Below are 72,089 nucleotides of genomic sequence, written 5' to 3'. Positions count from 1 at the left end.
GGCCAATTCAACTTGCATAGGTTTCCCTGATTTCTGTTCTAAGACTAGCTTACGCAAGCATCTAGTGGAAATGAATGAATGAGAACTACCTGAATCAATCAAAAGCTTAAAAGGCTTACCCTGATATTCTGCTAGAGTATGGATGACGAAGAACTGACGGTTAGGTCCTTGGTTTTCAATTGCAGCAAAGATCTGCCCTCTTTCCTCTTCTACTACATCTGAAATTGTGACTGCTTTGGCTGCTACAGTCTGAGGCGGAACTCTTTCTCTTTGGTTGCCCCAGTTCTGGGAAGGAGTTCTGAGGTTACTCTGGACAGAGGCAGATGGCTGAGCTGGAGTTCTTCTGGGGTTAGCCTGGCTTGGACAAGACGGACCTTGATTAGATTGGAGTTCTTCTAGGGTTAGCCTGGCTTGGACGAGACGGACCTTGATTAGACTGGTATGAAGGGGTTGGTCTCTGAATTCGGGATCCTTGACTTCCCTATCCCCTTGACATGGCAAGAGTCGGGCAGTCTTTCAGTTGGTGACCAAAACCTTGGCATCCAAAACATCACTTTTCACTTCTGAGCTCATCCTTCTGATTTCTAGAAAGAGGTGGGGCTCCTGAGAAAGTATTCTAGGGGAAGGGTCTTCCTTCACTTCGGAATCTTCCTGCATCCTGATTCTAATTCGGGCCTTGCTGCCTCGTCGGGGGTGGAAAGTTTGAAGTACTTCCCTGGGCTTGGAATCTTTTAAAGTTAGAGGGTGCAAGCTTTGGCGGGACCTTTACTACAAAGGCTTTGGCAAAATCCTTTGCCATTCTTATTGCTTCAACCATAGACATTGGCTTGGCATTTTTAACCAATGTGTCCAAGGGTTCGTTCATTCCCCGAATGAACTTGGCCATGAGTTGTTCTTCATCTAGAGATGGTGAATATTGAGTAGAAGAGCAAAGGCCAAGTGATATTCCTCGATGGTTTTGCTCTCCTGCTTTAGCTCTAAGAATTCGTTCATTTTGATTTCCAAAAATCCAGGGGGACAAAATCTCTTTCTTAGATAGGTTTTTAGGTCGTTCGAGGACTGAGTATTTTTGTCCAGACGGTTGGTGTCATAATGGTTCCTCCATGCTACCCTGGCTGTTTCCACTATTTTCAACCGGGCAAGAGCCATTTTGCTCCGCTCATTGTAGCCTGTGACATCAAAATATTCTTCCATGGCTTCCACCCATTTCTCCACAGCTTCGCCCAGGTTCTCCCCTTCTCCCTTGAAGGGTCCTGGCTGAGTCCTATGAAGAGCCTTGCGAACATCAGGGTCAAGCTCGTCATCTTCAGAGAGAGGGTCTGGCTGACGGCCACGGTTTCCTCGTCTCATGATTCTGTCCAAAATTTATCTATTATTAAATTTTTATTTTGATATCATCCACGAGATCCTAAGACTTAAGAGGTTTGGAAAACAATTTCTTAAACAAGACAATGATCTTATTGGAGATCTATGACATATGTCCGATAACAGATTTTTCTTTACCAGATCGTCCGTAAACAATCACTTATACAACAGGGAATTTTTTTCTCCAGAAAACATTTCTATATTTATATAAAAGTTGCAATATGTACATAGAGCAGCTCGGCTCCAGAATTCAAAATCTCCTCGGGAGTCGCATAAGACGACGACGGTACTGGGTCCTAGCCATGCCTTGATACAAGCGTTCACTTACTGACAAGGGAGCTATTATTTTCTCCTTAGGAATAAAGCAACTAAGGAGTCTGTAGACTTGGCATGAAAGTCTGAAATTCCGAGGTGTCGAATGATATAGAATGATACCACGCACCATTTTCAGCTTTAACAGAATCATAGCCAATGAGAGGTTCTGCCACAATATTGCATGGTGGTCGCAAGAGGCGTGGACATATTGCCCTGCAAACCACTTATGCTGCTGTAGTCTCTCCACTGGGTTAGGAAAATATAAATCCTCGAAATGGCATGCGAGTCTTGCTCAGCTTGTTTGAGTTGAAGTGGAAGAAATGAGATGCTCGAAGGCAAACGCAGTCATATCTTGAGACTGGGTGAGGTGATAAATAGGGAACTTCCATCTATAAAAATAATTTCTTTGATTAAAAATTCTTCATTAAAGAAGCTTACGGAATGAAAATACATTATGAAAATTCTTTTTCTGAGTTTTTATTATCAATTTCTGATAAGAATTTATTTATCTTTATTAGGTTTCAGCAAAGCTCTGATACCAACTGTGAGATCCCTCCGTCCCCTCCGCGCACCGGACTCCCGGTAGCTGACACGGAAGCAGTTCCCTCATGCGTGGGGCAGGGTTTCTCACTCGAGGCCTCGCCCACAAATGTTTGGACACGAGACTAGGCTGGTGGTCACTCCGAAAACCAAAAGCGGAAAAATTTCCCATGCTCGAAAAGCAGGGACGATTCCACCTTTTAAAATTTTCTTAACGAACTTTTCTAGCGAGATCAATTCTAAACTATCCTTCACCTGAATAAACTAGATAGAAGGAAACTATCACTGATCAGGCACAGCCGCCGTTGATCCACTCAATTGAGAAATTTATCAGGAACTTAACTAGCTACTCGAATCCTAGTGTAATCCTAAGATTTTTCAATTTGATTATTAAAATTCCATTGATTCAAGCCTAACCCCATCCGGCCCATGGGTTAGCCACCACCCTACCACTGGAATCGGTAGAACCAATCAAGTACTCACCCACCCATAATTAAAATGCCTTTCTTAACTTTAGCTTTAAAAAACAGATACACACACACTCCTCTTTAAAACTTCCAGCCTAACCCAATCCGGCCCATGGGTTAGCCACCACCCTACCACTGGAATCGGTAGAACCAATCAAGTACTCACCCACCCATAATTGAAATGCCTTTCTTAACTTTAGCTTTAGAAAATAGATACACACACACTCCTCTTTAAAACTTTAATATAAAAATAATCCATTGACAAAACAGATATGATCACAGATTTCATAACTCAAATTTTTCATTCAATCCCTTGTTGACGCATTATGCGATATGTAAAGACCACTGCACATTATGGTCTTCTTTATGAGAATGGTAAAGGCTTGGATATACATGGCTACACAGATGCTGATTGGGCACGTAGCTCATATGACATGAGGTCTACTAGTAGTTATGCCTTTATACTTGGAAGTGCCGTGGTGAGTTGGAGTAGCAAGAAGCAACCTACTATTGTTTTATCTAGTACAGAGGCTGAATACAGGGGTGCAGCCATTGCTTAACAAGTGAAAAACATTTCTTTCCCAGATTTCTATTAAAAATTTAAGCAATTTTTGCTCTGATACCAACTGTGAGATCCCTCTGTCCCCTCCGCGCACCGGACTCCCGATAGCTGACAGTGGAAGCAGCCCCCTCATGCGCGGGGCAGGGTTTCTCACTTGGGGCCTCGCTCATGAATGTTCGGGTACGAGACTAGGTTGGTGATCACTCCGAGAACCGAAACCGGGAAAATTTCCCATGCCCGAAAAGCGGGGACGATTCCACCTTTTTGAATTTTTCTTAACGAGTTTTCTAACGAGATCAAAATCTAAACTATCCTTCACCTAAATAAACCAGATAGAAGGAAACTATCACTGATATAATTTGATCATCTGAGTAATTTCAACGCTTTTTTCCTAATCAAGATCAGGCACAGCCGTTGATCCACTCAATTGATCCACTCAATTGAGAAATTTATCAGGGACTTAACTAGCTACTCGAATCCTAGCGTAATCCTAAGATTTTTCAGTTTGATTATTAAAACTCCACTGATTCCAGCCTAACCCCATCCGGCCCATGGGTTAGCCACCACCGTGCCACTGGAATCGTAGATCCAAACAAGTACTCACCCACCCATAATTGAAATGCCTTTCTTAACTTTAGCTTTAGAAAACAGATACGCACACACTCCTCTTTAAAACTTTAATATAAAAATAATCCATTGACAAAACAGATATGATCACAGATTTCATAATTCAAAATTTCCATTCAATCCCTTGTTTCATAAAAACAGTACCAATCTGGACTCTCCGTTGGGACCAGCTGGTCAGCAGCAACAACGAGATCCAGTAACAGATTACAATAATCATTTCGTCAACATACATATATATATATCTTCCTCAACATACGAATGGGTGTCCTAAGCACCGTGAGCCCGTGCATCGCCTGGTCAGAACCCTCCAGGATCCTCCTTAGGTGTCCTGGTACTTCACTCAGGGACCGCTTTGTCGGCCCTCACCCATCGTACCGAAAGCACACCATTTTTCACCATACCCAGGCTGGTCAAGACCTGGGCAGGTTTTTGCTGCGTGAGCTATCCCTCGAACACTCCCCGCCAGCTGTTGCAACCGAACTTCCCTTACATAAACATATATGCCAAATGCTCCCTCCAGCATTCTGGCGTAAGACAGTCCTTTAAGAAAACAGGGTTTCTATGCAAGTATTCTGTTTTGATTTTGTTTGAAAACCATGAATAATCTTGAATCCGTATCTCAATACTTCTAGATCCAGGTCTGAATTCCAAACAGAATTCCTCGAATTCTGTTAACTTGATCCTCATATCAAAATCAAGTCTTAACTTAGTTTCAAATTCGGTGGGGGATTTTGAGTACATTTTTCCTGAACTGGGCACATCGTCATTGATTGAAATTGATGAAGGAATTAGGTCTTGGTCAATAGTCTGAATCAGAGTTTGGGTCTGGAAAGGTTCTTCCTAAACTATCTTTCTCGAAAGGTACTATTTCAATTTCTCTTTTTCTAAATTTCGTTCGACGAATATTTTCTTACAGATTTCTAAAACATGAATTTCTTATGAGGAATAAAATAATCATTTATCTCGATCCCCGACTTCGATAGTTTAATTGAATTTTTTCATTATCATCTTAGTGAATATGAAACGGTAGCATTTCTTCTCACAGATTATCTACTTATTTATTTTTCCAATTTTTGTGGAAATTAAACAGAGGATTATGAGAACCCTTATTTAAATATAATCATTCTATATGCATCTATTTATGCATAAAAATCATTTATGATGAAAATCACACTTTTAATATAAAAAAATATCTTTTATGCATATGTTTATGCATAAAAATCATTTATGATGAAAATCACACTTTTAATATAAAAAAGTATCTTTTATGCATATGTTTATGCATAAAAATCATTTATGATGAAAATTGCACTTTTAATATAAAAAATATATCTTTTATACATATGTTTATGCATAAAAATCATTTATGATGAAAATCACACTTTTAATATTAAAAAATATCTTTTATGCATATGTTTATGCATAAAATTCATTTATGATGAAAATCACACTTTTAATATAAAAAATATCTTTTATGCATATGTTTATGCATAAAAATCATTTATGATGAAAATCACACTTTTAATATAAAAAATATCTTTTATGCATATGTTTATGCATAAAAATCATTTATGATGAAAATCACACTTTTAATATTAAAAAAAAACTTTTATTTATATGTTTATGCATAAAAATCATTTATGATAAAAATTACACTTTTAATATAAAAAATATCTTTTATGCATATGTTCATACATAAAAATTATTTATGATGAAAATCACACTTTTAATATTAAAAAATATATATCTTTTATGCATATGTTTATGCATAGAATTCAATAATGATAAAAGTAACACTTTTATAATAATAAAAATATTCTTTTATGCATACTTTTATGCATAGAATCAATAATGATAAAAGTAACACTTTTATAATAAAAAAATATTCTTTTATAACAGGAGAGAAAGAGAGGAGAGATAAAAATATCTCATTATTTGGGAGTTTAAAACTCTCCCACACATGTGAGATAGGTGCCTCCTTCATGAGGGGAATTCCCCCATACTTAGGTGTCAAAAATGCATCATTTCATCTAAATATCTCTCTTTTTTCACTATTAACCTTGTCCTTAGTCAACTCTTCATCTTATGTGAGTATTTACTCATTTTTGAGGGATTTTCTTTTTATTCTTCTATTTATCTCCTCCCTACATTTGGATGAATCTTATTGGTCCATAAGAACCTTAATTTAAAAAATTTCAAAAATCTTGACCCCAGGATAATGCCTCTTGAACAGATTATACTTAATTTCTAATGCACCTTTTGAAAATCTTTTTGAACTTCTGTTTGAGGGGAACTTATTTTAATAAGATGAGGTATTTTTCTATCCAAAAATATTCAAAAACTGAATATTCTCTCTCTAGAACATTTTCTCTCTCTAGGCCAAAATTGGTAGAAACAAGATCTTTTATATTTCTAAAGAGGGATTTGATTACAGAGGAAGATGCTGGACATCTTGAGAGGCTGGGGAGGAATCTTACAAACCCGCACCTACCGAACATGCACAACCACCCCGAGGTCCCAGGTCCACACAGGAAGAGATTACTGCTTCTGGTGGCGGCGGCGGCGGCTGCTGCTGCAGAAGCCGCCAAGAAGGATGCAGAAGTGGAAGAAGATCTCCAGAGGCATAAATTCTTAAACAGAAGTCTTTATGAGACCCCACTCCCTGGTTCACCGAAATGTCGGGCCCTCTTTCCCTAGTGACACCCTCCAAAACATCGTCAACACTCTCCGTTGGGCCCGTGCTGGTAGTTTTAGCTCTAGCCAGAATTACATAAAAAGCATCCATGCGACCCAGGGGGAGAAGTGTCCAATTTTGCCCAGGGCTTTACTAACATGGCTCGAGAGCTCATCCAATAAATGACCGACTGCATCTCCTGGTAATAAGAAGTGGCCTGAATTTCATAGAGGGATTAACCAAAGCCCAGGAGCGCATAGCATCTGAGGAGTTATACCAAACAAATGTGTAGTGTATGGAGCTCAAAACAAAGTTTGATCAAAAAATAGAATAGCTAGGCACGGCCATTTCCAGAATTACTGAGCTTCAGCAACCCAAGCCCATGCAGTGGCCACAACAGCCCACCAAGAGCTGACCGTCTTAGAAGGACTGCATCAAGGGGCAATGAGCCGAGCCCAAACTGAAGAGCAAGCACTCGCCTGCACAACCGAGGATTTTGTGAGGCACCGTAACTTGATAGAGGCCACCCTCCATCACCTATGCGAAGAATAGCTCGGAGAGGCAGAGGCCCAGGCTGCCTAGCTACCAACCACCCCATTAGCCCCTTCATCTAGCTCAATTGACCATAAGGTGAACGCCCTTATGGAGACTGCAACCGAGCTCCTAATTTGGCATTCCCCCCTCAAACCCTTGGTCAACTCCTTGACTTGCAGTATCGAGCCATCCACCTCAACCTCCTCCAGCACGATATTTATATTGAGGAGTCCCTCTCTTGCCAACAATTCACTTATGCTCTCTCCAAAATCCCCCTTTCCTCGATACCGTAAGCCTCATTAACCATTTTTTCTTCCAAGGGCTGATCACTTTTCAACACCCTCATGACTTCTTTGAACTCCCCTTCCACCGCCTGCAAGCCACACTAACCGCGCCTAGAGCCTATTACTGCACTATGGTTTCCCTACCTCAGCCCCATCTAACCTCATCGAGTTATCCTTACCAGATGGTGTTTGCCCCTACCCTTATCTCCCCCTCCTCTCAAGCTAGGCGTTGTTGTACCTCCGCACCGCTGGTTGGCACCTCATACATGACTCCTACCTCTCCCTCCTCAATGATCCTCTATCTCCCTACTCTGCACCCGGCCTCCTCATTCTCTACCACCATTGCTTCACCCAAATTAAGGTCATGGAGGCCACTGGAATATGCTAGTTTGATGACACGCACATCGCCTTTCCATGGGATTTCAGCAAAGCCAAGAGACTGCCCTTGTAGTTACCTTCTTTTGCACCCACGGTCCTCAGCATGCTGCTGTAGTTGGCCTTGCCCCCGATGACAATGATGATGGCACAGATGGGCAGGGCAGCTTGCCACCTCCAAACCCACAAGGCTTTTCACCACCACCCCCTCCTCCACCATCAAGACCCTCATTGACATCTCCTCACACACAAACCCCCACCCCCACCACCCCCCTTGAGCACCTTCACACTTCCACTTTTTGGTGCCTCAACTTCTTCTCCCCCCCTTCATTTTCCCACTCCACCCCCATCACCCACACCCCCCTTGCCACCTTCACTATACCTGCACTTAGGGCTACACTCAGCATTCAAGTATATTCCCTCCACCTCTGCTAGACCCCCATTGTTCCTCAACACAAGCCTCACCACCCAACCTCTATCATCAACACCCCCTCCACCACTCAAAGAAGGGTAGATCCCGCCACCGCCAACATCTAAGCGTGAGGAAGTCGACTCTCTGCCAAACCCCTTGAATTGGCACAATCCTCTGGTACCGCATGGAGTTCGAGCAAGCAATCACCATCCTACTCGATTAACAACTCCATGATCATCCCATCACCAACCGCCTACCAAACCCCTTGAATTGGCACAATCCTCTGGTACCGCATGGAGTTCGAGCAAGCAATCACCATCCTGCTCGATCAATAGCTCCATGATTACCCCATCATCGACCGCCTTGATCTCCATGTCCTCCGCCCATACTTGGATGCCAAGCACACAACATGTGGCGTGAGCACCCACCCCAAACCCACAGTGGCTACCACCGGCCCCTCTCGCTCCTCGTCCCATCACCTTTGATCTCATGGGCAAGCAGCCAGCCTGGCGAGATGACCCTTCCTCAGTAGGCCCTTTATTTGGGAGGTTTATTGCAATGTGTCCCACGCATTGAGGATCAGCCCAAATTATCTCCCCATCCACAGACAGTGGGCCCAGAAAACCTTCCATGCCAAATAGCAAAAGAACCCGAAGTTGCAATTCAACTTCCCTTGGTTCGCGCCCCCGTCACCACAGACCCAATGTATAAAAGACACCATGTTCAGGCGCTTCCACGATTTCATCTGCCTTTATGACCAGGTCCTGGAACCAGTAGTGATTGTTGCAACCATCCGCTTCTTCAAACTTATCATCACTTTGCTGGAGACCTCCTCCCAACAAGGGACCACTACTTCGAGGGAGCCCAGGGCCTTGCACTCAACATCAACAAAGGGCCCACACTCAAGTAGCTATTCAGCTACTATGAACGTATCATGTGGATGCCTGCTTGGCGGCTCCAAACTTTCAAAGACATGATGGAGACAACGTTCTGGATGAGCTATCGCATCTTCCATCGAGCCCCTCCCGCCCCTACTTCAAGATGGGACTTCGTCTACACATACTCTATCTACTACAGATAGCTTTTTTTTAACTAGTTTAGAGGATAAACCTGTATCGAGAGGGGGGTATGTTAACCACTCTGGTTAACATGACCTTTCATATGGCGACTACCACATTACTCTTGTAATCCATCTTTTTTGTAACTACGCTAAGCACCAATTATAAATGAGACAAGGGATGACCGAGCTTACGACTTATGTAATGCCGGTCATAAAAGGAATTGATGTACATAGAGCTAGTTAAACTAGGAAGACTAGTTTTGGGCCCCCATTTATAATTGGGCAGGCGGCCATTGTAAAAAGTGAGCTCATGTATATAAGACATTTTATGGAATATGAAAAGGGAAAATCCCATTTGTCTCAATTGAGTTTTGCTTTCTCTCTCTCACTCTCTCTTGAGCTTATGGTAGTTTGCTTGCTTGTGATTGTTGGTGTATATGAATAGGAATGGTGTTGCTCTCCCTTCTCTCCTTCACTCCCTTCTCATTTCTCTCCACTTGTCTTGTTTTAATATGATTGGCATGAGGGGTAGAGGTTGAGCTCTCCATAGCTCCTACCTAGCTTGCTTGGATCTCTCTTTGGGTGACACAAAGAGGCTGTAGAATGAGCCCCTAGCGGCCTCTCATTCGGGGAGTTAATAACCCTAATAGGGTTGGCTAAGTGCAAATCACCAGATTCGACCCTTGCATGTAATCTCTTCTTCTTCTTCCTTGTGCTTTGTGAGGTAGCATGTTAAACCATTAGTAGTTGTGCATTCAGATGTATGGGGTCCTTCAAAAACTACATCCATGGGTGGCTATACCTATTATGTAACATTCATTTGATGACCACACAAGGAAAGTGTGGGTGTATTTCATGAAGGAGAAGAGTGAAGTTTTCACTCATTTTCAAAATTTTAGAGTGAGGCTAAAAGCAGACAAAGAAGCATGTGAAGTGGCTAAGGTCAAATGGAGGGGGAGAGTACTTCTCCAATGAGTTCTTCGATTTCTTGCAAAAGAATGGTGTTTAGGCCCTCTCTCCTCTAGGTCTAGGGTTAGGGTCCCTCGTCCACTATTGGGGAGGTCCTCACTCTCGCTGGTACTGTCAAAGACAAGCATCGTTTGACTCCACGCGGTATTTACTAATGGGTCAAATCCGATTTGTGAAGGGGCATCTAAAGAGCTTACTTCGTTGAAGAGAGGGTTATCTCTTACCAACCTACCGAAGCATAGGTGCATGGGAATATAGATTCACTACTCTGATCCCCCAAAGAAAAGATTTTTTTTTTAAATGAAGGAACAGCCGTACACTTGTGAACGAGCGTACGCTCCTCAATGAGAGAAGGAACGGACATTCACGTGTGAGCGAACGAGCGTACGCTCCTCAATGAGAGAAGGAACGGACGTTTGCTTCTCTACTAGCAAGCTGGTGCCACAGGAGTTCCCTTCAAGGTCAGCACAGGCGTTCCCTTCAAGGTCGGCATGGACGTTCTCTTCTGGTGAGAGAAGGAACGGCGTGCAAGAGTTGGAACTATCATTCACTTGTGGGCAAAAAGTTGGGTACTCCCTAATTTTACAAAATTTGGTCTATGTTACACTTAGGAACATGGGGAAAAGGAAATACATTCATAGGATGGAGTATATGTATTCCTAGGATGGAATACATGTGTTTAGAAATGAAGTTATGTACATTGGTGGTCTCGCTAGTGAGTACTTGCATTGGCAGAAACTCTTTTGCTAGAGTTCATGGGTGTAGTTATTTATGGTGCATGGTTTTTGTAAATTTTTTTAATTAAATTATAAATAACTTTAAAACTCAAAAAAATATAACAATGTAATTTTTTTTAAAAAGCTTGAATCAAAGGGAAGAAGTTGGAACACCCACTTTCATCCTTGAGTCCTAATCTTGAGGGAATTCTCCAAGGTCTTCCATTTTTTTTAAAGCTTGAATCAAAGGGAAGAAGTTGGAACACCCACTTTCATCCTTGAGTCCTAATCTTGAGGGAATTCTTCAAGGTCTTCCATGCTCCATATCTCCATCAAAATAATAAAAGTAAACAAGTTTAGATTCTTTGCATTTTCACTATGGATGGAGCACCCTTCCGCACAGTTACTTGGGCTACTCAAGTCGAGGCTGCCATGGCCTATAGAGGAGGAGGGTGGGGGACTTGTTGTACATATCTCTCATCTTTGTATTTCTTGAATGCCTGTTCCAACTCCATCCATTGATCATTGGACTTCCGATTCCAACTAGAGATGGGAGATTTACATCAGTATTATTGCATGGCACATTTGGAGAGCTTATTATAGCAAGGCCATCGAGGGCACCCTCACCCCACCGATAGAGTCCATCTGGAGCATATGGATTCATAAAATCCATACCCTTTGTAAATATTTAGGGAAGCTTTAGGGTGGCTCTGATCATATGCAAAAGTACTATGAGGCCTTTCTGAGGATTCGGCATCACGATCTCTTTCTCATTGACAATGTTGGTGAGAGCCCTTGGCACTATAGACCACCTATTATGTGGTTGTTCCAACCTATTATATGAGATAGCCTTCTCGTCCATAAATGACTCTTAAAATCAAATCACAAAAAGAGTGATTGACCTTAACTTGGGCAACCTCTATTCTTGATTCCTAGAAACAATGCTTTTTTTCCCATCTACGCGAGGCATAGCCGGCATAGCCGCTAGTCTAATCCTCTAGAGTAGGGTTGCCCAGGGACCTACTTACCTATATGGCTAAAATATGAGTGCTAACTAACTGTGCTTTTACCTGAGAAACCATTTGCTCATTTACTTCTTGTTTGTCAACCAAGTCATCGACATAAAGAATGATATGCACCTTGTCACTCCCCTGCACCAAGGCAAATAATGAGGGGTCAGCTGGGACATGCATAAAATCTCCACTGTTGCAAATATGTAGTAATACAACCATGCTATACCCCTAGGTGCTTGCTTCAGCCCATAAATTGCTTTTTACTATAACCAGCATACTCTATGTGGATATCTCGAGTCTTCATACCTTGACTTCCTCTATCAACTCCCCATTGAAGAATGCATTCTTAACATCAACATGATGCATTCTGCAACAATTAGCCATAGCTAATGCAACCACGAAGCACATAGCAGCCATCTTGGCAACCGGATTGAAGGTCTCATCATAATCAACTCTGTGCTACTGAGCATAGCCCTTTGCAACCAATTGGGCTTTGTATCTGCTCACACTTCCATCTGCTGCATTGTGCTTGATCTTGTAGACCCACTTACATTCAATGAAATTTTTACCCCCAGGTAAATCGGCAAGTTTCCATGTACCCTACTTTTCCAAAGCATCCATCTCATCATAATCAACTCTGTGCTGCTGAGCATAGCCCTTTGCAACCAACTGGGCTTTGTATCTACTCACACTTCCATCTGCATTGTGCTTGATCTTGTAGACCCACTTACATCCAATTAAATTTTTGCCCCCAGGTAAATCAACAAGTTTCCATGTACCCTACTTTTCCAAAGCATCCATCTTATCATCCTTAGAATGTACCCATTGTGGGTTCTCAACCGCATCTTCAAAAAAATTGGCTCTTTTCCATGTAAAACTCTCATCATGTAAGCATGATGCACTACCACGAAACCATCATATGTCAACCTATTGATCGGGTATCACTCGAGTAGACTTGTGTGGCATAACACTCTATGGCATAGTCTCACGAGGCCCATTTGTAGCTCAAAATCTGTTGTACGAGATGTCACTCTTAGGATGTTCTACACATCCATACTAGGCTGCATATCAGTGCTTCTGATTCCATGCGATTATGGGCTTACTAGAGCCGATACAATGCTAATAAAGTCACTCATTTGTGGCTAATTTATAATAGTACAATCAGCCATACTTCTTGCATTTTAAACCATGCTTGGTTACCTTATAGTGCTTTGCAACTTGCCCAACCAAGGGTTTACATTTCCAACTTGTGTAACTCTGCTTCCGTTTTAGCAGATGATGCATTCATAGTTGGCTATCCATAGGCCCATGCGTCTACCATATCATCGGTTGTACCCAAGGTTACATGAGTCAACTTGTACCAAGTACTGAGCTCATCAAAAACTACATCATGGCCTAATGCGTAGCCCTCTTGTCCACTGGATTATAGCACCTATAGCCTTTTGACTCTCACACATACCCAAAAAATATGTATTTTTGTCCTTGGGATCTAACTTTGTCAGTTTCTTATCCGGAATATGAACATAGTAAATACACCCAGACACTTTAAATTGAGAATCATCTGGTTTGTGGCTTGTAAACACCTCCTCAGGTGACTTCTCATGAAATGCCGATAGGCATCCGATTCATAATATACACTACACACTATGTTGCCTCTGCCCAATAGTGGCTAGGCATGTGTTGCTCATTCAATAATGCTCGTGTGTCCTTCGCAATACTCCTATTTTTCCTCTTTGCTACACCATTTTGCTACGGTGTATATGCACACGAAATCTAGTATTTCAACAATGTATATGCACATGAAACATAGTATTTCAACCCACTGGATGCTATACTGAGAAGCCATCCAAACACTCATATGAATGAGCTCAAGAATGCATCGATCTTACTTGCCTTCAATTGAAAACGACTTTCTTGATTGTTTGGCAAACTGACATGCCTCACACACACATGAAGGACCTATCATCCCAAGGTACTCTAGTCACCACATCGGACGTAGGTAACTTGATCAACCACTAAAAATTCGTGTGCTTGTGCCACATCTTAATGTATGAGTTCTCGACATTGGAGAGGACCCCTATTTGTGCCAATCAAACAAAGGTTCACGGCCAAGGAGTTCCATGAAAGGTGTGCTTGAGACTCCCACATCATTTATAATTTTCCTTACTTTGAGCACAACTCCTTTGCTTAATTAAACCAACAACAACAGTTCATGCTTACAACTATCCAAACATAACAGGAAATTCTAGATCCAACCATCGTAGGCTGTCAGGTTCTTTAAACTCATCATTATTCTCATTAACATTCAGGATGATTATGTCCATAGCTACAATAGGGAAGGCATGCCCTTTGATCTCAACAAAGGGCCCTTGGATAGCGGCATCATGTATTATTATCATCGCCTCCACTAAATTTGAGGACATGATCGACATAAATTTCTAGAGGTCAATCTACTTCCTACGCCGCACCCTTTGTGTCCTCCAAACAAGAAAGAGCCACTACTATAAGGAATATCTACGAGACAGCAAGCCCTGTGGCAATAGATTTTGAGGACGGAATCTTCATCAAGTGGGGGGGATGTTAACCCCTTTTTGGGTTAACTTAGCATCTCTCCATTACATAAGAGAGATAGCACAATAAGTGTCATGAAACGGCACTCTAAATGTTGTAATTATGAGAATAGCTAGCTATGCTACAAAACTATGTAACTTGTAAGCTTCTAGTTCATCTTTCATTAAGTTTGAGGTGCCCAAGTGTGAATAAGGGCCAATTGTATAAATAACATTATTCTCATAATGCAAGACACAATCCCCCTTTCTACCAACAACTGAGTCTAATCTTATCTCCTTGCTCTCTTGTGTCTATGGTGTGTGAGAGAAAGAGTTGAGACGAGAGAGAGCTACATTCTTGATACATGTTCCTCTTATGCTTGTGTTCTTGAGTGTGAGAGTAGAGAGGAGTGAGTGTCCTTGTATGGAGAAAGGCAACCTCGTGGTGATAGCTTGAGGAGGCGGCAAGAGAGCTATCACTAGCAAAGCTTGGAGTCTACCAAGATACGAGCTTAAATACCGGCAAGTTCCCCACGACAAGTTTAGGTAAGCATTGTCCATTGCACTTGGAGAGGTCAATCTACTTCCTACGCCGCATTCTTTGTGTCCTCCAAACAAGAAAGAGCCACTACTATAAGGAATATCTACGAGAGACAGTAAGCCCTGTGGCCATAGATTTTGAGGACGGAATCTGCATCAGGTGGGGGGATGTTAACCCCTTTTTGGGTTAACTTAGCATCTCTCCATTACATAAGAGAGATAACACAATAAGTGTCATGAAATGGCACTCTAAATGTTGTACTTATGAGAATAGCTAGCTATGCTACAAAACTATGTAACTTGTAAGCTTCTAGTTCATCTTTCATTAAGTTTGAGGTGCCCAAGTGTGAATAAGGGCCAATTGTATAAATAACATTATTCTCATAATGCAAGACACAATCCCCCTTTCTACCAACTAAGTCTAATCTTATCTCCTTGCTCTCTTGTGTCTATGGTGTGTGAGAGAAAGAGTTGAGACGAGAGAGAGCTACGTTCTTGATACATGTTCCTCTTATGCTTGTGTTCTTGAGTGTGAGAGTAGAGAGGAGTGAGTGTCCTTGTATGGAGAAAGGCAACCTTGTGGTGATAGCTTGAGGAGGTGCGGCAAGAGAGTGGTGCTAGCTATCACTATAGCAAAGCTTGGAGTCTACCAAGATACGAGCTTAGATACCGGCAAGCTCCCCATTGACAAGTGTAGGACAAGTCCAATTAAAACAAGCAAAACGATATATTCAATAGAAACATTACTTTAATATAAAAGTACCCAAAAAATAAATTTGAAGCTTTTTCCAATTTTTGCAAAATCTTGCTTAATCAAACCATTAATCTCAACTCCCCCATCATTTTTCAAAATTTAGGGCATATATTAAGCATTAGAGAGTTAGTACACCCTCATATAGCATCAGATTCAAGAAACCCTAATTTTTTGGGAACCATAATTTCTAAGAAACCTTAATTTTTTGGAGCATATGATGAAAAATCTGTTCTATGTAATGATTCAACCTGCAAGCCACCAAATGAGTAGGCCAAGTTGGTAGCAAGGGGTGGTGATAAGTGTGGTGCCACATAGCATAAATGTGTGTTGTCATGTCTATGTCAAATATCTATGTGTTTGTTCAAGGGCTTTTTAAACTCCAAGTTATGTGTTGTTTTCTATTGTGTCTGTGACTTGATCCTGTGTGTACTACTCTACCCTTAGGAACCCATAAAACTAGTATAAGAAACTAGAGCCATGAGCCTAGATTTATCCTTGACACAATATGAGGTAATCCCTTGAGGGGGATATTATTGGGAATCGAGGTCTTACCTATGTGAACCCACTTATATAAGTGTGGGAGCAGGTTTGTGTGTAAAGTTATTAAGGCTGGTTCTATGTGTGAAAGGCTATTAAGCTGGAATATGTGTGTGCGTATGTGAACATTCTCTAGAAAAGGAGTAAACACACACTTATGTGGTTGTGTGTGTGAACCACCTCTTAGAGGGGGCATAAATAATATCTAGATATTTGTGTGCAATGTAACATAAGCAGTGATGTTAAGAGGAGAACCTTTGTACTTGTAAAAGGTACATGTACTTTATTGTACTTATAAAAGGTACATGTACTTCATTGAAAATTAATCAAGGAATTATCACATCGTTCTTGAGTCATGTACTTCTCACTCTCTCTCTAGCTCTCTCTATCACTATTAGATACAACACCATAGCCATGGCTGTCATCTTCAACCCTCTAGTTAGTTGGGTAGGATATTGATCAGCTATAGCTAGCTTAGATATCGACCTCTTCTTCATGTGCTCTTAATGATGTGTAGTTAAATTTAAAATTTTTGGGGAAGATTAATCTCCCCCCCATTTTGTCTCCCTTTTTTTGGTTTTGTGATTATAAACACAGTTATAAATACGATTATAAACATAGCTATAAATACAATTATAAACATAGCCATAAATTATGATTATAAATGTAGCTATAAATACGATTATAAACATAGCTATAAATACGGTTAGAAGGAAACCCAACTGCAAACTTGCTACGTTATCAACCGTGTTTGTAACTATGAAATATATTTTTTTCAATCTCTAGATCCTTTGATTAGAAACATGGCTATACCACCTATTTATTGTAGTATTTAAGTTAAAGAAAACCACACATATATGCTATTTAGAATCAAAGAATTGTATGCATCCCATGCTACGTGCATGATCCCACCAAAGGGTGGTTTTACCACTATTGAGAACTCATGAACAAGAGTCTCTACTAATGTATTCCTCTATTTTGTGCCCAACGAAAGCACTCACCTATATAGCCAAGTCCATGCCAATAATAGTGATCATGTGTCAAACTTAGTTTTCCTAGCTAATAATAGCCAATCCTCTAACCTTAATTAATTAGATGTCAGTAACCCTAACCCCTTAGGTTAATATGACCCTAGGGACTAAATCTATGTCCATGGGTTAGGGGTTAATATGAACCCTAGGGATTTGATCTATGTACATAGGTTAGGGGTTAATATGAACCCTAGGGACTAGATCTATGTCGATGGGGTAGGGATATAAACACGGTTATAAACATAGCTATAAATCGTGATTAGAATGTGACCCAACTATGAACCCATAGCTGCATTACCAACCATGTTTATAACTGTGAAACATGAATTTTTCAATCTCTAGATCCTTTGATTAGAAACGTGGCTATACCTCCTTATTTCTTATAGTGTTTAAGTTAGAGAGCACCACACAAATGTGCTATCCAGAATTAGAGAACTACTACGTGCATGATCCCACCAAAAGGGTGGTGTTAACACTACTGATAGCTATTAACAAGAGTCTTTGCCAATGTATTCGTCTATTTTGTGTCCAATGAAAGCACTCACCTATATAGGCAAGTCCATGCCAATAATAGTGATCATGTGTCAAACTTAGTTTTCCTAACTAATAATAGATAATCCTCTAACCTTACTTAATTTGGTGCAATAAACCTAACCCCTTGGGTTAATATGAATCTTAGGAACTATATCTCTATCCATAGGACTTCCACGTCCCACTAATCCCTTGGGTTAATATGAACCCTAGGGACTAGATCTTTGTCCGTAGGACTTCCACATCCCACTAACCCCTTGAGATCTTCGTCCATAGGACTTCCCACAAGCCATAGTTATCCACTAACCATGATTTTCACCTACTCTATTAGAGGTTGGTGGCTAGTTCCACACACTTGAATTCTTCTTTCGCTGTATTACAAAGAAGAATTAAGTTTGCAATGAAATTCTCAACGGTGACACAAAAAACTTGGGTTCGATTCTACCCATTAGGGCGGCAAAGAGATGAGAGGTGTAGCCAACCACCCACAAACTTGTTGCCACCAATGGAAGCAAGTCGATCTCGGCTGTGAATCGTTTTTATATAAAGGGATTAGACTAAATTCTCAGTAGTTATCACTCACCTTATGTGTACACTTAGTACTCCATTATAAAACCAAATCTAACTCCACATTAGTTTGTCCTTTAACTAATCTTGTTGAGATCTTGATGGATTTTTCCCATTATGCCAAGGTGCAACAAATCACGATCTCCAACTTTCAACAAATTATGGTTATGTAGCATTTCAACCACTCCCTCTCATCCTCTGGTTGTTAGGGTATTACCTCCCTCTCTATTTCCTTTCATTGAAATATGATTTCAATATTTCTATTAAGGTCTAACCGATAAAATCACCATATGTTTCTATTCTATATTGGGAGCATAGATAGAAATAATGCTCCATTCTCTCTCTCTCTCTCTCTCTCTCTCTCTCTCTCACACACACACACACACACACACACACACACACACATTGATTTAACCTATACCCATCTCCCTAGCTCATCCATTGTAATGCCCATAATTTTTAGTCTTTTCCCACTGCTAATATTGTTCTATTGTTCTGCCCTTACCATTCACACTACCCACCCAACCCATTAGTGCCTGCTGTGACTAATAACTGCCTCATGCACTTTCAAATACCCATCATGGATTTTAACTTCTTGCAGACATATAATATTAAATCTTTGCCTGATCCTCTATCCAGTGGTTGTGTACATTTCATGCTTTTAAACTATCTGAGAGCCCTTTAACATTCCATGATATCCTTGGGCTCATGATTTTCTAGGAATTCATTTACGTTGTTCCTCTATATGTTTTCCATGATCATTAGAGATTAGCTCATCCAACCAAGTGTGCCATGCTCATTAAAACTAGCTCTTAATCTGACTCACCAAAAAACTCTTTTGTTTTGCATATCCTATGACTCACAAGTGTTCCATAAAATTAGCTCTTAATTTGACTCACCAAAAAACTCCTTTGTTTTACATATCATAGGTTTTCTTAGTGAATATGTTGATCATTACTTATATTCTAAGTTTTATTGCTGAATGTTGATCATTACTTATGTGTTAATTACATCCATTGTTTCGATCAATATGCTCTCGGTTCTAGCTATAAAGGAAGTGTTTTCTACAATAAGCAAGTTCTTGAAATAGATGAGAGGCCACCTTTTAAGGCTATGAATCTCCACCCACACGAAATCTATTGCATTCTTGCTTTTCCAACCTTAAAATTGGGTTTCATAGCATCACAACCACTAGAGACCTGTCTCTTTTGATGTTAAGACGTTCAATATGCATACATGGGCTCTACAGATGATTCATTATAACTTTTTCCCTACATTCTTCTCTTTTATTCCCTATTGGTGCAAGACTATCCTAGCTCAAAGATACACTCTTTTTCTTCAGGGTGTAGTGGGCTTATCTTGAGCTAGAACCTCTCCCATTTTCGAACATGCCACCTTAGGCTTGGTTTTTCACGAGCATCACCATCCTCTTTTGCAACTTTAGTAAAAGAAAATTAAATATATCTATTACATATTAACCATGGACAACCAAGGCACAAGGAAAGGAGAGAAAAAAGAAATCTTGGATTTGTAAAAAATAAGAAGAAAAAATCCCATCAAGATTTGACCCTTTGTATTCCGGGGTTCTTTTCCTACGTTTTGCTTCTTAATGTCTTTTACATACCTGCTTCTTAATGTCTTTTACATACCGCGAGTTGAGGACTCGTTTCTTCTAAAAAAAAACAAAAGATAAAAGTAATTGAAAAATTCATCGTAATTTGAGTTCCTTACTTTCAAAGGAAAGACCTCACCTGGAGACGCTGAGTGAGAGAGAGAGAGAGGGAGAGTAGCGAGCAAGCATGGGGCAGACGCACTCAGGAGGGGGGTCGAAGGGGGCACCCGGGGACAGGAAGCCCGAGGACAAAAAGGAAAAGAAGTACGAGCCAGCGGCGCCGCCCACAAGGGTGGGCCGCAAGCAACGGAAGCAGAAGGGCCCCGAGGCGGCCGCCCGCCTGCCGGTGGTGACCCCGGCCACCAAGTGCAAGCTCCGGCTCCTGAAGCTTGAGCGGATCAAAGACTACCTCCTCATGGAAGAGGAGTTCGTGACCAATCAGGAGCGCCTCAAGCCCCAGGAGGACAAAAATGAAGAGGACCGCTCCAAGGTGGACAACCTCCGTGGCTCCCCCATGAGCGTGGGTAGCCTCGAAGAGATCATCGATGAGAACCATGCCATCGTCTCCTCTTCTGTTGGCCCTGAGTACTATGTCAACATCCTTTCTTTTGTGGATAAAGATCAGCTCGAGCCCGGATGTGCCATCCTTATGCATAACAAGGTACGGTGTCCTAAGATGCTCTTTTGTGAGTCTTGCCAGTGTGGCACATTTTAGTACAGTTCAGTGTCGAGTACCAGATGTGCATGTGTGCGTATACATGTGTACGTAAATAGTTGCTAAAACTTTGATTCTGTGAGTTTATCTATAGAGGCCATGTAGGACATTTTTTGAAAGCTAGGGTAGGTTTTAATGTCAACTACAGGATTGACAAGTCACGGAGTGGTGCCAAAGGTGATATTCCCACCACAAGCCATACCTACCAAATGGAGTTGCAAAACATACGAAACCACTTGGTGCCGCCAACGTGGCAGCCATATGGTGGGTCCCATTGGTGACGACTTCTTCGTTCATCTTTTCGTCAAACTTGGGGGCATGTGAGTGGTGATGAGATAACCTCCGGCCCCTACCATGATTGCTTGTGCTACTCCTCAAAGGGGTCAATCCCAAAGGCAATGTTGCTGAGACTCCTGATGGTGGTTGCACCACGGACAAGCCGTTGACCGACCTCCAACTGCAAGCCAAGTACCAACTGCCAAACTCCTGTGTGCCATTAGCCAAAGAAAGAGTGTGATCTTTTTAGGTCGAAAGCTGTCCCAAAGCCTCTTCCAAAAGTCTGAAAGGAAGCGTTGTGATAGGCCCTGAGATTGCTAATGTGCTGTTGCTACCGGTGTGCCGTCTATCTTAAGCAGTTGGATCTTGCGGCCTAGCTGCGCTGTATATGCAAAGAAGGGGGCATCTAGAGTCTCCTCCCGATTTGCAGGATCATGCCAAGTCCACTCTCTCGGGTTGCACTACAGCCGTGTGAGAGGTCGGCACTTCCAAATCCAAAGCCGCCCATAGTCTCTCCCTAACCACCTTGGCTGGTGTAGGGTCTATGTGCCATTTGTGTGCCCAAAAACCGATCACCCTCACCCTCTGCAAGGGCAGCCTTTGGAATTCTCCAAGGGAAGCTCTGATCTCTCTAGTCTGCCTTGGGAACCAATAGAAAAAGTGAGCAGACCACTGTTCTCATCTGCTTCGTGGACTGCCATGAGGATATCATGTCTGGTCTATTTTCAGTATACAAAGCTTCTCAGAAGGGACTTGGTGTGTACTTTGATGATGAGGTCATCAAAGTAATCGACAGGAAGACTCTCTCGGTTGTTGCCAATGGAGTCCATGATGGGGGGTCTCTACAAGATCACCAATTTTTCTTCCCAGATCCCTCACATTGATTCCCATATTCATCAGCTTTTCTCACCCATGTTGGCTTTGGTTTCTAAGGCAGATACTTCTTTGTGGCATTCTCGCTTTGGTCATGTACCCATTGCTGCCTTACAGAAGTTCCATCCTAAGCAGGTTGTCAGTGGACTACCTCAGCTGAGGTCTCTCTCACACATATGCTTATCCTGCATGATGGGCAAGCATCATCGAGATGCATTTCTAGAGGAGGCTACTCATCGAGCAACCTAAAGACTGGAGCTTATACATGCAGATCTTGCAGGACCTATGGAGGTTGAGTCTCTTGGCGGGGCTCGATATTTTCTTCTTCTTGTGGATGATTTCACTCGCAAAGTCTGGGTATGTCTTTTGGCTCGCAAGTCAGATGCTTTTGCTAGTTTCAGGTCTTGTATCGCGATGGTGGAAAATCAATCTGGGGGTAGAGTTTCATTCCTCCAGACTGATAATGGTGGCGAGTTTGTACCATTTGATGACTTCCTTGCTTCGAAGGGCATTCACCGACAGACATTAGTTCCTTACACTCCTCAGTAGAATGGAGTTGTGGAACGAAAGAACTGGACCGTCAAAGAGATGGCTCGTGCTTTGTTGCATCATGCAAGTCTCCCTCCTGCTTTCTGGGGTGAAGCTGTGGCTACCTCAGTTTATCTCATTAATCGCTCTCTCACAAAAGCGGTTGAGGGGATGACTCCGGAGGAGGCCTTTATAGGACACAAGCCTTCTGTATCTCATCTTCGTGTTTTTGGCTGTGTTGCTTATGTGCATGTCCTAGATAAGAAAAGGACCACACTTGCCCCGAAGTCAAAGAGGATGATCTTCACAGGCTACAGTCTGAGATCCAAAGGGTACCGCTTTTGGGATCCGGAGGTTGATGACATCATCATTTCCCGTGATGCTCGATTTGATGAGAGCTTGTTTGGTATTGATTCCTCTTCGCCTGATGCATCTTTCGACTCTCTGGATGATCCATTTCCGGCAGATACTAGTGATCTTTTACCTCTTCCACGTCTAGCTCCTCCTCCTCCCCGTGCTGCAACCCCGGTGCCAGTTGCTCCTTTACAATCACCCGTTCGCGTTGCATTAGCCTCTGCAGCTCCTAGCCCCTCTACGAGTCCTACTTTGACTCCGGGATTACCCTCACCAGTGCTTACCTCATCACCACTTCCAACAACATTGGATGAGTTCTCTATTGTAGCTGGATCTGCTTCTTCTTCACGCTTTGAGAGGGAAGGCTGGCCTACCTCGGTGGGTTCAGCAACTCTTTAGAGATTCTGGTCTCACGGATGCACAGCTCCATAACCAGATCTCTACCCCCACCCCTGGACCTCACCGTTCATCTCGGGCTTCCACATCTCACCACAGTGAATTATGCTCTCATGAGTTCTCTCTCTTCAGGAGATTGATGAGCCTGAGAGTCCAGAGGAGGCTCTTTCACAGTTGCGGTGGCAGCAAGCCATGGAAGCAGAGATTGTTGGGTTTTACGCTGTGTATGCACCCAGAGGAGTGCTAGTGATCATCAGTAGATTACTGGGGCACTTTTTACTTCAGTTAGTGGAGGTTTTTTCCCCAGTTTAGCTCAGTTTCACTTATATGCAGTTTATAAGTGTTTTGGTCCACCCGGCACATTTTATGGCCGGACATGTGAACACTTATCTTTAGGGTCACTATTATGTGGCTATTGTACTTCACTTTTGATCATCAAGCATATACTGAAGTCGTGTTCTCTCTCTCTGTTGGTTTCCACGCCTGCTTGAAGCTTCTGTAAACCCTAACCCTAACACTTCATTGCCTTCATTTGGTATCAGAGCATTGAAGGCTTGCCTTGCCCTGCCCGTACACAACCAAGTTTTTGTTGCTGCTGCCCGTACAGCACCCGTACATCACTGCCCGTACACCTGAGCGCCGCCTGCAGTATTCGTACAGCTGCTCGCCTGCAGCAGCTTCCGTACCAGTTCGTCGCTGTCAGCACCCGTACCTGTTCCGTACAGTCAGCGCCGCCCTCCGCTTCTGTTCCTGTCAGCGCACGTGTATCAGCTTCGAAAGACTGCGCCTGTCAACGCCGCTGTACCTGCTACGTACGTCCGTGCCTGTAAGCGCCAACTGTCACCTGCGCAGAGAGCCGTGCAGCATTCAGTGCTGCGTACCTTTTGCTGTACCAGTCGATTGTACTTTCTGTACATTCGACTGAAGTTTCAACACTGTACCTGCTTCGACTGTACTTGCTGTGCCCAATACGACTTCCAGACCTGCAGAGTACCTGTTTGCATTGTTCAATACAGTGCTTCGTGAGAGTACATCCACTGTACTTCAACTGTACCTGCAGTCTGCTCAGCACAGTAAACTGTACCTGCAAAGTACAACAATCATTCGCATTGAAGTCAACTTGTACCTGCTAACATCACACTGTGGTAAGCATTGCAAGTTTTGAATATTGGGCATTTTTATTCTCTGTGTGAAATTCTACAGGCACAACAGGCAGATTTTCTAGCAAAGAACTATACAGGTTTTTTGCATAGTTTGGGTGCAGTAAATTTGGGCATTTTTGGGGCATTTTGGCATTGTGTACGCCATTTGCTGCTCTACTCAGTCATTGGTGCATTGACCTGCACATTCAGAGGATTGAGAGTGCAGGCATTTTTGGGTGAACTGTATTCAGTGGAGTACAGTTATTTTCAGGGTTTCTGCTATTGGGTTTTTTGTTAAACAGGTACAACATTGTGCGTAAGCATAATGGCAAATCAACAGCAAAGTGATGTATTCACATATTTGTCTAAGGAAGACAAATTGGATGGCACGAACTACTCCTTGTGGAGTTTTATGCTGAAAAATGTGCTTGTGGCAAAAGGTCTTTGGGATTTTGTTAGTGGTGATGAACCACGTCCAGGTCCATTGGCTCCAGAGACTCCTCCCCAAGGGGGTGCTCGTGGACGAGGACAACAGGTACAGGCTCCAGGACAGCCATTGCCTGTTCAAAGAACAAATGCTCAAAAGACATGGGATGCCAGGGATGCACAAGCTTTGTCACTCATTGCATTGTCAGTACAGAGGTCCATTATACCTCATATTCGTTCAGCTGGCTCTTCACAGAATGCATGGGTGACTTTGGAGCAGATGTATGCTGCTCGTAATGAGGCTAGGATCTCATTTTTGAAAAGAGAGCTGGAAAATCAGAAAATGAATGAAGGAGATGATATGTCTAGCCACTTAAACAAGCTGCAGGATTTGAGAGAGCAACTCATCAATGTGGATGAGATTATTCCTGAGACACAGCTTGTGTCCACCATCTTGCACTCTTTGCCAAGATCTTACTTGGCTTTTCATACCTCTTTGAACCTCAGCATGAGGAATGCTGTTGAACCCCTCAAGTATCAGGAACTTGTTGCTCTCTTACTACAAGAGGAGCAAATGAGGAAGAATATGAATATGAACACAAATGCTGAACAAGCATTTACTACAGGTCAAAAGGGGAAAGGAAAAACTCGGCCAAAGAGTTCAAATCAAAATTCAGGTGATGGTGGTTCTTCACAGGATACCAAGAAAGGTGATGGACAGCCCAAGAAGAAGGGCAAATGTCATTACTATAAGAAGCCAGGTCACTACATCACTGAATGTAGGAAGAGGATTGCCAAAGAGAAGGCAAAGGAAGCTGGGATGTCTGTTAATGATGCTTCTAAAGCTCCTCAAGAGACTGCTTCTTTTGTTGAGGACAGGGATTACTGTTTTTATACATGCAGCTATGATGCCTCTTGGTCTTCACAGGCACTTAGTTTGACAGAGCATGCATGTACTTGGTATTTTGATAGTGGTGCCTCAAAGCATATCACATCTCGTAGGGATTTGTTTAGTCATGTTGGCCCTGCCCCTGTTGGCAAAACTGTTCAGTGTGAATCGGTAAATGCATATGTACAAAAGTTTTGGAAAGTGCTCTTGGAGGTGTCTCCATTTATGCATGTCACCGAGGCGGAAAGGAAGAGAAGGTTTCAATCGGGATTGCAACCCGTGTACAAAGCGGGATTACAAATGTATCCTGGTCATACCTTACACCAATTAATCGCAGCCGCCACCGCCACCGAGCAATTGGAACTCAAATTGAGTCGATCCAATAAGGCTAAACCCTCATTTCAAGGCAAAGAGAGGGCTGTCCAAAACCTGCAAAATGATGGACAGCCACCTAAAAGGGACCAAAACCAAGCCAAATCAGGTCCAAAAGCTGAAAATAAGTTTGCTAACAAGCGCCCTTATAAGCCGGCAAACTTTGGTCTTAGTGCTGAGAAGAAGGAGCAATATATGCGTGAAGGCAAATGCTTTACTTGTGGCAGCACTGAGCACATGGCAAGAGCATGCCCAAATAAGAAGAACAAAGCTGAAAATGCTAACGTACAGAAGCCTAATGTGCATATGGTTCCGGATGTGCAGGGCAACACTTCACATGATAGCAAAGATAGGGTTGTATGCAAAGCTTGGGGACAACTCAAGGATCAGCCCGCTTTGTTCATGTTTGATGATTGTGCATCTGAAAATTTCATATCCACTCAGATGGCAGCTGCTTTGGGTATTGAAGTGGAGGACATGGGTCCTCAAATTGAAGCAGGGGCTGCCTTTGTTGGTAGAGAAGTGCAGGTCATGCCTATTTTTGGCAAGTTGCGCATACACATTCAAGGCTATGTGGATCATGAGGATTTTCTTGTGGCGCCTTTGAATGGCTGTGATGTATTGCTTGGAAAGCCTTGGCATACACGTATTGATCCGTGCAAGGCTTACAAGACTAACAGGATCACCTTCATGCATAAAGGCCGAGAACATGTAATTGATGCTGGTGAAGAGGGTGATACCATTCCCCTTGTATCTCATGTACAAATTAAGAAAGTAATGAAAAAGAGTGTTTTTGCGTACTTGATTTTTGTACGAGATCCTATTGAGAAAACTAATGTACATGTAAACACTCTTTGTAATGATAGGCTGAAATTTTTGCAAGAGCACAATGATTGTTTTGCTGATGAGTTACCAAATGAGTTACCACCTGTACGACCGGAAGATCATCGCATTGATCTTGTGCCGGGTAGCTCACCACCTAATAGGCCAGCCTATCGTGTAAGTGCATCCCAAAAAGAGGAGATCATGAAGCAAGTAAATGAGCTTCTTGAGAAGGGTTTGGTTCAGCCAAGCTCTTCTCCATATTGTTCACCCGTCCTCTTGGTTCAAAAGAAGGATGGATCCTTTCGTATGTGTGTGGATTATAGAGCTTTGAATAAGCTTACCATCAAGAATCGGTTTCCGATTCCACGCATAGACGACATCCTTGACAAGTTGGATGGATCGGCATGCTTTAGCCGAATTGATCTCAAGAGTGGATATCATCAAGTGCGTGTAGTGCCTCAGGATGTACACAAAACTGCTTTCAGGACAGCATTTGGGCTTTATGAGTATCTTGTTATGCCTTTTGGTCTTACAAATGCCCCGGCTACATTCAATAGAATGATGGATCGCATATTCCGTGGATACAGGAAATTTACAGGTGTCTTCTTTGATGACATCCTAGTCTTCTCGAAGACCGAACAAGAGCATAAAGCTCATTTGGCTATTGTTTTTGAAGAGCTCCATAAGCATAAACTCTTCATAAATGCAAAGAAGAGTGAGTTTTTCTTGTCAGAGATACATTATCTTGGGCATATTGTGTCCAAAGATGGAGTGCGGATGGATCCTGCAAAGATTGATGCAATTCGGAATTGGCCCGAATTGAGTTCCGTGCATGAGATCCGCAGTTTTCTTGGATTATGCTCTTACTACCGCAGGTTCATTCGGCACTTTGCATGGATTGCTTCTCCTTTGCATGATTTGACAAAGAAGAAGGCCGTGTTCAAATGGACTAATGTAGAGAGAGATGCATTCCTCGCATTGAAAGATGCAACTACTCATGGTCCAGTGTTGATCGTTCCGGATTTGCAAAAGCCTTTTTGTGTGGAATGTGATGCATCTGGAAATTGCATAGGGGCTGTCCTTAATCAAGAGGGACATGCCGTGGCTTATGAGAGTCGTAGATTGCATGATGCAGAGCTATCTCTTGGCATTTATGAGAAAGAGCTCTTGGCTGTAATTCATGCACTTACTATATGGAAACATTACCTTCTTGGGGCTGATTTCACTGTGAAGACAGATCACCAGAGTTTGAGATATTTTCTTACTCAAACTAAATTGTCAGAGAAGCACATGAGGATGGCCAATTTCCTCTCTATGTTTCATTTTCAGATCTTGCACACCCCGGGAAAGAAGAATGTAGTGGCCGATGCATTGTCACGAAAGCCGTATGTAGCAGCTATCTCGGTTGCCTCTCATGGGGACTTGTCTACCATGCGTGATTTGTATCATACGGATGCTGATTTTGCCACTATTTGGGCTGATTTGATGGCTGGTCATGCACATGCCTCATATGTGATCAAAGAGGGTTATCTCATGAAAGATAATTGCCTATGTGTAGTGTCTGACATGAGGCAAAAGGTTTTGGATGAGTGCCATGCTCCTCCATATGCTGGTCATAGAGGCATAATGCCTACTACGCACATGATTGAGCGGTATTTCTTTTGGCCAGGTATGCGGAAGGACATAGAGGCACATGTACGTGCATGTATCACCTGTCAAAAGGTCAAATTTGACAGGCAAAAGGCACCAGGTTTGCTTCAGCCATTGCCTATTCCCACGCAGCCATGGGAAAGTATTACAATGGATTTCATTATGGACTTGCCACGTACCCAACAGGGTAATGATGCAATTTGGACAATTGTGGACAGGTTTAGCAAGCAAGCTCATTTCTTGCCGGTCAAAAAGACCATCAAAGCTGAGCATATGGTTAAAATATATCTTGCACAAGTGTTCAAACATCATGGAATGCCGAAGTCCATTGTGGGGGATAGAGATCCCAGGACTACAAGTCTCTTTTGGCGGGCCTTATTTGATAATATGGGCACCAAATTGGACTTCTCATCAGCTTATCACCCTCAAACGGATGGGCAAAGTGAGGCTGCAAATTCAGCCGTGTTGGATCTCTTGAAATGTTATGTGGCGGATCAGAAGTCTTCTTGGGAGAAGTACTTACCGCTTGTGGAATTTGCATACAACAACACGGTGCATGCATCTACGGGAAAGGCCCCGTTTGAGATTGTTTATGGTAAGGTGGTTTTGCCACCCATCCTTCGCACAAAGGATGAGATATTTGCAGCTGATGAGTATGTAAGAGACTTGGATATTGCTTTTGCTCAAGTGCGGACAGCCATTGCAAGGTCACAAGACAAGCATAAAAAGGCTGCCGACAAGCATAGAAGGCAATTGGATGTTAAAGAGAATGATTGGGTATTGCTGAAATTTGAGAAAGCAAGACTTGCAAAGAGGCCTGGCAAAGAGGGTGCATATCCTAAGCTTGCAACCAGGTACTATGGACCTTTTCGAGTGATCGAGAAGATCAATGAAGTGGCTTTCAGATTGGCATTACCTAGTCATTGGCACATACACAATGCTTTTCATGTGAGTCTCCTTCGCAAGTATGTAGGGCCGGAGCCCAGTGAAATGGTCATTGAGGATCCACCAGAAGTGGATGAGCTTGAAGAGATCTTGCAGCCAGAGCAGATTGTGTATCACAAGGAACGCAAGCTTGCTGCAGGCAAAGTTGTGAGGCGTTACCTTGTGAAGTTTAAGAACTATCTTCCCATTGATGCTAAATGGGTAGATGAAGAGTTCTTCAAAGATTGCCCGCATCTGCTTCAGACATATTTGGATGCATTTCAGTTGCGGACAACTGTTTAGAAGCGGGGGGGAATGTCACCATTTGGCCACCCAAATGGTTCACTCTTGCTTTCACACTATGTACATATTGGATTGGTGTCCATGGCTTATGGAATATGCCTATGCAGGTGATTGACACGTGTCATGCTGTATAGTTGGATATGATATTCCGCTGGGACTTGATGTTATCATGCCCGGAATATCTGGAGGACTTGGCTTTCCGCTGGGACTTGTGCCTTTGTGTACATGCCCGGAAACGCCTGGAGGACTTGGCTTTCCGCTGGGACTTGTGCCTTTGTGTACATGCCCGGAAACGCCTGGAGGATTGGCTTTCCACTGGGTCTGGTATCGCATATACTTGCCTGGAAACGCCTGGTCTTATATGGTTTCATGAACGGAAATTGCTCATGCCAATGCTGCATTGCATAGCATCTTTATGTGCTTGCCTGCAAATGAAATTGCATGCTGTTTTCATGCCTGCATGACCTATGTGTAGTTCCGGGTAAGGGGACGCCCGCCCGTGAACCGTGCGTGTGAAACTGTCTGCTGACATGGTTGTGTGGCATGTGAACAGGTGGTAAGTATTACCCAATCTAGGCTCAAATAGCCCTTAGGACTTAGCCAATATTTATAAGTGAGTGCGTTCCCACTTTATTAAAGTTTGGGCGCCCAAAAGTCACTTATAAATTATGACCTCTTCCAAGTTCTGTTAGAATTAATGAGGTCAATCTAATGTGCACAATGCACAATGGACATTAATAAATGTATGGACATGAATAAGTGGTACAAAACCTTTGTAAGTGGTTATGACTTTTTATTGATAATAATAATATATGCATGAAGGGAATCGTGGGATTTCACATCCCTACGGTTTTCATTTCTCAACCTCTCTCTTCCTTCTCTCTCACGTGTGATCCTCATGCACATTTCAGCACTTAATCTTTGCACAATTTCATGGTATCAGAGCAAAACGTGTAGAGGAGAAGAAGGGGGTTCCAGGGATAGCAAAAACGCAGGAAAGAGAGAGCATGGAGAAAAACGATTTCTGTCCAGGGGTGACCAGCATTGATTTAGAGGGTTCAAATCCCTAATTCAAGTCCCATGCAATCCCAGGAAAGAGGCGATTTGAAGGAGCAAGCACCATAGAAGCAAAGCGACCTGTTTTGATGCAAATCGATGGAGAATTGGGCCCCAAATCAGAGGCGATTTCTTGCATGAAGAATTGGAGATGATTCAGCCCTCAAAGGTGTGCAAATCAGTCCCAAAACGAAGCCAATTTGATCAATGGAAGGTATGAAAATCTGAAATTAGGGTTTCAGCCCTGTTTTTCTTCCAAAATTTGATGGAAAACTTGCCCAAATGTCATGTGCATCACAGATGCCATGGACATTTCTAGGGCTAAATCCAGAAGGGGGCAAGCAGATAAAGAACATGAACCAGTAGAAGATGATGGAGCAGGACTTGGAGCAGACCTTGATCAAGAGGAAGAAGTCGGCTGGCTGTAGGAGGTGTCGGCTGAACCAGGGGACAAAGGCAGCAGGCTGCGCATCATGAACAAGACCAGGCGGCTGCGTTAAAAGGAAAAGCATTAAATGCTTTTGGAACTGGCCGACCAGCAGTCGGCCAGCTTACACAATGTCCAAGAACACTATAAAAGCCACCAAGTGCTCCTCATTTTAGTCATTCCACCCACTAGGGGTGTGGGTCACTTAGAGGTCCCATAGGGGACAGATTTTAGGGTTTATTACCTTTTTATGAAGGCAGCCCATGGCTGCAAAGATCTGTACCTTTTTGTACATAGTATATACTGAATTTCCCGCACTTCTCACTCTCTCTCTCTACTCTCTCTCTACCTGCGTTTTTGCATCATGGTGCGTTTTTGCATCAGAAGGTCTTCAAGAGTGTTTAGGGCTGAAAGAAGACTACCCAGAGCTTCCGCGCGTTACATTGGTATCAGAGCATCAGGCTCAGCAAAGCTAAACGCTGAATCAGTCCCAGATGATAGTGTACAGGTCCAAGGTACAGGAAAGTACACGGATTCGAAGCCCAAGACAAGAACACAGATCGGGAAGAACTCCCAGGAGGTTTGTTGGTGGTGTTCCACAGTGCCAGATGGGGATGTCAGTTCCGTGAGCCAGATGGGTTCTAAGGGAAACGGTCCCAAGGGAGGTTGATCCTCCAAGGGTGATGTGAGAGTGCCAGACTCAGTTCCAGGAACGAAGACCAAGACGGTGTTCAGAGCCAGGGCAGGAATGGATTGTGGACTAGAGGAAGACCAGATGCATAGATCTTCATCAGAGACAGAGTGGTTTGGAGAACAGAACGGAGTTTCAGAGAAAAAGGTTTGCCAAGGATGGATGATGACAGAGGGACTTCGGAACAGGATTGGGATGATGACAGTCATCCAAGAGCAGGTTGGATTCCCGTCATCAAGTTTAGCAGAGGGGGATGTCATGTGCATCACAGATGCCATGGACATTTCTAGGGCTAAATCCAGAAGGGGGCAAGCAGATAAAGAACATGAACCAGTAGAAGATGATGGAGCAGGACTTGGAGCAGACCTTGATCAAGAGGAAGAAGTCGGCTGGCTGTAGGAGGTGTCGGCTGAACCAGGGGACAAAGGCAGCAGGCTGCGCATCATGAACAAGACCAGGCGGTTGCGTTAAAAGGAAAAGCATTAAATGCTTTTGGAACTGGCCGACCAGCAGTCGGCCAGCTTACACAATGTCCAAGAACACTATAAAAGCCACCAAGTGCTCCTCATTTTAGTCATTCCACCCACTAGGGGTGTGGGTCACTTAGAGGTCCCATAGGGGACAGATTTTAGGGTTTATTACCTTTTTATGAAGGCAGCCCATGGCTGCAAAGATCTGTACCTTTTTGTACATAGTATATACTGAATTTCCCGCACTTCTCACTCTCTCTCTCTACTCTCTCTCTACCTGCGTTTTTGCATCATGGTGCGTTTTTGCATCAGAAGGTCTTCAAGAGTGTTTAGGGCTGAAAGAAGACTACCCAGAGCTTCCGCGCGTTACACCAAATTGGGGCAAATGAATGATTAATTGATGGCCCTATCAATGGGTTTCCAAATCATGGAGAAAGTTGAGGCAAATGTTGCCCAAGTTGCTGTCCAAGAAGAAATTACTGCTCCAGCCATGCATGTGATGTTCAAGGGACCACATACTTGCTGATTTTTCAAGCCAAAGTGGAGCATTTCATGTTTGAAGTGTCAAACTTGAAGTTAGGACCTGATTTTATGTCAAAAATGGAAGTAAAGTGCTGCTGTCCACAACCCATGTGTTTGGGCATGTCAAGGCCCTTGAAGACTTGAAGAATTTTGCATTCAAAGGATTGCCCGGGAAGAGGGCTAATGGCATGTATGACCAGCAAAGAGCAAGGTCAAAGATCAACCATGAAGCTGATGGAAAGCTGCAACATGTTGGTAATGTATGTAGCATTTAAATTATGACAAATTAAAGGTCATTTGTGGAAGAGTGGTGCTGTCCATTGTGTGGTTATTGAACCACATTAATCTCCATTGTGTGGAGAAGATTTCCTCACTAAGTGTGTGCTGTCCAAAAGCCTACATGGCAGAGGCAAAGCTTGATATGCTGATCCTACCGGAGAGTGGGAAGTTGGATGGGAAAAATTATCCCATTTGGAAGTTCAAGTTAAAGAATATTCTCAAGGTGAAGGACTTGTGGGACATCACGAATGGCAAGGAAGAAAGACCAACCGTGAGAAGACCCATGATCACCGAGGTTCTTGAAGAGAATCAAAGACAGCTTGAAGAGGAAAGATATGAAAGAGAACTCCTTCAAAGGGAGAAGTATGATAGGAGAGCACAAATGGCTCTTGTCTACATCAACATGAATGTGAAGGACAGCATTATTCCACAAATAAGTAGTGCTTCAACCTCAAATGAAGCATGGGGCATACTTCAAGGCCTTTATGAATCGGTAAATACAACAAGGTTGCTGTTTTTAAAGCAAAAGTTACACACATTTAAGAAGGAATCTAGTGAGTCAATCACATCTTATTTGACTCGTTTAAAGGATATTACTGATCAGCTTGTGTCGGTGGATGAGATGGTGAGTGATGTAGATATGGTGAGCATTGCAATGAATGGGCTCACAATGAATGAGCCTAACTCCCCATGGCAACAACTAGTTACTTCTCTCATGGTGAGAGAATCTACACCATCATTTGAAGAGCTGAGTGCTTTTCTTCTCCAAGAAGAGCTAAGAAGACAAGGGAATAGCACAAAAAGTGTCAAAGCAAAGGATGAAGCTTTCAATGTCAAAGGCAAACCATGGCGTGGCCGTGGTAGAGGAGGAACTTGGAGAAACAATGAAAGGCAAAATCAGACCAGCAATGAAGAAGGGGGAGATTCAAGCTCTTCCCATGATGATAGAAGAGGCTACACCTCTCGTGGAAGAGGTAATTATAGAGGCAATTCAAGAGGAAACTTTAGAGGAGGCTCAAGAGGAGGCTTCAACAACAATCCAAGAGGTAAAGGTCCCTGTTTTTATTGTGGTAAAGATGGCCATATTGAAAGTGAATGTAGAATCAAACAACATGCACAAAGCATGAGAGGTAGGGGGAGAGGCTTCTCCAACTACTCAAGAAAGCAAAACAGCAATTATGTGGAAGAAGATAGCCCACATGATGGAAGACAAAGCAAAGATGAGTTCCTTTTGATGGCTGAATCAACTCACTCTCATTACAAAGGAGAATGGTATGTTGATTCGGGAGCTACAGCCCATATGACGGGCAATGGTGATTGGTTTTCTTCTTATGTTGATGAAGGCAACAAAAACAAAGTGGTTTTGGGTGATGATAGCACTCAAAGCATTGAAGGACATGGTGATATACCAATCAAGCTCAGAAATGGTGACACAGGTATGCTTAAAGATGTGCTTTGGATTCCTAATCTTGCACGAAATTTGCTTTCCGTTGGCTGTATTACAGACCAGCACATGTCCGTGGAGTTCTTTAAGGACCATTTTATCATAAAAGACCTTGAGAAGCATGGTGAAGAGGTGGCCCGTGGCATACGAAGCAATGACAAGCTGTATAAGCTGATTACAATGGGTGGACAGCAAGTTCTGATGACTCAAAAAGCTGAATTATCTCATTTATGGCATAGGAGGTATGGTCACTTGCATATTGAAGCATTGAAGTATCTTCATGACAAAGGCTTGGTGACGGGCTTACCCAAGATTGAAGGAATACCGGGAGTATGTGAGCCTTGTGTTCTTGGCAAGCATGCAAGGGCTCCATTTCCAAAAGCAAGCTCATTTAGAGCAAGGAGGCCACTTGTATTGGTTCATAGTGACTTATGGGGACCAGCCCAAAGACCTTCATTGGGTGGTTCACGGTATTTCCTCTCCCTTATTGATGATTACTCAAGGAAGTGTTGGCTGTTTTTTCTCAAACATAAGTCAGATGTACTTGAAGTCTTCAAAGAATGGAAAGCTCAAGCTGAAAATGAAGCAAGACAAAGGATAAAGATACTCCGGACTGATCGGGGAGGTGAGTTTAACTCGGAGGCTTTTGATTCTTATTGTATGGAGCATGGCATCTTTAGGCAATTAACCACAGCATATAGTGCACAACAAAATGGAGTGGCTGAGAGAAAGAACCGCACTCTTGTGGAAGCGGCAAGATGCATGTTGAAGGATGCAAATATTGGATCAAATTTTTGGGCCGAAGCTGTCCAAACAGCCGTGTACCTCCAAAATAGATCACCAACTAAAGTGTTGGATGGAAAGACACCCGAAGAGGTATATTCCGGATATAAACCCAATGTTTCTCACTTGAGGGTTTTTGGTTGTGTTGCATATGCACATGTTCCCAAAGAAAGGAGGCAAAAGCTTGATGATAAGTCAAGAAAGTGTATCTTCATAGGATACTCTACACACTCCAAAGCATATAAGTTGTATGATCCGGTTGCAAGGAAGATCATAATCAGCCGGGATGTGATCTTCAATGAAGGTACCTTTGCTGTCCATAATGATGAAATTCATGAAGTTGATGATCAACTAATCTTTTATGAGATTGATGAAGACACAGGTGCTCGTGTTCTTGATGAGAATCAGCAAAAGCATAAGGGACCAGCCACTAATGATGATATGGGACATCCTCAAAGTCCTCAAGGGGCTGTCTCAAACAGTCCAAGGAGAATCTCACATGATGGGGGAGGTGAGACAGCACCTACCCATGTTAAAAAGCTTCCAAAATGGTACATAAAGACCATAGAAGATGGTCAAATGAAGGAGCAGCCAGAATCTAGTATTGAAGGTGAAAGACGAAGCCAAAGATTGAAGAGCAAACATTCAGCCAATGTCAATTTAGCACTCATGGCAAGAGTGTTAAGTGAAGAAGAGCCAGATTCTTTTGAAGAAGCCAACAAGAGCAAAGAGTGGAGGACAGCCATGGAAGAAGAATATAATTCCATTATGAAGAATGATACGTGGAGTCTTGTTGATCTTCCACATGGGAAGAAAGCCATAGGAACAAAATGGGTATATAAGATCAAATACAAAGCTGATGGTACTCTTGAAAAATACAAAGCAAGGCTGGTTGCAAAAGGCTATGTGCAACAAGAAGGTATAGATTATGAAGAAACCTTTGCTCCCGTGGCAAAGATGAATACTATAAGAGTTGTTTTGGCTGTAGCAACTCATCATGATTGGGAGATTGCTCAAATGGATGTCAAGAGTGCCTTCCTCAACGGCATTCTTGAAGAGGAGGTATATGTGTCGCAGCCAAAAGGATTTGAAGTCAAAGGCAAAGAAAAGCTGGTATGCAAGCTCAAGAAAGCATTGTATGGATTAAAGCAAGCTCCACGTGCATGGTACTCAAGGATTGATGAGTATTTGCTGTCCAATGGCTTCATGAGAAGTAAAAGTGATCCAAACTTATATATATTTCAGCATAATGAAGATCTTTTGCTTCTAATAGTGTATGTTGATGATCTAGTTATCACAGGAAGTAATAGCTCTCTTATTGACAAGATAAAGAGGAGCTTATCCATGGAATATGATATGAAAGATTTGGGCCAACTTCATTATTGTCTTGGTATTGAAGTATGGCGTCAAGAGAATAGCATGTTTCTCACACAATCAAAGTATATCAAAGATGTGCTTGAGAAGTTTGATATGGCTGATTCAAAAGCTCTTTCTACTCCAATGGAAGTCAATGAAAAGCTCACATCAAGTGGAGATCAAAGAAAGGTGGATCCTACCGCTTATAGGCAGCTTGTGGGCAGCCTTATATATGCAACAATAACTCGGCCAGATTTATCATATGCAGTTAGTATGCTCAGCCAATACATGGCTGATCCAAGAGAACCTCATTTAAAATCAGCAAAGCGGGTGTTGAGATATCTTAAAGGTACATTCAACTATGGTATTGAATATAATTCAGCATGTACTCTCACTTTGGCTGGCTACTGTGACTCAGATTGGGCCAGCAGTGTTGAAGATAGAAGATCTACTTCAGGTTATTGTTTTTCTCTTGGAAGTGGAGCAATATCATGGAAAAGTAAGAAGCAACCCACCGTTGCTTTATCATCTACTGAAGCTGAGTATATTTCAGCAAAGAGTGCAACATGTGAAGCTATATGGCTGAGAAGAATCATGGAAGAAATCAAAGTGAAGCAGGCTGATCCAACAATAATATATTGTGACAATCAAAGTTGCATACAAATAGCAAAGAATCCAGTGTTTCATGCACGTACAAAGCATATTGAAATACAATATCATTTTGTACGGGAAAAGGTGCAATCAAAGGAGATAGAGCTGATTTATTGCTCTACTGAAGACCAAGCAGCGGATATACTCACAAAAGCTCTCTCAAAGGATAAGTTTGAAAAGTTTAGAAATATGTTGGGTGTAAAAGAAAATAGATTGATCATTAAGGGGGAGTGTTAGAATTAATGAGGTCAATCTAATGTGCACAATGCACAATGGACATTAATAAATGTATGGACATGAATAAGTGGTACAAAACCTTTGTAAGTGGTTATGACTTTTTATTGATAATAATAATATATGCATGAAGGGAATCGTGGGATTTCACATCCCTACGGTTTTCATTTCTCAACCTCTCTCTTCCTTCTCTCTCACGTGTGATCCTCATGCACATTTCAGCACTTAATCTTTGCACAATTTCAAGTTCACACTCACTGAAGTCCCGAGGCGGACAAGACTCAATGTCCAGGACCTGATCCTCCCCTTTTACTCATAAATGGGCATCTCCCCATGTCCCTTCACCTGATTGGACCCCAATTCACTTACTTATTAAGAGAAATTCGTGTTTTCTCTTCATGAGGATTTTTGGAGGCTGAAAACTCTGTTTTTCCACCATTTCTCTCCATTTCCAAGCTCTCCATAGCCATACCCAACTTGCTAGGGTGTTTTCCAAGCTTCCAAGAGTGTTTCCAAGTGCTAATCACTCTCCTACTCACTCCTAATGACTGAAATTCAGCAAAACAGCTCTCATTTTTGCTGTAATTTCTGGTCTTTTTGCTGAAAACCCTAATTTCAGCCTTCCTTTCTCAAGTTGAACCATAGGGGAAGCTTTCCCAAGGTTCCCTTCATCCTCTTGAAGACTTTTGTCGCGAAGGATTGCGGCAAATCGAAGATATCAACACTTCTAAAGCTTCCAACGCGAAGGCTTCCGCTTGCAACAACTTCTATGAAGACTAGTAAGGTAATTGGACAATGTATTGTCATTACTTACTCAGTAGAAGGGCAGGACTCCTTGTTTAGCCGCCCTGTGTAGTATTTCTCTTGTCCTATGTGCTCTTGAAGATGTTGCTACCTTGCTTGGTAGAACATAGAGCCAATGGTAGAGAATATGGGCACTGAAGTCGGGCCGGGCATCAAGGCAGCTCCTTGGTGATCTACATCGACATACCATTGTTTTCTAAATGCTGAATTTCATATGCATTGGCATGGAGGATTTGGCAATGGATGCCCGTGAAACTATGTATTGAATTTCTCCAATAGTAATACAATTTACTCAAGGGAGGGGTCGGCCGTTCCGGCTCATTGTGTGCCTCTTGTCAAATTCAGCAATTTACTTCTTGTATTTGAGCAAGTGTCCTTCAAATCTTAGTGTATTTAAGTGTATTGATTAGCATAGCATCTCCAACATTCATTGTATGGCTGTCCATAATGTTCTAAGTGTAGAGATAGCTAGTGTTCACGGTGATCGTCTCTCACGATAGAAGTGAAAGAGAACCGTATGCTCTGATACCAATGTAACTTGGTTGAACACAATGCTAATCAATACACTTAAATACACTAAGATTTGAAGGACACTTGCTCAAATACAAGAAGTAAATTGCTGAATTTGACAAGAGGCACACAATGAGCCGGAACGGCCGACCCCTCCCTTGAGTAAATTGTATTACTATTGGAGAAATTCAATACATAGTTTCACGGGCATCCATTGCCAAATCCTCCATGCCAATGCATATGAAATTCAGCATTTAGAAAACAATGGTATGTCGATGTAGATCACCAAGGAGCTGCCTTGATGCCCGGCCCGACTTCAGTGCCCATATTCTCTACCATTGGCTCTATGTTCTACCAAGCAAGGTAGCAACATCTTCAAGAGCACATAGGACAAGAGAAATACTACACAGGGCGGCTAAACAAGGAGTCCTGCCCTTCTACTGAGTAAGTAATGACAATACATTGTCCAATTACCTTACTAGTCTTCATAGAAGTTGTTGCAAGCGGAAGCCTTCGCGTTGGAAGCTTTAGAAGTGTTGATATCTTCGATTTGCCGCAATCCTTCGCGACAAAAGTCTTCAAGAGGATGAAGGGAACCTTGGGAAAGCTTCCCCTATGGTTCAACTTGAGAAAGGAAGGCTGAAATTAGGGTTTTCAGCAAAAAGACCAGAAATTACAGCAAAAATGAGAGCTGTTTTGCTGAATTTCAGTCATTAGGAGTGAGTAGGAGAGTGATTAGCACTTGGAAACACTCTTGGAAGCTTGGAAAACACCCTAGCAAGTTGGGTATGGCTATGGAGAGCTTGGAAATGGAGAGAAATGGTGGAAAAACAGAGTTTTCAGCCTCCAAAAATCCTCATGAAGAGAAAACACGAATTTCTCTTAATAAGTAAGTGAATTGGGGTCCAATCAGGTGAAGGGACATGGGGAGATGCCCATTTATGAGTAAAAGGGGAGGATCAGGTCCTGGACATTGAGTCTTGTCCGCCTCGGGACTTCAGTGAGTGTGAACTTGGAAGAGGTCATAATTTATAAGTGACTTTTGGGCGCCCAAACTTTAATAAAGTGGGAACGCACTCACTTATAAATATTGGCTAAGTCCTAAGGGCTATTTGAGCCTAGATTGGGTAATACTTACCACCTGTTCACATGCCACACAACCATGTCAGCAGACAGTTTCACACGCACGGTTCACGGGCGGGCGTCCCCTTACCCGGAACTACACATAGGTCATGCAGGCATGAAAACAGCATGCAATTTCATTTGCAGGCAAGCACATAAAGATGCTATGCAATGCAGCATTGGCATGAGCAATTTCCGTTCATGAAACCATATAAGACCAGGCGTTTCCAGGCAAGTATATGCGATACCAGACCCAGTGGAAAGCCAATCCTCCAGGCGTTTCCGGGCATGTACACAAAGGCACAAGTCCCAGCGGAAAGCCAAGTCCTCCAGGCGTTTCCGGGCATGTACACAAAGGCACAAGTCCCAGCGGAAAGCCAAGTCCTCCAGATATTCCGGGCATGATAACATCAAGTCCCAGCGGAATATCATATCCAACTATACAGCATGACACGTGTCAATCACCTGCATAGGCATATTCCATAAGCCATGGACACCAATCCAATATGTACATAGTGTGAAAGCAAGAGTGAACCATTTGGGTGGCCAAATGGTGACAGTGCCAACAATGCTTCATATCCAGTTCGTGGCATTGGGGAGATTCAGCTCACAGCCATTGATGGCTCCATTCTCCGCCTTACAGATGCCTTATATGTACCAGGGATAAAGAAGAATTTGTTGTCCATTTCTTCTTTAGCACATTGTGGTATGCAAGTCCACTTTGATGATGATAAATGCATAGTCAGAGACAAAGCTAATGCCTTGACCTTGATGCTTACTGGTACATTATGTCATGGACTTTATCAGTTGGATGCATTTCAGCCAGTGGATCAGTCTGCTTATCATGCATTCACTCTTACTCCAGCCATGGTTGATGCGGAGTTATGGCATGCTCGCATGGGGCATGTAAATTTTGGTAGTCTTATGCTTATGGAGCGACATAACATGTTTACAGATCTACCTCTCATGGAGAAGCCTCCAGATCACATTTGTGAAGGATGTATTTTGGGAAAAATGCATAGGTTTTCCTTCCCACGTGATCAGGCTCTAAGAGCAACTGCAAAGTTGCAGCTTATACACAGTGATCTTTGTGGTCCCATGCAAACGAAGTCATTAGGTGGTTGCTTCTATTTTGCAACATTTATTGATGACTTCTCTCGTATATGCTGGGTCTATCTTTTGACACAGAAATCACAGGTATATGATGCATTTTTGGCCTTTGTAGCACTTGCTGAGACAGAGTCAGGATGCAAGGTCAAGACTCTCCGTTCTGACCGAGGGGGGGAATATATGTCACATATGCTGAATTCCTTTCTTGGGAGTAGAGGTATAAAACATCAGTATACTACTCCTTACACTCCACAGCAGAATGGGGTTGCAGAAAGGAAGAATCGGTCACTCATGGAGATGGCCAGTTGTATGCTAAAGGCAAAAAGGCTACCACATATCTTTTGGGTGGAAGCAGTTATGTGTGCTTGTCATATTTTGAATCGATGTCCCACAAAGGCATTGGTTTCTATTACTCCTTTTGAGGCTTGGCATGGCCGCAAGCCTTCTGTATCGCATTTTCGTATCTTTGGGTGTCTTGCATATGCACACATACCCAAAGAGTTGAGGAGGAAGCTGGATGATAAAGCCACAAAATGCATTTTTGTTGGGTATAGCCATGAGAGCAAGGGCTACAGGTTATATGACCCACTATCCAGGAAGATATTCACTAGTCGGGATGTGATTTTTGATGAAAAATCAGAAATATCCATGGCTGGTTATGAGGCAAACCAGGCTGAAAATGATGTGTTTGAAGGTCTACTACCTATGGAATTTCATTCCACAGTTGGTGATCCAACTAATGAGGGTACAGGACAGCCAGCAAATGATGTAGGTGGTGGAGAAATTCAGCAGCAAACTAAGCCAGAAGCTGAACCAAATATGGGGCAGCAGGCACCACAGGTCAGACACATACCTAGATGGTATTTGAGGACATTACAGGACAGCCATTTAGAGGGTCCTCTTGCTGGTTGTACTCGTAGGGAAACAAGGACCAATGAGCATGCACACATCATGGATTTGAATCTGGTTATGGCAGCCAGTTTACAGGATGATGATGAGCCTGATTCATTTGTGGATGCACGAGATAATGTGCATTGGAACAAAGCCATGCAGGATGAGCTTGATTCTATTAAAAGGAATCAAACATGGGATTTGGTTGATCTGCCCAAAGGCAAGAAAGCAATTGGTACTAAATGGGTCTATAAGTTGAAAAGACATGCAGATGGATCCATTGACAGGTACAAAGCCCGTCTAGTTGCAAAGGGCTATGCACAGAAGAAGGGCATTGATTATGAGGAGACATTTGCTCCTACATCCCGTATGTCGACACTTAGGTGTGTCATTGCATTGGCTGCACATCGTGGTTGGGTTGTTCACCAGTTGGACATAAAGACTGCATTCCTACATGGGGACCTCGAGGAGGAAGTTTATGTATTTCAGCCTATGGGATTTGCAGAACATGGTCATGAGGGGAAAGTTTGCAGGCTGAAAAAGGCCTTGTATGGTTTGAAACAAGCTCCACGAGCTTGGTATGCAAAAATAGATGCTTTCCTACTCACTCAGGGATTTGTGAACAGTCCATCAGAAGCCACTCTGTATGTAAAGAAAGAAGAGACAGATCTGCTGGTCATCAGTCTTTATGTGGATGATCTCTTGCTCATGGGATCAAATGATGACAAAATTGCAGCTTTTAAGGAGATACTGCAACAGACATTTGACATGTCTGACTTGGGGCTTGTACATTACTATTTGGGCATACAGTTTGTGAAGGATAACAGAGGCATTGGGTTGTTGCAATCACGTTATGTTGCTAAACTTCTGGAGAAGTTTAAATTTCAGGATTGCAAGCCTATTAGTACTCCTATGGAGCCTGGGATGAAACTGTCACTACAAGATGACAGTGTTTCCTTTGATGCCACTACATATGCTCAGGCTGTTGGGTGCCTTATTTACTCGTGTAATACAAGGCCAGATATTCAGTATGCAGTCTCTCAGTTGAGCAGATTTATGCACAGCCCGCGGTTGTCACATTGGCAAGCTGTGAAGCGTGTATTCCATTATTTGCAGGGTACCTTGTCTCTTGGATTGCTTTATCCTGAGGGGGGTGACATGTAGTTATACGCTTACAGTGATTCAGATTGGGTTGGTGATTTTGATACCAGACATTCCACTAGTGGAAATTGTTTCTTTCTTGGCTCTTCATGCATTTCTTGGCTAAGCAAGAAACAGACCACAGTGGCCACTTCGTCTTGTGAGGCAGAGTAGAGAGCAGCCTACACTACTACTGTTGAGTGTGTTTGGTTGCGTCGTCTCATGACTGATATGGATATTTCAGTGGAGGAGCCTACACCTATCTATACTGATAGTCAGAGTGCCATTGCTGTGGCCAGGAATCCTGTGTTTCATGCTCGCACGAAACACATTGAGATTCACTATCATTTTGTTCGGGAGAGACTCCAGGTAGGAGATATCAGTCTGATCTACTGTCCTACAGATCAGAATGTGGCAGACATCTTCACCAAGGCATTACCACGTCCGAAATTTGAAGCATTCCGCAGTGCTTTGAATTTGTTTCCTTTTGGTGGATGATGTACAGTGATCACATATCACTCCAGGGGGGTTTGTTGGGTTTTACGCTGTGTATGCACCCAGAGGAGTGCTAGTGATCATCAGTAGATTACTGGGGCACTTTTTACTTCAGTTAGTGGAGGTTTTTTCCCCAGTTTAGCTCAGTTTCACTTATATGCAGTTTATAAGTGTTTTGGTCCACCCGGCACATTTTATGGCCGGACATGTGAACACTTATCTTTAGGGTCACTATTATGTGGCTATTGTACTTCACTTTTGATCATCAAGCATATACTGAAGTCGTCTTCTCTCTCTCTGTTGGTTTCCACGCCTGCTTGAAGCTTCTGTAAACCCTAACCCTAACACTTCATTGCCTTCAGAGATGGCCTCTATTGAGAGGAATAACACTAGGTCTTTGGTACCACGGCCTTTACATCGTCGTGTTATTGGTGTGAAATGGATTTTCAAAGTCAAGTTTCATGCAGATGGTACTTTGGACAAGTGCAAAGCCCGCCTTGTTGCACGAGGATATGCTCAGAAGGCAAGTGAAGACTTTGATGAGATATTTGCTCCTACAGCCAGGTATACCACCATCAGGATTGTTTTGGCTCTGGCTGCACACTTCACATAGCCCGTGTTCCAGATGGATGTCAAATCTACTTTTCTAAATGGAGATTTAGAGGAGGAAGTTTATGTTGAGCAGCCTCTTGGTTTTGTGATTTAGGGACAGGACACCCATGTTTATCTTCTGCAGAAGGCTCTTTATGGTCTCAAACAGGCACCTCGTGCTTGGTATCAGAAGATTGATGCCTTCTTGGTTTGAGAGGACATATGCTGACAGCAATCTCTTCGTGCTTCTTTCTGATGGAGATATATGTGTCATTGTTTTGTATGTTCATGACCTCATTCTTTCTGACTCAGATATTGGGTTGGTCACACAGGTTCAGTCCAAGCTTTCAGAGACATTTGAGATGACGGATCTTGGCCTTCTACATTATTTTCTTGGGCTGGAGGTTTGGCAGAAAGATGACTGTATCTTCATTTCTGAACAGAAGTATGTAAGGAAGCTGCTCACACTTTATGGGTTGTCAAATTGTACACCTCTCTCTTGTCCCATGGATCCCAATGCCAAGTTATCCAAGGAGGATGAAACACCCTTGGTGGATTCCACAAAGCACCGGCAGATTGTTGGCTAATTGCTTTCCCTTGCCAACACCCGTCCAAACATCTCCTATGCTATGAGTGTCCTCAGCCAATTCTCATCAGCCGCTCGAAGGTCTCATTGGCAGGCAGCTTTGAGAGTTCTTCGTTATCTTCAAGGTACTTCAGATTATGGCATCACCTACTCTTGTGGTGCTGATTTGGTTGGCTTCACAGATTCTGATTGGGCAAGCTGTTTTAAAACTCGGAGGTCTACATCTGGATATTGCTTCATGCTTGGTTCTGGATTGGTTTCTTGGAAGTCTCAAACGCAGAGGACTGTTTTTGCCTCTTCCACCGAGGCTAAGTATAAATCCTACCTTCTCTCCTCTACTGAGGCACTTTGGATTCATCAGATTCTAGAGCATTTGTGCCGTGCCGACACTTCCCCGGTTACTATTTTCTCGGATTCTCAGAGTGCTATTGCTCTAGCATAGAATCCTGTGATACGGGGACGATCCAAGCATATTGAAGTGCATTATCATTTTGTATGCGACTGGATCGAGTTGGGCCTTCTGCGACTGGCCTATTGTTCTACCAAAGACAATGTGGTTGATCTCTTCACCAAACCACTTCCGAGAGCTACTATGGAGGTGTTACTTCAGCGTGCTGGTATCGGATCGCCCCTCTAGCGTTGAAGAGGAGGTGTTGGATTATATCATCTCCAGAGGGTTTACATCATCTTTTTCATGCTTGTATTGGCCATTTATGAGGCCCTGCATTTGCATATCTTAGCAGAGATTACTCAGCATTTTTCTACCATTTTTTTGGTATTTTTAGGCATTTTATGTAGCATTTTTTGCTACTACCATGTTGTCGGCCTACTACAGTTGACCTACCAACATCCTGAGGGAGTATATAAGGGCTGGCTCCCTTTCCCTCAATTCATCTCATTTTTCAGTATTTAGTTGAGGTCATTAGCAGCTGCTACTGCTTCTCACCATTGTACAGCACCTACGAGCTTCCCTCGTGCTCTGATTTCAGCAATAAACATCAGTTTCTAGCATTTACAGGTCTTGTACCTGGGCCTACATCTGTGTTTTATATTTGCTTCACTTTCTTTCAAGATCAATTGGCACAAGTCGTGTGGTTTTTGGGTAGGTTCAGCACTTGCCCTGATTTGGAGACCAGTTGATGCTTTCCAGTGGATCCCAAGGGGCACTCCAATTCGATATCTTAGTTGCCAGGTGGGCATTGATCTCTCTCCCTACATTTTGGAGCGTTTAGACGGTGCTAAATTTTTCACTAAGATCGACCTCAAGAGTGGTTACCATGACGTCCGCATTTTTGAAGCTGACATTCCAAAAACAGCCTTCCAGACAGAGCGTGGTCATTACGAGTTCGTAGTCATACCTTTTGGGCTTACAAATGCACCCACAACCTTCAATAAGATGATGTCTAGGATTTTCGCAGTCCACATTGGGAAGTGTGTTTTCATATTCCTTGATGACATACTAGTCTTCTCAGCCATTGCGGAGCAGCATGAGAAAGAGGTGGAGAAAGTCTTGCAACTTTTGCGAGATAATGAGCTCTACATAAACGCCAAAAAGTCTGTCTTTGGTGTTAAGGAAGTTCAGTATTTGGGCTATATCATCGGTTCTGATGGGATTAGACTGGGTCCATCAAAGGTTCAGGAAATCTTAGATTGGGACATTCCTAAGGCCGCCCAAGAAATCCACTCATTTGTAGGTCTTTGTCAGGCCTATAGTACCGATGTCCATCAGTTTTCCAACCTTGCAGCACCTCTTACCGACTTGCTCAAGGGGGTGAAGACTCGCAAGCAGAAAGTCTCAGTTACAGGCAAGGCACTTGATGCATTCCGTGCACTCTAGAAAGCTGCCTTAGAAGCGCATGTATTAAAGTTAGCATCTTGGGATGAACCTTTCGAGGTCATTACCGATGCAAGCAATGTAGCCATAGGTGCAGTTCTCCAGCAGGACAATAGACCCGTGGCATATTAATAATTACAGTAGAAAGTTGAATGTCGCCGAAAAGAAATATTCGGTATATGACAAAGAGCTTTTGGGTGTGATCACAGCGCTCAAACATTGGAAGCCTTTTCTTTATGGACAGGTTTTCACAGTAAAAACAGACCACCAAGCACTTAAGTGGCTTCAAACAGTGCCCAGTGGAGTGATCGACAGGCCAGGTGGAGTCAACTCTTCTAACAGTTTGGAGGAATGATTGAATATATCCCTGGTAAGCATAACTGTAACTCGCGGCGGGTGCCCGGGGGACTAGGGCCTTTGACACACTTGTTGATACCATCAATGCATATTAAAACATTTAATCATGGCCATAGCCTTAACACATATCCATCATCACTTTGCATAAAACATAAAAGCTGGACAAAATATCCACAAATGCTGAAAATGGAGCTTGCACGTGTGACACCGCATAGAGGCCGGAATGGGCCGACCCGCCCCTTGGAGTAATTTATTACCCAAGGAGAATAATATCATGTACAAGCTTTGAGGGCCTTACTCTCTCCACGGGAGATGCCGGATTATCCATATACAAATGCCATAACACAGCCCAACACGAGGCAACCAAGCCGGAACATAGGCTGTAGAAATGCCGAGCCAACAACATAATCCATATACCTCCGTGTGGGTACTGATTCTTCCCCAAAAACCACGGGTCTTCATGCAATAGAGCTTGTACAGCAAGTACAACTCTCCATTCAGCCGGTACAGCAGGTACAATGGTTGGTACAGTCGGTATAGTGGTTGGTACAGCAGGTACGGTGGTTGGTACAGCCGGTACGGTGGTTGGTACAGCAAGTACAGCAAGAACAAATACTAGTACAGCATGTACAGTGACTAGTACAGTAGGTACAATGGTTGGTACAGCAAGTATGGAAGCTGGTACAGCTAGTATAATGGGTGGTACAGCAAGTACAACAAGTACAAGGACTGGTACAGCCAGTACAATGGCTGGTACAGCAGGTACAAAGGCTGGTACAACAAGTACAATGGCTAGAAATCATAATAAATGATTAAATACCTTTGCCTTCGGTATTTCTTCGCGATGGAAGCCTCCAAAACAGTCCCCAACAGCCGGTATTCTTCATGGGCAGCCTTCAAGTGAGAGAGAAAGAGAGTAGCCATCATTAGGGCAGCCTATAACGGTGGTAGAGGCTAGTGTGTAGCAAGAGAGCCTCCATTAATGAAGAGAGAGGGCTCCAATTCATAGATTTGGGCCTCCCATGAGCTAAAATGGCAAGAGAAGGCTACAATGACAAGTGGAGAGCCACACAATAGCTGAAGTGACAAGTGTGAGGCCACTTGTCTCACTTTGATCCACTTTCTAACAAGTGTCAGGCCACTTGTCTCACTTTGGTCCACTTTCTTGCCACATGTCCCAATCTAAGAGATGGGTCCTTCCATAAACTTTCTCTCTAAAAATATCCCAACTAGTAGACATTCTGTCATAGGCACTTTGCCAACTCTTGGTATCTGCTCAATTCCAGATGTAATGACGCGAACAGAATTTCCATCGGAGTCGGAAAAAATAGCAACTCTCCTAAATTTTAGGAGTGTGGTCCTTTGTATTCTAGGATAATCTCCCATTCCCAAAGCTTGTACTTTCCAAATATTCAGACATCCTGGAGTCCACCAGACCTCTTTCATAGTGGGGAAATGTCTAGGTTGGTGACAATAACCCTGTAGCAAGTAGCAGATGCTCTTAGTCGAAAGGCTAGCATCCAGGCAGTCCAAGAATCGACCATTCTCGAAATCACGGGGAAGGACTTAGATAGTATGAAAGGCCAATATGTTGACTCCCCTGAGTTTGGTACTTAGTACAGTTTGGTCCTCAATTCTGAGCCGGGCCATTATTCCATCCAGAACGGTTGGTTGTTCTTCAGGAACCGCCTCTGTGTCATTCGGGAAAAGAGTTCCGCTCTTCTCCATGATGCCCATGACTCCTTAGTTGGAGGACATAGGGGTATCAACAGTACCCTCCAGAAATTAGAACGGTCCTTTTATTGGCCAAAGATGAGGCGTGATGTCTATGTACATGTACAAGCCTGTAAGATTTGTCAAAAAGTAAAGGTTCCACATACAAAGAAGGTTGGCTTACTTCAACCTTTGCCTATCCCCGACGGACCTTTCACCCTGGGAAGTGCCGTCAATGCCTCCACCAACTCCTTAGTAGTAAATGGTGCACATCCGATTCTGTAGCTTTGCAAGGGTTGCTTGTGTGGTCTCGAAACCATGTTCCAGTCCTGTAATGAAGCATGAGTCATGTACCTAATGTGGGAGCTAGACAACTTGACCATGAATGAGGGTGATTGCATTGCATATCAAATTACCAAGGTAATAGACCTTAAAGAATTGCGGCTGAATATAGATGAGGTAGCTCATAACAAGAAATTGGTCAACCACCAATTAGAGTCTTGTTATAGTTTTCACACTTCTCAGAATCTCTCCAATCCTATATCCTTTGAGGAGCTGGTTGGATTACTTGTCCATAAGGAGCAGACAAGGAAGGAGAGATCCAAGGGTGATGCAAGCATAAGAGACCAAGCCTTCTTCTCTGGGGACAAAGGCAAAGTAGACTTGTCGTAGGGTGACACCAAGAAGAAAGGAAAATGTCATTACCTCCACAAGCCAAGGCACTACATCAAAGAGTGTCTGAAGAGATTAGCAAAGCTGAAAGCCAATGAAAACTATGCAAACTCTCCTACTTCTACCTTCGACGACAAGAAGCAACCGCCAGGCAAAAAAGCAAACATAGTCCATGATGAGTGGGCTTTCTAGTCGCATTATCAATATGGGGGGAATTGTTAAATATTAATAGTGATTAATGTGGGGATAAACAAGTGCTAGGCGGTTGTGTAAACTAGCACTCTAGTGTGTTTAAGTTTAGGCTTTAAATAAAGCGGTTCCAATGTGTGTGAACAACCTCCAATGTGTGTCAGTTCTTTGTGTGGGAACAACCTCTTAAAGGTATCTTATGTAAGCAATGATTGTTAGGATTTGGAGCCTAATGTGTGTGAACAGCCCGCTAAAGGGTTATGTGTTTATGGGCTATAGGGTCTCGTATGCTGTCACGTGCACACCCAGTAGGTGTACAAGTGACATGGCATCTTAAGCATTCATAAGCATTAAGAAGGCATTTATGAGCATTAAGCAAAGGCCTTCAAGCATCATCCAGGCATTCAAGTATTTATCACAGCATTTACAGCAGGTGTATGGGACTGTTACAGCCCCAACAGCAGCACCTAAGGCACCCTGAGCATTTAGGGCATTTAACTCATCAAGTCGTGAACTGCTGTCGGGGATAATGCGTTCAAGTATTTATCACAGCATTTACAGCAGGTGTATGGGACTGTTACAGCCCCAACAGCAGCACCTAAGGCACCCTGAGCATTTAGGGCATTTAGCTCATCAAGTCGTGAACTGCTGTCGGGCCTTTGCTTAATGCTCATAAATGTCTTCTTAATGCTTATGAATGCCTAAGATGCCATGTCACTTGTACACCTACTGGGTGTGCACGTGACATGTGCCTTTTTGCTTTGTTTACTGAAGAATATTTGGTCCTGCTACAGGTTCTTTCTGTTGTTGGCCTTTTGCAAGATGAAGTAGATCCAATGGTTTCAGTGATGAAGGTGGAAAAGGCACCTCTCGAGTCTTATGCTGACATAGGAGGACTCGATGCACAAATTCAAGAGATAAAAGAAGCAGTGGAGCTTCCCTTAACTCACCCTGAGCTATATGAGGACATTGGTATCAAACCACCAAAGGGTGTCATTCTGTATGGAGAGCCTGGTACAGGCAAAACCTTACTGGCCAAGGTAAAGGTCATTCAGTGCTTAGATTCTTTTCACTCTACTATTAAACTCAGGTTATCAATCTTTTGTTGTTGCCTTTCATTTTTTCAAGCAGTTAAAGGCTGACCATAATTTAGTAACTGTTCTTGGTATGCATTTTTGTTAGGAACTACACGTTTAGCCTGGTATTTTCCTGCCTTTTCAGGGCTCACATGGGCCTATGTGTATCAATTATTCAAACCCCACATCATGGCTCAAATGTTCATAGAATCTTTTAATAGAAAGAACAAAATGTTCACAAAGGAATAGGGTCGCATATACCATCAGGAAGGCAGATAGTTACTTAAAGGTAAATGACCCCTTCAATCTGTAGAAGAGGTTATATAACAGTTACTCTGCCGTTTATTCATAGAAAAGATACAGCAGTGAGCTACAGAGATGCATGGGCATAGCATGGCAAGGAAGGGAACTTATCTAATGCAACAGAATGCAGGCCACTAGAGCACAGAACTTACGAACTTGGCCAAAACTGATCGATATCATGACTTTTATAGTTTTTTCCTTTTTTTTTTTCTTTTGTCAGGTTCTCAACCATGTACATCGAGCTACTCTCCTCAGAAACAAACAAAAGTGGTTCAACATGATCACCACAAAGTGTCCTTTGCTTTGATTGTGGTATCTCTTAACATCATCCTGAGAATGTTGTCTCATGCTTTCTCGTGAGATGAATGCTCAGCTGGAAGCTCTATGGTTGTCTCAAGTTTGCGGAAGGGTTTCTCTTTGGTGTGAAAGTTGCAATCTACTGCAGCTTCATGGAGAGCTCACTCTACGTTCGCCTTTCTTCTCAAGCAATGCTTGACTATGTGCTTGTTTTTTTTGTAGATTTTTACTCTGTGAACATTGGAAACAGCCTTTGCTTATGTCACTGTCACGTGCATCCCGCACTTGGATGCCACGTGGACATATTTGTATAGAATGTGCAGAACTTGGAGTGGAAACTGGTCCCATGTGAGCTCTGGTCCAAGACGAGTCAGCCAGGGTTCCACTCTTAGCGTCCAAGGTCAGGTGTACAAGTCCCGTACATGGTCTTGGTCAAGTGTGCAAGTCCCACACATGAAGCAGTGCTAGTCCGTACTGTGAGTCACCCTCTGGAATGATGTCAGGTGTTCCGGGTGTTCAGTTTATAGTGAGATACCAGGCATTTGGGTCTTAGAGCATGTAGTTGCATGTAGGAGAAGGGGGCAGCCCTTTGGGCTACCCCAAAAAGGGTTTTGAATACCCTTGATTGAGCATGGGGTAGGCCTTAGGCCATCCCCACCCTAGGGGTCTAGGTGACCCTTGGCCATTGCCCAACAGTCCTACTGGAATGGGCATGCTTGTGAGCTTTTCTAGCACGAGTAGGCGGAACACGGGCAGGCATCCCCCCCCCCCCCCCCTCTCTCCCAATCCCGACATCCAACCATAAAGGTTGGGCGATAGGGGAGGCCTTAGATGATTTTATACATATATATTATATTTTCAGCTGTCATCTGCACGCATATAGGATAATGCAGGCCTTTTTACACGAGGGACCAATCCCACATGGCAGCCAAGATGACGGCATTGCCAACATCCCCTCTGGCGTTAGACTGGCGATCTTGGGGCGAAGCTGTGCCAGATGGTCACGTATCTTGGCCTCCATGTGGACCCACTTTGTTTGAGCCTAGAGTATGCATACTCGAGACTCTGTTGGGGTAAAGGCACTATGCCCACCCTTATAGTGTGTACAAGCCCATAAGTTATAGTACATAGTACACTTAGTACTTTTAATGTACTAAGTGCACACTGTGTACTAGTGCAATATACATGTGTGATAGGGGAGTCACACACTCAATGCTTGAGTTGACTTATCCCCACAACTCTCTCTCTCTCTCTCTCTCTCTCTCTCTCTCTCTGTGTATGTCTCCCACATGAACTCTAACCCTAATTACTCCCATTCAACTGGTATCAGAGCCTTCAACTGGAGCACACAGTCGAGCTGGCAGTGAAGCGCAGCAACGCTTGAGATTGGAGCTTCTTGTAAAGACAGAGAGCGCTGAGCAGCGCACAGCACTGAAGAGAGGGCAGGGCGCCAGGCAAGAAGGCGTGGGCTGCTTCAACTGCTGTACAGCAGCTGGGTGTAGGCAGCCAGTAGCGTGGGCTGCCCAGCAGCCAGGCGCCTACAGCAGCCAGCCAGGCGCCTACAGCAGCCAGGCGAGCGTGGAGCCTTTCGAGCGTAGCTGGAGGAGTCGGGCAGAAGTTTAGCGTTATGGCTGGCTACTAGGCGGAGTCTGCGAAGCAACGCGTTGGGCGGACAGCGCTGGCGGGCGGTGCTCAGCTCCACGTCACTTTCTCCAAGGCGCTTCGCTCCACGTCACCGCTGACCTGCACCTGCCTCTTGGCGTCGAAGCAACAACGCGTACCCCTCCGCCTTCATACGCGTTCTTTGCACTCGATGATCTCTCTCAGCACGGCAGCAGAGTCGTTGCAGCCGAACATGGGCAGCTTCCACATGGTCCAGAAGCCATCTTAAGCACGCTTGAAAAGCCCTCCATCTGCACAACTAGCCACGGGCGCCTCCTCCGTTTCAATACGACTGTAGAAGCCTGACGAGCAGCAGCATCATCATCGTGCAGCACTCTTTCTGCACCAAATTCAGCAAACCCCCCTTTCCTGCAACAAAAAATCAGAAATTACAAGGTATTCTGCTTCAAATTTTTTTTTTGGGGATTTGCAATTGAGCAGGTACAATCATCAATTGAGCACATACAAGTGCCGAATTGCTCAATTTTTGAGCAAAATTGGCAAAATTGGGTGACATTGGTCACAATCAGGATTAATTTGCAGGAAATTGGATGTCAAAATTTGGGGCTTTTGATGTATTTGTGCAATTAAGCATTCATACATGCTGTATGATGTGAGCAGGCAATCGCATTTGATGCTGTGGATAATGTGTTGATGCCTTACAAGCACTCAATGTGCCTGTAAATCAAGGGGCTTTCATGTATTGGATGTATATGTGGCCAGGGGGAAGCATCGCAAAGACTCTGGATGCCTTCATGTGCGTCAATGTACCATGTATGATCAGCAATTGATCTTAAATCAAGGGGCTTTTCAAGATTTTATGCTTGTTGAGCTTGGCAAAGCTGCAGGCAAGAGTTTTATGCCGTGAATCCTTAGAAATCAGCTTGCAGTCAAGGGGCTTTTGCCCAATTTCTGTTAGGAACTGTTGTATGCAGTGTTCGGGACTGTAAAAGTCTGATTTTCACTCATTTGGACAGCCAGGAGAGCAATTATTGCTACTGTACCTGCTGGTACAGATTTGGCACAGCTTTGTGCAAGTTTTGGCATGGCTGCACATAGATTTGAGTGAGGAAAAGGTTCAATTTCAGCTGCTGTACTTGCCGGTACAGGTTTGGTACATCACAGGTGAGCACTTGGTACTGTTGTACAGTACTTTGGAAGGGCAACAGAGCACATTTAAGGTGCTGTCCTAAATCTGCAGCAACCAGATTTTGGTGATTTCATCACATAAAGTGGGAGAAAAGTTGCATTCTTGCTTCCGCAGTGGGAGATAAAGCTTGGGAGAACAACTGTGCCTTTGTGTGCTTTTGGTGCAGTGTTTGCACATTTTGCAGGGAGTCAGGCATTAACAGGTTGCATATTGCTATGGCAACCACAGGTGAGAGCTCTTCATTGCTTCACATCAAGAAGCTTGAAGGCTCACATAACTATGATATTTGGCAAACCCAGTGCTATAATGTGTTGCTCCAGAAAAAGCAGCACAAGCCTATCAAAGAAAGGGGTGTAATGCCCGCTTCTCTTACTGCTGAAGAGTGGGAAGATATGGATGGGCTGGCAAGATCTACTATCATGTTGTCTGTGTCAGACTCTTTACTTTTCAGCATTCGTGAAGAGAAGACAGCTTGGGGAATGTGGCAGAGATTGCAGGACTTGTATGCCCAGCAAAGTGCCTCAAGCAAAGTGTATTGGTTGAAGAAACTCATAGGTCTTCAGATGAAGGAAGGGGCGTCTATGACAGCCCATCTAAATGAGTTTAATGGTATTGTCAGCCAAGTTATAAATCAAAAGTTGGCAATGGACGATGAGTTCAAAGCTACTTTTCTGTTATGCACTTTGCCAGAGAGTTGGGACACATTTAGGACAGCCACTAGCAATTCGAATGCTATGCTGTCATATGCAGATGTTGAGGGTGCTCTTCTTCAAGAAGAGATGAACAGGAAAAACAACTTTGTTGGAAAGTCCAATGCAATGAATGCACGTGGGAGATCCCAACAAAGGGGTAAAAGCCAAGAAAGGGGAAGGAGCAAGTCCCGCTCCAAAAAGGACTTGGAATGCCATTATTGTGGCAAGAAGGGACACATCAAAAAGCAATGCTACAAATGGAAAAATGATCAAAAGGAAAAGGGAAAAGGCAAAGACAAAGACAAAGATGAAGCCAAAGATGTAAAGCCAAAGGGCAAAAGTGGAGTCAAGATTGAAGAAATCAATGTGTCACATGCAAGTGACAAGGAGGATGAGGTCCTATTTACGTCTTCACTTGATGTCCATTCACTTCTTACAGGTGGTCATGGTATGCACTCATGGATCATTGATTCAGGTGCCTCCTTTCATGTCACAGGTTGCAGAGACTTATTTGTCAGGTATACTGCTGGCAATGAAGGAGTGGTTTATTTGGGTGATAACCATGCATGCAAGATTCTTGGCAGAGGTGATGTGAGGCTTGTGTTTTCAGATGGCTCACAGCTTATGCTCCATGATGTCAGGCATGTGCCTGAGATCAAGAAGAATCTGCTTTCTACTGGACAGCTTGATGATGCTGATTATGTTACCACATTTGGTCGTGGAAAGTGGAAAATTTGTAAGGGCTCACTGGTTGTTGCCAGAGGCTCTAAGGTGGACACTCTTTACTTTATGCATGCAGGTGTTTGTCACCATGCTAATATAAATGCAACCGAGCTGCCAGAAATCTCTATGTGGCATAGCCGGTTGGGACACATGAGTGTCAAGGGAATGGAGCAATTGTCTCGTTTGGGTTACTTGCCTTCTCTAAAGTTTTCAAGTTTTCAGTTTTGTGAGCATTGTATATATGGCAGGCAACTCTAGTGCCCCCACAAGAAAGCTCTTGGACAGAAAGATGCTCAGTTAGAGCTTGTGCATACAGATGTATGTGAGATGCCTCAGCTTTCTTTGGGAGGGGCAAAATATTTTGTGTCTTTTATAGATGATGCCACACGCAAGGTGTGGGTCTATCCTCTTCGTTTGAAGAGTGATACATTCTCAGTGTTTGAGAAGTTTGTTGCTCTTGTTGAGAATCAAACTGGCAGAACACTGAAGGCTTTGCGTTCCGACAATGGTGGAGAGTATATGTCCAAACAGTTTCAGGACTTTTGTGATGCTAAAGGCATCAAGAGGGAGCTCTCTACTCCTTATGATCCTCCACAAAACGGGACAGCAGAGAGGATGAACAGGACCATTCAGGAGAAGGTCTGTTCTATGTTGTCACATGCTGCATTACCTCATTGTTTTTGGGCTGAAGCTGTTATGACAACCGTTCACCTTATAAACAGGTCACCTAACACGAGGCTTGGTGGGAAAGTGCCAGAAGAAGTATGGACAGGGAAGCCTCCATCATACAAGCACTTGAGAGTGTTTGGTTGCGTTGCGAACGTGCACATACGCAGGGAAATGCGCACCAAACTTGATCCTAAGTCTCACAAATGCATATTCCTAGGATATGGTGACAGAGGTGAAATGGGGTATAGACTTTGGGATCCCGTGAATAGAAAGATTATACGCAGCAATGATGTCATTTTTGATGAAACATGCATGTATAAGGAGCCTACAAGGCAACAGGAGCCTGGCAGAGTCATCTTTGATGATGATGGACATCATGGACAACAACCAAGGGCTGTAAATCAGCCATTACAGTAGCAAAACCAGCCCTTAAATGGTGCTGAAAATGATCCAAATGGACAGCCAGAGATGGCAGAAAATATCCCTATGGATATGCCACAGTTAGAGGAAATACCGGGCATGATTTTTCAGCCTTATGGCATGGAACAGGAGCCACCAATAGGCGATATGCAGGCTGGACAGCAACCTGCAAATGATGGTCATTGGGTACGGAGGTCCACAAGACCCTCCAGAGTCCCTGACAGGTTTGTTCCAGGGGTTGACTACTTGATGCTCACTGACTGTGGGGAGCCCTCATGTTATAAGGAGGCTTTACAGAGGGCAGACAAGGCTCTATGGGAGCGTGCCATGAAGTCAGAGATGGATTCTCTGCACAAAAATGGAACATGGAAGTTGGTGCATTTGCCTGCAGGCAAGAAGGTTTTGCCATGCAAGTGGGTTTACAGGCTCAAAGTTGCACCAGATGCTAAGCCAAGATACAAAGCCAGGTTAGTGGCTAAGGGCTTCAAGCAAGAATATGGTGTGGACTTTGATGAGATCTTCTCTCCAGTGGTCAAAATGACCACACTTAGAGCTGTGTTAGCTTTGGTTGCACATGATGATCTGGACTTGATTCAGATGGATGTGAAGATTGCTTTTCTTCACGGTGATCTCCATGAGGAGATATATATGCAGCAGCCAGAGGGTTATGCAGTGAGTGGAAAGGAGAAGCTTGTATGCAAGCTAAAAAAGAGTCTTTATGGGCTCAAACAGGCACCAAGGGAATGGTATCATAAATTTGATACATTCATGAAATCCCAGAAATTCAGGAGAAGTGACATAGATCACTGCTTGTACACCAAGAAAGCTTTGGATGGCAGTCTATTGATCCTCATCTTGTATGTTGATGATATGTTGATTGCTGGGAAATCTCGTAAAGAGATGGATGCCTTGAAGAAGAGGCTGCATGAAACCTTTGATATGAAGGATTTGGGTGATGCAAATCACATTTTGGGTATGCGGATACTTCGGGACAGAAATCAGCATGTGTTGTATTTGTCTCAGAAGGAATACATTGGCAAAGTTTTGCAGAGGTTCAACATGGACGGGGGAAAGAAGACTAGTACTCCTTTGCCTCCATATGTGAAACTCAGTGCTATGGACAGCCCACAGTCGGATAGAGACAGGGCTGATATGGCCAAGGTTCCGTATGCTTCAGCTTGTGGCAGTCTCATGTATGCCATGGTTGCTACTAGGCCGGACATTGCATTTGCAGTGGGAGTGGTTTCTAGATACATGGCCAACCCTGGCAAGAAGCATTGGGAAGCAGTGAAAGGTGTCATGAGATACCTGAAGGGCACACAGGATATATGTGCATTTGTTTTGGCAAACAGGATGCATTAGTGCATGGTTGCACGGATTCGGATTATGCCGGTCATCCAGATAACCGGAAGTCTACTACCGGTTATGTGTTTACATTCACAGGAGGTGCTGTGTCATGGATATCCAGGATGCAGAAGTGCACTGCCTTATCTACTACAGAGGCCGAGTATATTGCAGCCACAGAGGCTTGCAAGGAGGCATTATGGCTATCTCGGTTAGTGGTTGATTTGGGTTATATAGGGGATATTCCATTGTTGCATTGTGACAGTCAGAGTGCCATCCAGTTGGCAAAGAACCCTGTCTTTCATGCAAAGACAAAGCATGTGGATGTGAAGTATCACTTCATCAGAGAGGTGATAGAGAACAAGCAAATTCAGCTTGTTAAGATTCATACGGATGACAACCCGGCTGATCTGTTGACAAAGAGTTTGCCTCTGGAGCGGTTTGCTCATTGCAGACACTTGATGGGCATTGGCTGAGGCCAGTTTCAGCCTTGATATGGCCTTGTATATTATCATGTACATGCTGATTTTTTCTTTTCCTTTACTTAAGGGCACTTTGCCTTTAAGTGGGAGGTTGTTGGGGTAAAGGCACTATGCCCACCCTTATAGTGTGTACAAGCCCATAAGTTATAGTACATAGTACACTTAGTACTTTTAATGTACTAAGTGCACTATGTGTACTAGTGCAATATACATGTGTGATAGGGGAGTCACACACTCAATGCTTGAGTTGACTTATCCCCACAACTCTCTCTCTCTCTCTCTCTCTCTCTCTCTCTCCCCCTTGCTTCTCTCTGTGTATGTCTCCCACATGAACTCTAACCCTAATTACTCCCATTCAACTCATCTGTCATAGTGCAGGTATCTATAGGAGGGGGGAAGTGGCACTGCCACTGAAACATGAAGAAACACAAAAAGTAGCACCTCCAGGGCGGAGAACACCATCTCCCTTGCTTGATCCTTGAGGCTGGGGCTACCCAACTCCATCTAAGCCAAAGGCTAGAGGTGGGTAAGCACATTAGTGATGCAAAGGTCATGTAGATGATGTGAAAGCTCTATGGCCTGCCCCTGTATAGCGGTGGACACTTAGGGGGAAGGAGAAGATCATTGCTCCACTCTTTGGGGTGGACGGCTTGTAGTGGTATAACATGACACAAATGCAGATGGGAATCATAGTCTCCTCGAACATGCCAGCTCCATCACTGGGGAGGCATTGGAAAAAGCTGTAGTTGACTGGCTGTCCTAACACCCTGGGGGGGTTGCCTGGTGACTCGGGCAGGAGAGCTCGGACCGGAGAGGTAGCGATGGTCATCTCTACCGGCTCTGAAAAAATGATGAATCAACCGGCGGACAGAGCTGGCCGGTTGTCTCTGCTCCGGATTTGGCGTAGTCGAAGGCCAGTGTGAGTGCTCTGGAGAGGTTTTGGGGGGTGGGGGGGTAGGTCTGGTCTAGCCGGAGCAGAGGGGGGAGAGTCGAAGCATACGGCGGGAGAGGGGGAGGAGGTGGGGAGGGCAGGGGGAGGGAGGGATGGGGGGAGAAGTGTTCGACTGTTGGGGGGGGGGGCGTTGGCTGCGAGGCTGAGCCCGCTGCAGACACTGAAGGGTCAGCGATCCCCACTGGCTAAAAACCTGGAGGGGGTCCCGACGAGGTAGCGGTCTCTAGAAAGGGGGGGAGGGGCGGGGGTGGGGGCGGGTTCCTCCAAGGAATTGAGGGGGGTTCATCACCGTCAGGGGGTTGCTGACATAAATGCTCAAAATGGTTCTTTGACAAAGCCGTATCTTCCCTGATTGTGCCAGCCTAATGCGCTTGCCAATGTCGCTTGGTTCTCGACACGTGACTCGTTGTCTTGCCTCGGGCCAGTGGTCTGCCACTCTCCTGCGCCGGCCTCAGCTGGGGCTTAGTGCTTCTGGCACATGGGGGTTTGTTTTCCTCACACCCGGAGGATCTTAACTCGGGCCGGCGAAGAGGACATTTGGAGGCGGCCTCCTGGACTACCGGCGAGGGTCGACTCTAGCAAGGTGTCCCATTTGGCGACAGATGAAACATTGGCATGGGAGGCCATAGTACTCAACACTATGCAAAATCTGGTCTCCTTGCAGACTAGGGAGCGAAATGGTGTGAGGCACTGAGTTTGAACTTTGGGGAGGTGATGTAGATACGAAGGGATGGAATCCCAGCCGTTCGTGCAAGAGTTGAAGTGGTGTTTTTTTTTGTGTGTGTGTGTGTGTGTGTGTGTGGGGGGGGGGGGGGGGTTCCATCACCCTTGCAATAGCACTGCCTATCACCGGGAGGAGAGGAAGGTTTTTCTTCCTAAGACTTGGAAAGTAGACTGTCACAAGAAAGCCTGAGATGCTAGCCAAAGGATCGGATGCCGGGTTGAAGCCGTGCTGCCACCTCACAAAGAAGGCCTGGGCCGTACGCAATGCGACGGGGCTTAGCTGCATGACTCTGTCCGACGCTGTAGGCGAATCGAACTCAACGTGGTAGTAGCCACGCCCCAGAGGATGAATGTTAGTGATCTTTCCGGGCGCGTTGAGAAGGCTTGCTTGTAACAAATCCCTGAACTGTCCTCGCGCCGGGTGGCTACCCACAATATTGTTACCAAGGTGGAGGCCTCCGAAGAGGCAACTGTTGAAGTGAGGAGTTGGAGATCCTCTTCGGAAAAGGAGAAGCAGGGGATGGCGGCTTTGGTTGGGGATGGAGCAGCTGCCATGCATTCCTCCTGGGGGTTCAAGATGAGAAGATGCCGAAACTTGCCAAGGATAAAAAAACCCCAAAAAACGATGAGCACCTGAGGCAGAGGAAGGCAGGGAGGCAGCGCTGATTAGGGCAGGCCTCAGAAGGCAGCAGGCGGGCAGCAGCGCAGATTAGGGCAGGGCAGAGGTGGGGGACTGGGGGGCGACAGAAGAGCGTGTGGGGGGGGGAGAGAGAGAGAGAGAGAGAGAGGGGGTGCTGCCGCAGGAACACGCAGGGAGGGTGGAGTCGACCAGCTAGGGGGTGCACTGGTGGGCGGCGAGCAGCAAGGGGAGGCAGAGGGGTCAGGTGGGGCAAAGGCAGAGGCAGCGAGGAGGGTGGCGGTGATGGAGGGGAGGCAGTGGGGCAGTAGGCGGGGGGCTGTGCACAGTGGACTGGGGGGTGGGGGGGGGTGGGGTGATGGCAACGACAGGAGGTGGAGGAAGGGGCTGCGCACAGAGGATTGGGGGGAGGGGGGTGGGGGCATTGAAGCGATGGCGACACAGGTGTATGAATGGGGCTCTCGTCTCAACTATTCTGTGTTATGCAAAGCATGCAGCTTTGCACATAGCCTTTGTCGATGGGGTTGTTTCTTACTGATCCAAGAAATGCATCCCGAACCAAGAGAAAAACAATACCGTGTTGTTGAGGGGTTGGTGTTTCAATCACTTGCTCAATCTGAGCCACAATAGCTATTGAGGGTCTTGCCCGAGGTGATGTTTTACTCTTGAGTACCTTGGATTTTCTCAACACTCATGTACCTGCTTTCCAATGATCCTCCTTGGGCTTGTTGGAGCCAAAAACAAAATTGATGTCTGGTCTAGTATTACGCAAGAAGATAAGACTGGGAACTAGCGTCGTGTATAAGGTCTCATCCACAAGGTCTGAAGTGTCTTCGTCAGACAACATCCATTGGGGTAACGGCCTTGCATTCGGTCATGCCAAATGTGTTGAGATCTCACCTGCATATTTCTGTTGAGAGATGAAAATGTTTTTTTTGGCTTCTGCTAGACCTCAACCGGGAAAAAATAATGCATAAATCTTCTAAGTTTGCACTTTTGCACTCGTGTGAAGTTTGGGAAATACTTCTTTACCACATAGCCCAATGGTTGTGTTATAACCTTTGTTACTTTCATGTAATTCTCAATGTTGTTAGTCACTGAGAAAATGTTTTTGTGTTTATGAGGAAAAAATGACACCAGCCATAGCTACGTTCTTAAAATGCTTCATCACGATTCACAAGAGATGTTTTGACTTTTGTGTCATTCAAGCCTGGATGTATATCCATCTATTCAGTACCAATCTAAAGATAAAGATCAAGTGTTTTGTTGTTCCATCTTTGACAGGCTGTTGCAAATTCCACATCGGCAACTTTCTTGCGTGTTGTTGGTAGTGAGCTTATTCAGAAATACCTTGGAGATGGGCCAAAGTTAGTAAGAGAGCTTTTCAGAGTGGCAGACGATCTTTCCCCTTCAATTGTGTTTATTGATGAAATCGATGCAGTTGGTACAAAGCGGTATGCATACTCTCTGGTGTATGAATATTTATGTTAAACTTGGCTCAAGCTTCTTGTATGCCACATATATATTTTTCCTTTTTTATTGCTATTTCAGCACCATTGCATGCATGTATCTATGAGTATGTGTGTGTATGTATGCATGCATGTTTGTATGTGTTATGTATGCATGGATGTATCTATGAGTGTATGTATGCATGCACGCATGCATATGTTTTCGTGTGCATGTGTATATGTGTGCATGCATGCATACTAGTCCACTCAAAAATCCGAACCCTTTCGAAAACCAGAGCAACTTATGCTTGGGTGCTGATGAGAATATAAGTATATCTGAGCTTATTTAAGAGTCTCTGTGTGTGTGTGTGTGTGTGTCTTTTAGCTTATGTAGCTAGTTTCATACAATTTTTTTTCTTTTCCATGGTTCAGATTCATCATGGATAAATTGTGAATATTTTTTTGGCGTCGTAGACCCTCTGGGTCTTTTGAAGATGTTGATATATCTTCTTTTCTTTCTTTCTTGGTGTGTGTGTGTGTGTAGTGCATAGGTCCTGGTTTTCTTTTGGCAACTAGTTTTTCTTTTTCATGTTGTCTTGACACCCACTTTACTCATGGATTATATGTGGCATCTTTTTGGTCTGAGAGATGCTTTGGGTCTTTTGTGGTCGTTAATATAATCTCTCTCTCTCTCTCTCTCTCTCTCTCTCATATTTTTGTTAGACTACTTTTCTTGATTTAAATTTGAACTTGCTAAGTTTCTTGTTTTAACAGTTTCTCTATTAGTTGTTTTTCTTTTGAAATTTGTATTTTTCCTTTGTGTCGTTAACTCTTTGCAAAACTTATTCTAGTGATGTGTTTGTTTGTCGTTAAATAAGTGAAATTGCTATCTCAAATTGTAAGCTTAGATATATTCTAATCTAATGAAGGCATATGTGTTTGCATGCGGGTTAAAGTAATGTATGTAAGTAACATGTGTAAGTAATGTAAATGTACGCATGCATGTATGTGCAGGTAATGTTTAGTAATGTATGGATGTAACATGTGCAAGTAATGCATGTATGTAATGTTAAAGTAATGTATGTAAGTAACATGTGTAAGTAATGTAAATGTACGCATGCATGTATGTGTGTGTATGAGAATAAAATAAAATATATGGCTACTAATAGGCTGACATTGTGAAGACTTACCAAAGTTGAGCATCTTTCTTTTCAGCTATGACGCTCATTCGGGTGGAGAGCGGGAGATTCAGCGCACTATGTTGGAGCTTCTGAATCAGCTCGATGGGTTTGATTCAAGAGGAGATGTGAAGGTTATTCTGGCTACCAATCGCATTGAAAGCCTTGATCCAGCGCTTCTTCGACCTGGCAGAATTGATAGAAAGATAGAATTCCCACTACCGGATATCAAAACAAGAAGGCGCATTTTCCAAGTACTTAATTTTCAAATGTTATTTTAATGGGCATTCATATTACTGTATTAACATTGCTTGTGAGGCAATCCAAATGACTCTTTATTGTTTCTGCAGATACATACTTCAAGAATGACCCTGGCTGAGGACGTCAATCTTGAAGAGTTTGTCATGACTAAAGATGAATTTTCTGGAGCTGATATCAAAGCAATCTGCACCGAGGCAGGGCTACTTGCTCTGAGAGAACGGCGGATGAAGGTACATTTTGGAAATTGAATTTGTAAACGCATGCACTTGATGCCTGACAGACTTCCATCATAGTTTTGTACTGTGAAGTGTGGTAAGTCTTTTCTGTCCAAGTTTCAGGAGCTGATGCATGTGAATTTCTTATATTTAGAGTGGTGCACTGACCTAATCTGCTATCCTCTTTTAAGAGTATGTGGGTATGTTTTTAGCAAGCTGAAACGGTGTATTAGGCTTCGGAGATGACTCTAGAGGACAAGTCACTTTTCAAGAGCTCCGTAGGTGTCGTTCCATAGACCTTGTCTTCTCAGAATGCTTGGAGGTTGTCCTCAGGAGTGTTGTCACTTAGAGGTCCCTTTCTCATATTTGAAGCCTTCGTCCTGTGAAGATACTGTCAAGAGGCGTCTGTAATCATCTGCTGTGTAATTGCTAGTAGTGAGTCAAGGCAAAGCAACTTCTAGTAACACCGTTTGTGGAGACAACGGTCTTCTTACTAAGGATGGCTGCAGACTCGATTATTGTCCTGAAGTCTTCAATTGCAACTTGTATGTTGGCTTTCTAAAACAAATTTCCCCTCCATATTATTTTGGTTCTGCGACCTTTGCTGATGTCAGGCGTTTAAACTACTAGGATCTATGTTATATGGTGCAATCTTTTTGCTCCTTTCTTGGTTTTCCTCGTGTATTCCATCATATTTTTTACCATGGACATATAATCCGTGACAGCTGTGAGAGGATAAATTGAGCCACTCTTAATCCAAGAACACCTCTGATATCCTTGTTTCTTAGTCACATGTAAAACAGCTGCATGAGTTTCAGGGACACACGTCAACTCTGCCCATAGAAAGCGGACACAGCTCCACACTGCAACTTAAGTGTATTCATGGTTTCCGGACCCTGCACTGTCGGAAGGTGGTGAATGGTTTGGGCTTTCTCATGGGCACGCGCTTGTGTGTGTGTGTGTGTGTGAGAGAGAGAGAGAGAGAGTTATATGAGACCGTTTGATGTGCACATAGTGTCCATGAAATCTCGTCATGGATGAAATAAGAGAAAGCAACAGTAAACTAAAACTGAAAACTGAAAGCTAAGATCTCAGACTCTTGAGATTATACAAGATGAAAAATCTAGATCCTACCAAGTTGCTTAAGTTTCTCATTACTCACATTATGTTGATATTGAGTTCTTACAGGTTACACATACTGACTTTAAGAAAGCTAAGGAGAAGGTTATGTTCAAGAAGAAGGAAGGTGTACCTGAAGGATTGTACATGTAGATTCGAATTGCTTATGGAGACCATGGCAAAATAATATCTAAACTCTTAAGGTCTGATGGACTTGACATGTGAAGCAAATGGGTTTGGAAAAGACTGCTGCTTGCCAATTCACTTGCCTTATTTTTAGAACTAGAATATTTGCTCAAAATTTTTGTACACCAAAAAGTGGGAATCATGTGTTCTGCAGTTCTGAATTGTGTAGTGTGTGTTTTTAGTGCCATTATCAACTTGGATTGCTAGCATCTTGATCTTTACACATGGTCTGGAAGTGTAATCGGAGTCATTTCATTTGAGGCGTGTCAATTTTTAATCAGGTCCATGTATGTCAGCACCAATAGAAACCCATGTAATGGCTTATACATTTCAAACAACTTGTTTATGCCATGTTGAACTGAAACATAAATGCGGCTGCTGCAGCTCTTTCACAATTTTATCTTCATTAGTAAAAGGTGCCAGAAGAATTAACCACCATTTCAACAGATTTTAGCACCATTCTGAGTTTTAGCTAGAGAGCACTGGCTTTTTAACTTGCAAGCACGTAGCTGTGTGCAGTCAATGAATCTCAACCTTTAGGTCTAGATAGACATCAAGCTGGGTGGGATGTGTGCCTGGCGATGCTATCAGCTGTAGAGCTTATAAATTGGGTTTTGATGTTACTGGTAGTCTGTTGTGTAGAAAGACTGTGATCATGGTACTCGATATCAGGAGGATGAGTCTATCATGTGCACTTAGCAACCTGCACCATAACCATCTAGCGAGGTAAAACCTTCTTTGCGCATCATTGAAAGAAGAGGCATCATGGCCTAGAACTAAACATTTCATAGTTCCAATTTCGCGGACTAAAATTTTACATTGCCACTCAGCTTCATGGCCTAGAACTACACATCATAGTTCCAATTTCTGAAACTAAAATTTTGTAAGGGAACACAACTTCCCTTCACTTGCATGATTGGCATAAGGTTGACTTTATCATCCCCTCAGGGTGGAGTATTGAGTGTTGACCAGGTTAATATGGAGCCGTTTGAAATAGATAGCTGAAAAATGCTTCTCTCTCTCTCTCTCTCTCTCTCTCTCTTAGACACACACATAATATGGAGCCGCTTGAAATAGATAGCTGCTATGCTTCGTAAATTGTCTTGCTGTGAAAAAGGTAGACGTGATAGTTTTTAGTATCAAAAAGTGTTTTGGCCTACCCTCGTCTGCTAAATCTTAATCAATTGAAGTTTGAAAATTTATTTTCAAGTTGCTAGTCATTTTTTGCATTGAAGGACGATCGAATAAGTTTTTTATAGTTGGATGGGACAAGGGATGAGATGGGAGGAAGAACATTAGGGGAATATATGATATTGTGGCCACACACGTCCTTTGTCTAAGAGACATGTTACAGAAGATGATTTGTTCTTACTTGCAGAGGTGGGACTTCCTTATTGAAATGAGTCATGATCATTTCCACCGCATTCCACTTTGGCGAAATTGGTAAATCTCTGGCTTGTAAGATTTCTACAACATGTTGAATAAAGGTTGCACATTGTTTTCAGTTCTTTAACCCCCCTTCCAAAATTTCTCTTTGGCTTCCGTTATTCCAATGTGCTCTGCATGATTGGCCTTAAGATTATGGATATCTTCTTCATACTCATCAAGTAACTCTTTTAATGATGCAACTTTCTTTTTAAGTAGAGGAATTCTTTTTGCATCTTTTCTTTACTGGTCTTATAACTTAGCCTTCTTTCTTTCCACCTCTTGATTAGCCATTTTTAAAGCCATCACTTTATCCTTCAGCATGACTGTATTATAGTGAAAAGCCTTGGCGTGTTCTTTATAAATGATACTTTGTCTTTGAGGTCGAGCTAGCATTTCATCCTGCTGTAAGGCAACTTGTTTTTGTTGGCTTGGATATGCCTCCAGGTGTCCGGATTCTGTGCCAGTGTGTTGTAGAGCTGTGTTCTATGGGGTTTTTGCTGACACAACTTTGGATCCGCGTGCCCCTCCGGATCCACCTACTTTGGATGAATCATCAGCTTTCTAGGAACCAGGGCTTTGGATCCGCATCCAGATTCATAGAGACTTAAATAACTCAATATAACAAGCATAAATATCCTCCATGAGTTGTTTTGTTTTGACTTCATATGAATCAATGTCACTACTTGTGAGCTCATAGACTTCCAGATCTTTGGTTGCATCCATTGCAGCTATCCTACTCGAGGATTTGGAGTTTGGCTCGATTAGCTCTGACCGTTCCATGCTATCCCGTGGCAATAGAGAGATGTTGCTCCATTAGCTTTTGGCATTTCAGCTCTGATCTCATAGACTTCTACTAGAAGTTCAGGATCTCTTCTTGCATCCGGCTTTGGTAGCATTATCTTGCACAACACCCTCTCAGAGAGCTTCAAATGTCTCAGACTGCCTCAAGGTCGCTTGATCTACTTCCAAGGCTGCCACCTGATTTTTGATAATCCATCAACTCGGCTCTGGATCTACCAAGTTCATTTTGAAGAGCCTTCTTCTGAGCTGTCAGTGCTTGCACTGCACTTTTTGCATCTACTTCACACTTTGAAATGTAATTGCAGGCAGCTTATAGCCGGGCATCTTCTAGCTGATCCGAAAAAAATACAGATTTTGAACCTCTTGCTACAGTTGTGATGTCCTAGATAGGTTTGGGAGTTGAAGCTTTGAGTTCTTCACAGCAGATAATGGGATTTTTCAGTGGGTCATCTCGATTGACTTCTGATGCCACCTTCTTGTTCGACTCTTTTATCACTTCAGGTGTTGTCTCCTTGTTTTTCCCTTTGTCGATAACCTTTCTTTGTCTTGCGCCGTCTTCATTTTCTTTAGGTGCGACAACTTTTCTGTCACTTGAAGCTGCTGTAACATGTGTTGACAGTGTAGTTGGCATGCCTTGATGCAATAACTACAAATATTTCCCAATCTTTGTCTTTGAATTGGGGTGAATAATGACATAACAATATGTTGACCCATGAAACTGGATTTCCTATAGATGCATACATTTACAACCCTAAGGCCTTCTTGGACATATATGTAATCGTATGAGTGAGGATAATCACCTGAATGATGAACCTGAAACGAAACCAATTATGGGTGGTTGGTTGATTCATACTCCTTGCTAGACCCCTTGGAGCCGAAATAGAACTCCATGTCTTCTTCTATTGTGGATGGGCTCGCTCCAAAGCCAGATGCAATACTTTTGTGGCATACTCCGAAGTGAAGATATATGCACCTTGTGTGGCTATCTTAATCACATCATTTTTCTTCAACTTAGTTAAGTGCTAATTAACATTAGGGCCAAGTGTCATGAGGCTTCACGACAAAGATGTGGAGTGTAACAAACCTACTTTTTCCAATTTGTGATCAAAATCCATTGTGGTCGCTTAAGAAACTTGAGATGGATGAAGGCCATGAGAAGGGTGTACGAGTAAGCAAGAAAGTGAAGGTTGAGAGCTCTATGGAAACGATTGGCAAGAATGCCAAATAAAGTTGATGAGAATGTCCTTGATAGTGAGAAAAGCTAGGGTAATGGTAAAAAGTTCATACGTCAATTTATGATTACTAAACTCAAGGGTTACACAAATCGAGATGAGAGGGCAATTAAAATAATCAAAGAAAATCCCATCCCTTGATGAACATTTATGTAGGAACATTACCCGCATGCATGCAGACCACGTGGATTCATACCATTGTCATGTAAGGATACAACAGAAATAGGATACACCAACGAGACAACTCTAGGAGTTTACCAAAATAAGGTTTCATTTGGTAATTTCACACTATCCAATGATGTCAACTTGAATGTGCCAGTACCAAATTTTGCAAAAATCCGGTAAGGTCTACTCTGTCTCAACTTGAGCTTACCTAGATGCAGAACCATTCTGGAATTGAATAGTAAAACTAGATCACCCACATCAAAAGTCTTCAATTTGGTGTTTGGATCCAAAAAGAGCTTTCGATGCCTTTGGACGACATTAGCAATCTATATACTTTGAAGCCTCTTTCTCCCCAACATCAGCAATCCATCTACTCTAAAGCCTCTTTTCTCCCACTGCCAGCAAAACTGCTCTAGATGATGTGTGATCAATTAATCTGGAGAGAGTTTGGAAGTCCTGCGACTCAAAACCTAGGAATAATGAATTCCATCGACACTATTGCTTCCAAGCAAGGCATACACCAATGAAAAAGGGGGTGTGATTGGTTGCCACTTTGGAAGCTATCTGGAATGCCCATAGTGCTAAATATATAAATTTTTGATCTAAGCATCTGATTTTGATTAACAACCTTTTTCAACCTTTTTTGTAGTACTTGGTTTGTGGAATTAGCCTGCCCATTCGCCTGCTACTGCGGTTAATAACGTGTAGACTTTTTATGGATTATCATGTGATATTTTGTCAGACTTTGGATGACATCATTTAAGAAGTGTCTACCTTGATCACAATCAAATCTGGTCATTATCATCTCATACATGAATTTTGCTACTGAGTAGCCTTATTATCTTTGGGAGATTTGGCTTCCACCTAGTTTGTGCAGTAATCATTAGTCACCAAAATGTATTTACTACTAGTTTTTTGAGCTAGAGGTTTGAAAGGACCTACAAAATCCAACCCCCCATTTATATAACGGTTTTAATAGCAAATTAGATTATGCGGCATTCAATCTGCAGTATTCAATTGACCTAACCGTTCGCAAAAATCACAAGCTTTTGCAAATTGCTAGACATCTTTTAACATTGTGGGCCACAATATACCTTTTGGAATATCTTTTGACCTATAATTTATCCAGAGAAGTTTCCTTCACTCACACCTTGATGTGCTTATGGAGATTGCACTATTGATGCTATACTGCTAACATCAACTTGAGATGCTGGAATGCATACTCACATTTATCATTCCATATGTATACGGAGCATCCTTTCTTTTTGAGTATATACAATGGACATGCCACGTATGCTAAATAACAAAGGAACATTGTGTGCCACTTGATTTGCCCAAGGAACCTGCCTAGTTCTTTAATGTTACGTGGAGCTTGAAGCCTCACTATAATGATCACCTTTCAGGGATCCACTGCTAGTCCTTCCTTTGACACTATTTGACTAAGTGAAACGGTCCCTTGCTCACTACAAAGGCACATTTTGTCAGATTTAGACTTAATTTGGTTTCTTGACAGTTTTCTAGGCATAGTATCAAGTGTTGAAGATGCTCTGAATCATCCATAAATACCCTCATGAATGTTGTCATATAATCATAAAAGATTTCTTGAATCACTCTCTAGAAAGTAGCTGAAGCAGTCTTCAATTCGAATGTCATAAACATTGGAGGCAAACACACCCCATTTTGTGACAAAAGATATTTTTTCTTTATCTTCAAAAGCCATCCGCACCTGGTTATAACCACTAAAACCAACCAAAAACGAATACATTTCATGGCCACCAACTGCGTCTAGGAGGGAATTTGTGAAGGTAGTGGAACTGGATTTGTAATTGTGGCTACATTTAATTTTCTATAATCCACACACACTCTCAACTTCCCATTCTTCTTGGGGACTATTACAATTGGTGAGACCCAATTAGCTATGTCTATTGGGTAGATGAACCCACTTTTAACAACTTATCAATCTCTTCTTTGACTCGTTCGGTATAATTTGGATTCATTTGATAGCTCTGCTCTGAACTGCATCTTCCTTGAGATTGATCATGTGTTTTAACAAAAACTAGGCTCAATACCCTTCATATATATATATATATATATATATATATATATGTATATATATAAAACTCCAAGTGAATACATCCTTATATCCAAATAATAATTTCTATAAATTTTACCTCCATTTATCTATCAGTTTAACACTTACCTCGACCATCCAAGGATTCTGTTCATTTCAGAAAGTTCATCCTCTTAACCCGACCACTTTTTTGCATGTCCCTCTCATGCGCTTCTTCCACAGTAATCAATGCTTTAATCTTTGTTGGATTCTTAGCTTCCTCTTTTTCTTGAACAGCTTGCTTTACTGTGTCTCGTGGATTTGTAGGTGCCTTTACTGGTGCTTGATCTTGCTGCACTGACATAACATCTGGTTCATATTGGGAAACTATCCGATCAACATCCACATCAAACAAGGAAACTAGATCCGGATTCTCCCTTAAGACTTTTACTTCCTCATCATCCTCCAATCCTTCTAGCCAGTTGAGTCCTGCATAGAGAGGGTGGACATAAGGATCTAGTTTTTCTTTGGAGAGCACATAAATTTTAACACTTTTCACAAGTTTTGGCAAGTCTTTCCATGTCGTAGCCATGGTCGGCCCAACAACATTGAATACGATTTAGAGTTTTTCTTCATCTGTAGGATTAAAAAAAAATCAAAAATCTACAATTAGCTACACTAATCTCTTGGCTATAGACAATATGCCGATAGGATTTTTTCTTTTCTCATGTACCATCTTGATTACAAACCTGGCTACATCTCTGTGATTCCTAAACTTTGGGCTTTTTCTGTTGATAGCACATTGACCACGAGACCCTCCATCCACAAGGACACTAGATACTGCTTGACCCTTGAATAGTAATGTTACGGTAACTCTAGAACTGCTTCGTTAAAACCCGGAGGAGTTGGTTCTACTGATTTGCTTCACCAATTTCTCTAGAGGCTGAATTCTTCTCAAAACGTGTTGTCGTGATTTGACACTAAACAAAGGAATTGATCCAATGTGATGTTTAACTTCATTTTCTACAGATCCTCCCATAGGTCATATTTGAACGCTACTATGATAATGTTGTTTCTCATGATATTATTTTTGATAATGCCATGGTGATCCATGATGATATTCATGATATTTCTATGCATGATGGGATCCATGTTGATGGATTTTTCTATGTGATAGAGGGTTTATCCCATTGTTTTATGAGGCATGATGGGGCTGATTTGCCTATCCATGCAAAATCTCTC

General features: G+C 43.1%; 1 protein-coding gene across 1 annotated transcript; it reads left to right on the top strand.

The window, feature by feature from the left end:
• Nucleotides 1-20,137: 20,137 nt before the first annotated feature.
• LOC147623604 (26S proteasome regulatory subunit 4 homolog A) lies at nucleotides 20,138-65,377 on the top strand. Its single transcript, XM_086820174.1, has 6 exons — nucleotides 20,138-20,695; nucleotides 50,429-50,674; nucleotides 62,049-62,218; nucleotides 63,428-63,644; nucleotides 63,741-63,881; nucleotides 65,055-65,377. The coding sequence occupies exons 1-6, from the start codon at nucleotides 20,222-20,224 to the stop codon at nucleotides 65,136-65,138; spliced, it is 1,332 nt and encodes a 443-aa protein (XP_086676300.1). The 5' UTR covers nucleotides 20,138-20,221; the 3' UTR covers nucleotides 65,139-65,377.
• The last annotated feature ends 6,712 nt before the right edge of the window (nucleotides 65,378-72,089 follow it).

This window comes from Cibotium barometz, chromosome 26, assembly GCF_041138505.1.
Source record: "Cibotium barometz isolate CiBa-2024 chromosome 26, ASM4113850v1, whole genome shotgun sequence".
Classification (NCBI taxonomy): domain Eukaryota; kingdom Viridiplantae; phylum Streptophyta; class Polypodiopsida; order Cyatheales; family Cibotiaceae; genus Cibotium; species Cibotium barometz.
Note: the sequence above shows the minus strand (reverse complement) of the source record. Positions and strands in the feature narration are given on the sequence as shown.

Bases quoted from the DNA above. Each gene is read 5' to 3' on its own strand.
- LOC147623604 (XM_086820174.1), top strand. From the start codon at position 20,222: ATGGGGCAGACGCACTCAGGAGGGGGGTCGAAGGGGGCACCCGGGGAC. The intron at 50,675-62,048 runs GTAAAGGTCATT...CATCTTTGACAG, and splicing joins GCAAAACCTTACTGGCCAAG to GCTGTTGCAAATTCCACATC. The intron at 63,882-65,054 runs GTACATTTTGGA...GAGTTCTTACAG, and splicing joins TGAGAGAACGGCGGATGAAG to GTTACACATACTGACTTTAA.